General features: G+C 38.8%; 3 protein-coding genes, 3 long non-coding RNA genes and 1 pseudogene across 6 annotated transcripts; 2 read left to right on the forward strand and 5 right to left on the reverse strand.

Moving 5' to 3' along the window:
* The first annotated feature begins 6,954 nt into the window (after positions 1–6,954).
* Positions 6,955–7,374, forward strand: LOC139198168 (uncharacterized). The gene has a single exon (XM_070826437.1). The coding sequence runs from the start codon at positions 6,955–6,957 to the stop codon at positions 7,372–7,374; it is 420 nt and encodes a 139-aa protein (XP_070682538.1).
* A 4,272-nt stretch (positions 7,375–11,646) lies between these two features.
* Positions 11,647–12,786, reverse strand: LOC114826657 (uncharacterized). The gene is made up of 3 exons (XR_003775708.2): positions 12,417–12,786; positions 11,905–12,315; positions 11,647–11,794 (listed from the first exon to the last, which is right to left on the reverse strand). It is a non-coding gene; the product is annotated as an uncharacterized lncRNA (long non-coding RNA).
* A 507-nt stretch (positions 12,787–13,293) lies between these two features.
* On the forward strand, positions 13,294–17,012 carry LOC114826655 (probable 2-oxoglutarate-dependent dioxygenase AOP1). The gene is made up of 3 exons (XM_029107371.2): positions 13,294–13,761; positions 13,943–14,261; positions 16,582–17,012. The coding sequence occupies exons 1-3, from the start codon at positions 13,391–13,393 to the stop codon at positions 16,867–16,869; spliced, it is 978 nt and encodes a 325-aa protein (XP_028963204.2). The 5' UTR covers positions 13,294–13,390; the 3' UTR covers positions 16,870–17,012.
* Positions 17,013–17,907: 895 nt separating this feature from the next.
* LOC114826324 (uncharacterized) lies at positions 17,908–25,606 on the reverse strand (annotated as a pseudogene).
* A 1,519-nt stretch (positions 25,607–27,125) lies between these two features.
* LOC114826658 (uncharacterized) lies at positions 27,126–28,675 on the reverse strand. The gene is made up of 2 exons (XR_011583400.1): positions 28,511–28,675; positions 27,126–27,814 (listed from the first exon to the last, which is right to left on the reverse strand). It is a non-coding gene; the product is annotated as an uncharacterized lncRNA (long non-coding RNA).
* Positions 28,676–38,487: 9,812 nt separating this feature from the next.
* Positions 38,488–47,608, reverse strand: LOC103416439 (uncharacterized). Its single transcript, XM_070826154.1, has 21 exons — positions 47,033–47,608; positions 46,775–46,907; positions 45,505–45,641; positions 45,352–45,397; positions 44,184–44,396; positions 42,895–43,398; positions 42,677–42,811; positions 42,361–42,576; positions 42,198–42,287; positions 41,865–42,109; positions 41,670–41,758; positions 41,435–41,475; positions 41,170–41,200; positions 40,960–41,082; positions 40,659–40,876; positions 40,466–40,561; positions 40,248–40,360; positions 39,898–40,033; positions 39,690–39,794; positions 39,012–39,417; positions 38,488–38,901 (listed from the first exon to the last, which is right to left on the reverse strand). The coding sequence occupies exons 1-20, from the start codon at positions 47,305–47,307 to the stop codon at positions 39,217–39,219; spliced, it is 3,147 nt and encodes a 1,048-aa protein (XP_070682255.1). The 5' UTR covers positions 47,308–47,608; the 3' UTR covers positions 38,488–38,901; positions 39,012–39,216.
* Positions 47,609–58,173: 10,565 nt separating this feature from the next.
* On the reverse strand, positions 58,174–67,625 carry LOC114826659 (uncharacterized). Its single transcript, XR_011583401.1, has 2 exons — positions 67,423–67,625; positions 58,174–58,997 (listed from the first exon to the last, which is right to left on the reverse strand). It is a non-coding gene; the product is annotated as an uncharacterized lncRNA (long non-coding RNA).
* Between the last annotated feature and the right edge of the window lie 4,464 nt (positions 67,626–72,089).

Raw genomic sequence — 72,089 nt, forward strand, 5'->3', positions numbered from 1 at the left:
CGACATTCACATACTTATGAAAAATAAGGTCCTGGAGTGAAGCAGTGGAAAAATGTGTTAAGACAAACACATATCGTTGGAAAAGAACTACTAGAGTACGATATGATGTTTATGAATTGTAGCAAGATAATAAAAGGTGACAATTCATTTCTGCGTGAAGATAGTGATTGGTGATGCAATCCGCTGACCACCTGCACTACAACCTTCATCAAATTCTTACTAAAAGACGGATCAAACATCATACTCACATGGAACTCTTACTGATAAAACTAGTAAGCTTGTGAAAAGGTTATGCTTCTAACATTCCTGTTCGAATCGATATGAACTGGGTGCACACTTTAGCTAAGTTGATCCCTCGTGAAATCCTTACGGATTGAGTGAGAAACCATGTCGAGAAGGCCAAAAGAACACTCAAGAATTTGAGGGTTAAAAAAAGTCTAAGGATATTTCGTATTTCGCAACTCCTTGTGAGGATTTTCAATTTCCAACGATCTCAACCCCTTTTGGAAATTGATGAGAATAGCACCTGCTACCAAGGGGTCTCCTAAGAAAAGTATAAAAATCTAAACGAAGTCAATGCTCAAAGGATTTGGTGTGAAGCTGACAGTCAATGGTTAGGGAACTTGACTTCGTCGTTGGAGTAAGCAAGAAAGTTATCGTTAGAACAATCATCAAGAACTATTCTAAAGATCCACATGAATTTCCTCAGCAACAATCATCAAGAACAGTCAATGCTTTGCTATTTGTTTTTAATGTAGGATATGCGAACTTGTTTTGAGCATAAAGTAATCAAACGGTGGAATTTTTGAGTGATTCCAATTGGAGCGGGTTTGTGAGTCTGTCAAGAAGATTGTGTCAAAATTCATAATTTTATCTCAAAGCATCATATCGTGGCGAATTAATTTATGCCCAGCATGCAGTGCTGGCAGATTGGGCTGTAGAGCTTATTTGCTACTTTTGAGCTGGAAGATGATGGATTTTGGACTTAGGTTCTTCTTAGAACTTGAAGAGGAGGTTCTAATCTTTAGTTTGAGTCTTTTTGGAGCTCTGAAGGTCCAAAAACGTGGTTGTTTCTCTGCTGGGCAGATTTCTAGTCAGAATGGGAATGTAATTCCTAGTTATCTTTTGTTATTTTATTTCCTAGGTTTTAGAAAACCTTTTCTATGAGGGTTTTAATTTGGAGTAGTATAAATAAGGCTTTTAAGCCATTAGGGTTAGGGGGAGAAGACCCGCATTATATTGGAGAACTTCAAACTTTTTACCTACAAGGTGTTTTCAATCATTTTTTCTAGTTAATATATTTTCTTTAGTTTTTGTAGTTTTTCGTAACTAATTTCCATTTGCTAGGGCGAAGCCATGAGCCTTAGCATGAATATGTGATTTTATTAATTTGCTTATGAATGGATGCACGCTTGCTTTGAATTATTAATCACCGCGATTAAAACTATCTAATTGTCTTAGTGATTTGCAACCATTAGGATTTTTAGACAAGTAATTTGATGTAGTTTCTGTTGGAACATCACCCTGAAATTAAGGAAGGCTTCTTGGGGTTAGTAATTGTAAGTTCACTTAAGGCGAACATCACGCTCTTAAGGGTTGCATGGTTTTTCAAATGGTTTTCACAAAGCTTATTTAGTCTTGCATGTTTATATTTGATCTGAACATCACAGACGGGCTGCATGTTAGATATACGTTTTCGCTTGAACATCACGAGGAAGATATGCATTAGGAAAACCTAACCTTCAAAGCATGTGTGTGGAAATTCGTAAGTAATTCGTAAAATTGCATAGGATTGTTAAGGGGACGGCGGAACCCTAGGTTTTTACAAATTGATTTTCTTTAAATTGTTCTCTAGTTAATTTATTTAATTGTCTTTAATTAAAATTTGTTTTTATTATTTTAAATTCCAAAATCATCCTTTTCCCAACTTTGTTCTAAATAATAGCTAATGATTAGTATAAATACAAATTATTCATTCAATCCCTATGGAAACAACCTTGCTTGAGTTGCTATACTACAACAACCTTGTACTTTTGCAAGTATTTTTAAATGTTTTTATCCCTACTGTCACATCCCGACCCGGGTCCACCACATCCCGGGCCCGTTCCACCACCGTAACACGATATTGTCCGTTTTGGGCTTACCATTCCCTCACGGTTTTGTTTTTGAGAACTCACAAGCAACTTCCCAATGGGTCACCCATCCTGGGAGTGCTCTGGCCTCATTCTTGCTTGACTTTGGAGTTCCGACGGAACCCAAAGCCAGTGAGCTCCCAAAAAGCCTTTTGCTAGGTAGGGATGAGAATATACATTTAAGGATCACTCCCCTAGGCGATGTGGGATGTCACAATCCACCCCCTTAGGGGCCCGACGTCCTCGTCGGCACACTTCCGACCATGGATTGGCTTTGATACCATTTGTCACATCCCAGCTCGGCTCTACCACATCTCGGGCTCATTCTACCACCGTAGCACGATATTGTCTGCTTTGGGCTTACCATTCCCTCATGGTTTTGTTTTTGGGAACTCATAAGCAACTTCCCAGTGGGTCACCCATCCTGGGAGTGCTCTAGCCTCATTCTCGCTTAACTTCGGAGTTCCGACGGAACCCGAAGCCAGTGAGCTCCTAAAGGCCTCGTGCTAGGTAGGAATGGGAATATACATTTAAGGATCACTCCCCTGGGTGATGTGGGATGTCACACCTACTTTTGTAGGTGGTAAAAATCCCTATCAATTACAACTAAGACATGACTCTGCCCGCCATTCCTGGAACGCATGTCACATAATACAACACCGCTTCAGATCTTTAGTTGGTCTTAACCGACTCGTACCACTAAGATTTTTTTGTTTCTCCAACACTTTTATGTAGATCCGACCCCGCCCGTAATTCCTAGAGAATGCATGTCGCAGAGTGGCATTGCCATTTCAGATCTTCAATTGGTCTTAACCAAACTTTCTCACTGAGATTTCGAAATCATGTCACTTCATTGTAAAACTGACTCTACCTGCAATTCCTAGGGAACGCACGTTGCAAAGTATCAGTTTGATGTTGAAAGTTGTCAAACAATCTAATTTTTCATCGATGAGGCACAATCCCGACACGAGTTTCTTCTTCTTCAATAGGATGTGACTATTCAAAGTCTAATGAGGATTGCACAACGTGTAGAAAAACAACAAATTCGGAAGTCATGACTGACAAACCACTAGTGTACGATGTGATCCTATCTATGCTCTGGACAAACCTGGCTTTGATACCAATCTAACACGCCCCGATGACATCCAAATGATGTCCGAGGGACATCGGGATGGTCACGTGTTGGCTGACACCCGAGGGTGATGAAAGCCATTTAATGAATGCATATGCTGAGAACATGTAAAACATACATATAAATTTCACTCGAAATACTAATAGTAATAATCAAATACAACTTGCTAAAATAATATTCAACTGGCAACAATGAAAACATAGTGATAATGCATGACATGTTCAGAGCATACATCTAATTGAGAATACAATCGGAATGTGCTATTACAATGATGTCAAAGCGGAAAGGATGGCATGATATCATTGGTAGGGAAATGCCTCGTAGCTCGGATCGTAAGCCTCGTTCCTATGTCCTTAGGGGGCGCAAAACAAATATGAGTGGACCAAGTTAATATATAAATAGTACGAACATAATTATTCAACCACGTACTAACCCCCAAGGTTTTATGAAAACTCAATAACATAATATGTAATAGGTTTTCCGAAAACCCTAGCATGCCATAGAACTTCATAAAACATATATCATATATAGTGTGCTAAATAGTGGTATTAAGATCATCCAAAGCCATCTATAAATGCTCGGCCGAAGCCATCTACCAACGCCCGGCCGAAGCCATCTACAAACGCCCGACCGAAGCCAATATAAACATCATCGCCCGTAGGCAAAACAACGACCACTAGATAAGCACAAAAACATATATATAATTTTCAAACATAAGTATATATATCTTGACGGAGCTCAGTAGCTCAAACATCATAGTATATAGTCATCCATCACATATACTGCAAAGATTGTGAAAACGATATAGTATGATATTCTAAAATATCCTCAGTAAAGCATGATAATTATATAAAGGTAAATCCAATTTACTCATAACGTTCTATAAAACATATGTATTAAATCATGCTTTTCAAGTATGCAATTCTAACATTAAAATATGCATTTTAGAAGGGTCCACTCACATATACTCTATCATCGAAGAGCCACGCAAACCAGTGAAGACGAAAACGCCACAAATAATTGTCCCTAAGCACATAAAGGGTCCAATTAATAAAACTTTATTCAAACGATTGAATTTGGGAAAACAGACATAAAAAACGGATCCAGGACGTCAAAATTAGCCTAGGAGGGGTCCAAGGTAAAATTCAAAAAAGTCAACAAAAGTCACACAAGAATATTCCAGAGAATATTCGACTGGATTTGGGTCGGGTTAGCAGCCGAGTCAACTGGTCAGGTTGGCCCTGTTCGCCGGAAACTGGGTTTTTCAGCCAGATTTTTAGGTCATTTTCAAAGCTTCGTGACTTCTTCGTTTCTTAACCAAATTCAACCCATGATATACCAAAACAAGCTAGGAATGTGTATAACAAGATTATACCTTTTTGGAAGTCTAGTGGTGGTCAGAGATGGCCGGAAAATAGTCTGAAAGGTGACTGGTCAGCGAAAACTGGGTGACTAGTCCAAATTTCTAGGCAAACTTTAAACGTTCGTAACTTCTCTGATATTCAACCAAATGAAGTCATACAAAAACCAAAGTTATAGTACTCAACATGATGAAGAGATTGATACCTTGGACGCCAGCTAACTCACCGTGGTTTGACCGAAAATGGCCTAAAAAAGGGCGGTGCTCACCAGAAAACTGGGGAAGTTTTCCCCCGTGAGGTTCCTACGTCCAAACATCAATAAAACTTCTTAAAAATACTTCCAAACATACACTAAGACACGATCTATAACTTTTGGATGAGGTTCAAGGCTTACCTTTGCCAGAGGAGGGGGAAACTCGCCGAAGAAATTCAATGAATAGTGTAGGCCGAGAGAAAGGGAGGGGTTTAGGGTGTTCTCTTTCGGGTTAATGGAGATGTTGGTGTTGTTGTGGTGTTGTTTGTTGGTGAGAAAAGCCCTCATAAGGGGTTGAGATAGAGAGAGCTAAAAGAGAGCTTAGAGAGAAAGAGAGAAAGAGCTTTTTTCAGAAAACAAAAGAAAATGGGAGAGGGGGACTCACGGGTCCAAAAAGGAAAAGAGGAAAAAGGGGCCTGGGGGCTCAGAAAACAAAAGAAAAAGGAAAATGGAGACTCACGAGTCCAGAAAGGAAAATATGAAAGAGGGGTCCGGGTGGGGGGGGGGAACCAAAAAGGGAAAAGGGCCCCATGTGGCACACAAAATAAGACCCAAAAGCACAAATAAAAATATCTAGCCAATTTCCAGATAAAATTACCACAAAACCCTCCCGATTCAAAATCCATTTAAATAATCGGGATAGGTTGTTACAACACATCCCTTATTTGTTTCTAACCATTGGATTAGAAAAATAGAAGAATCAGGAGTTAAAATTTAGAAGGGCATGCAAAAATTACTCCCCTTTCGGATTCGGTCAACATGGTTAGTTGTTGCTCCTATTGACTTGTTTGACATTGAAATTAGTTACCAAACACGGAAAAACATAAATTAACCATACTCAAGTCCCAACTGAAAATTAGTATATATCAATACACATTTCTTAAATAACACAAATGTAACCTTGTTAGACCATCTCCAACTATTAGGTTAAAACCTAAAAAATTTAACCTAAAAATATGTTTTCTACTCCAACCCTTCTGGTTAAATTTTTGGTCTGAGATCATTAAAGAATGAATTTATGATTCTTAAAGTAACTTTAAAAAAAAATGTAGACTATCCAAATTAATTTTATGAACATTTTAACGTAAAAATATTTAGGTTCCGATAAATATTGAAAAATCATTAAACTGACTTCATGAAACTTGTAGAACACTATGAAAGAGTATGAAACACATGAAAGAATTTTATTTTTTAATTATTTTAACCGTTGGATTTAAATTTGGGCCATTAGATTTTTCTCTTTACCTTTAGATTTGATCATATTAGATCTTAACCGTTGAATTCAATAAATTTATAAATATAAAACTAAAAAAATATACACATATATGGTGGGCAAACCCACTAAATTTGCCCCCAAAAATAAGTTTGATAGGTTTAAAACCTAAAATTTGAGTTTTACTCCAATGATTAGAGTTGGTCTTAGTATGACTGCCGGAAACCGGAAGAGCCAATTTTACAGTTGGCAATTTGATTCTGCAAGCAATAACTTATAGACAATGGTACGTTATAGGAATACATCATCCTCACTAATTCTGTGAGGGGAAAGGCGAAATTTTCAATCCTATGGAAACCCGACGGCGGAGAACCGTAATACACAAACAAAATATATAAGTATCAAAGAATGCACACGCAGACCGAAGAATAGAAAGACGATTCGGGGAGAAATAGATTGTTGGAACCAGTCACACTAAACCCTAACAACAACAACCCTAGCATGTCATCTCATTTCAAGTCTACAAGTAATCATGGATACACAAGTCAACCGCCAGTTTTCCAGCTCCTTGATTTAAGGCACTTAACTTGTTGATTACTTCTTAGTCTTGGATTTGATGTAAATCACCTTAAATTAAGGAAAAGCTTGTATCCTAGGTTTAACCAGTTTATAGGGTTCCATGTAAAAATGGTTGCTTGTAACCATTTGTTTCTCTCGCCTATATATACTGCATTGTACATTCAGAATTACTTATGAAATAGAAAACACTTTGAAACCAAAAATCTACATGGTATCAGAGCAGTGTCATCCTTAACCTGTCTCTCCCCGTTTAATTTTCGCTACTATTCTTATGAGCTTCTGTAATGGCTGTAGAAAGCTTAGTTAATCTTGAGGGAGAAAGCTCGCAGGTAGCTCTTTTGAGTTTCTTAGACTCTGAAGTTAATACTAACCAGCTTCTATGCTCGGTGTTGCTAAATGAGCTCAATTACCTTCCTTGGTCTAGGGCAATTTCACTTGCTCTAGAAGGAAGGGGAAAATTAGGGTTCATCAATGGAAGTGTTGAAACTCCATACTCATCTTCTCAGGTCTATGAAGCGTGGCTATGCAAGGATCAGTTTGTTATATCTTTGCTGCTCAACACCATGGAGAAACATGTTGCTGAGATATTTAGTTATTCTGAATCTTCACAAGATTTGTGGAAATCTGTGAAGGATATGTATGGAAACCAGAACAACTATGCTTGGGTATTCCAGTTGAAAAGGGATATTGCTTGCCTCCAGTAAGAAAAGAAGTCTTTTGTCTAACACCTTGGCAGTTTGAAGACTATGTGGAATGAGCTTGATGTGTACCTCTCTCACACCACGGATCCTACTATTCTTCTTAAAAGAGCTGAGGAGGATAAGATCTACCAACTACTCGCAAGCCTCAGCTCAGAATATGAAGATCTCAGGAGTCACATATTAATGAGCATAAAGCTACCATCATTCAAGACTGTTTGTGCCATGGTGCAACGTGAAAAAGCAAGAAAGAGGGTGATGAATCTGGAGCCTAATCCCAAGCTATCTAAGGCTCGAGGGTATGTCACAAACCACATGAACCATGATGCCAAAATGTACAAAGGAAAGAATCCACATCTAAAGTGTAAGTATTGCAATGCTTTTGGTCACACAGAAAAGAGGTGTTGGAAGCTGCACCCCGAACTCAAGCCTAAATTCAAATACAACAGGATGATGGTCCCAAAATCCTTATCAGTGGCTCATCTCAAAGCTTAGCATGTTGCCAACCATGCTACCAGCTCACTCACTCATGGCTTGACGGATTTCACAACCAATTATATTACTCTTATCAACGAGTTTGCAGCTTACTTGCAAACCAAGAATCATGGAGAAACTGTACATACGTCAAAGGGTGAAGGGAACAAACAAACTGCACTTCTTGGACATTTTGTAGGATTTCTTGCTGATCATGATCATGTTCCACGAGATGCAGTCTTAGGTATTGACCATATTATGTTAACTGTTCGTATTTCGTTCATTTCATCGGTATGCTCCTGAAAAGAGAAGAGCAGGAAGTCATGATGCTGTTTCTTTCAATCTCTACAGAATTAACAAGGAAATAAGAAAGGAAATACCTGTCGGGACGCGACCCGGTCTTGCCTCTGAAAAAGTGAGCTACTCAACTGCACTGCAAATTAGTTTTAATTGTGATTGTTGGATAATTGACTCGGGTGTCTCTAATCACATGAAAAATAAAGCCTCAAACTTGCATGATTTTCAAGTCTTGTCAAAACCATCTCATGTGTCAGTTGCAAATGGAAAAAATGTCTTAATCATGGGAAGAGGAAAACTAGGTTTTAGTCTCAAACACCATATAGTCTACTACCTTATATGTACCCTCATTTCCATTTCAGTTGATGTCCGTAGGACAACTCACTAACACTCTAAATTGCCTAGCCATATTCTCACCCACAAATGTAATTTTTCAGGATGCTCTCACCAAGAGAATGATTGGTGAAGGATTCTATCAAAATGGTCTCTACTATTTTTACAAGAAGCCTTTTTTGTCAAAAGCCTTTCAAGTTCAACCAAGCTCTTCCGAGGATCAACAACTTTGGCACAAAAGGCTAGCCCATCCATCCGAAGTTGTTTTGTCAAAACTATTCCCCAAGTTTTGTCACCTATTGATTAAGTGCAATACTTGTCATTTCTCAAAGTTTGCTAGGTTACCTTTGGAACCTCAATGTCTAAGTCTAGCATACCTTTAAAAACTTGTTCACACCAATGTATGGTGTCCTACTATTGAATCAATGGAAGGTTACAAATATTTTGTCATATTTGTGGATGATTGTACTCATGTCACTTTTCTTTATCTCATGAAAGCTAAAAGTGAAGTTTCAACTATCTTTCAAGACTTTCATTCACTTGTGTCAAACCAATTCCACTCAATTATTAAAACACTAAGATCAGATAATGGCATTGAGTTTTTATCCAACACCATGATTAAATACTTGAGCTCAAAAGGAATTGTACATCAAACTAGTTGTGTGGGAACCCCACAACAAAATGGGATTGCTGAACGGAAAAACCGAGACCTACTTGAAAAAACTCGTGCATTGATGTTACATATGAATGTTCCAAAGAAGTTTTGGTCATATGTAGTCTTGACAACTACATACCTCATCAACCGACTCCCAAGTCGTATTCTAGGTTTTAAATCTCCTTGTGAAACTCTAGAAAAAAGGTCTATCAACATGTCTCACTTGAAAGTGTTTGGTTGTTCATGCTTTGTCCATGTGCAACCTCAACATCGTGACAAATTGGAGGCTAGGGCTCAAAATTTGTGTTTATAGGTACTCATCTACACAAAAGGGTAACAAATGCTTCAATCCCCTCACCAACAAGTGTATTGTCTCCATAGATGTCTTTTTTGATGAAGACATTTTTTTCTTCCAACCACAAAGGCATGTTCCTGGTGAAGGGGAGTATTTGCATGACTTGTTCTTGTTACCTATGTACACAAAACAAGATGATGATGTTCCAGCAAGACATGACACTTAACTCAATGAGGAATTGCACCAAGTCACAAACCCCTCAAATCCACATGTCATCTCATAAGAAAAAGTTGAGTATGGCTCTGAAGATCAAGTTGACAATGTACAATTATCATAGCCAACTCAAGGTGCACAAAGAAATCATGCTCGGACAAGAAAGCCTTCAACAAGGCTATTGGACTATGTCACTTATGCCTCAAGGTACCCTATCTCTGATGTATTACATTACTCAAAGTATTTGACTTCTCACCGTGCATTTCTAACTGAAGTTTCTAAGACTGATGAACCAAAAACATTCTAAGAAGCTACTTCCTTGCCACATTGGAAACTAGTTATGGTTGAAGAGCTAAATGCATTGGAAGAAAACAATATCTGGAGCATTGTCAAGTTGCCTCCAGGAAAGAAGGCTGTTAGAAGCAAGTGGGTTTACAAAACCAAGCTCAAGGCAGATGGTTCAATAGAAAGACATAAAGCCAGACTTATGGCTCGTAGCTTCACTCAGACATTTGAGGTTGGTTACAAGGAAACCTTTGCCACAGTGGCAAAAATGAATACTATTAGGGTATTACTCTCGATAGCAATTAACTGTGGGTGGTTTTTGTACCAAATGGATGTAAAAATGCCTTTCTCCATGGAGAACTTCAAGAAGAAGTCTACATGCAACCCCCACCAGGTTACACTCAAGTGGAAAAATGAATGGTTTGGAAGTTACATAAGGCAATCTATGGACTCAAGCAATCTCCGAGAGCATGGTATGCCAAGCTAAGTTCTGTCTTAGAAAATGCAGGGTTCATAAGAAGCAATGTTGATTCCTTGTTATTTATTTGAAGTGATTCAAGTGGCAAACTTGTGGTTCACATCTATGTTGACGATCTAATCATCACCGGTGACAGTGAGAGTGAAATCAAAACCTTGAAACACTCCTTACACCACACCTTTGCCATCAAAGATTTGGGAGATTAAAGTACTTTCTTGGCATTGAAATGGCCAAGTCTCACAAAGGGTTGTTTCTCAGTCAAAGAAAGTATGTTGTTGATTTACTCACTGAGGCTAAGCTCACATATTGCAAGCTTGCCACCACACCTGTTGATAGCAAAATGAAGATTGATTCTACTGGAGAACCTCTCCTTAACATAAGCTACTACCAAAGATTGGTAGGTAAGTTTATCTACCTCACTATCACACGTCCAGACATCACCTATGTTGTCAGCTTAGTTAGTCAGTTTATGCATGCTCCCACAATGCAACATATTCACCTTGTTAAACGTATTCTTCGTTATCTCAAAGGTTCATTGGACATGGGCATTCTTATGTCAAACAATCAGTCCACAGAAATTAATGCTTACATCGATGCAGACTGGGCAGGTAGTACAATTGACAGAAAATCTACCACTGGATATTGCACTTTCGTTAGGGGAAACCTTGTGACATGGAAGAGTAAAAAGCAAACTGTTATAGCACGATCTAGTGCTGAAGCGGAGTATCGAGCAATGGCAGCCACTGCATGCGAACTAATTTAGCTTAAAGGCTTGGTTTCAGATTTAGGGTTCCCACATCAAGCCCTCATGTCTCTCATGTGTGATAACCAAGCTGCCATGCACATTGTAGCTAATCCTGTTTTTCATGAAAGAACCAAGCACATTGAGGTGGACTACCATTTCATCTGAGCTCAAGTTCAAACACAAGTCATTCAGACTCAATTCACTTGAAGCCATGATCAATTGGTTGGCTTATTCACTAAGGCTTTACCCTCTTCTTAGTTACACAAGCTTTTGAGCAAGCTTGGCTCGACTACACTTCACGATCTAGCTTGAGGGGGAGTGTTGGAACCAGTCACACTAAACCCTAGCATCATGGATACACAAGTCAACCGCCAGTTTTCCACCTCCTCGATTTAAGGCACTTAACATGTTGATTACTTCTTAGTCTATCCTAGGTTTAACCGGTCTCTAGGGTTCCATGTAAAGATGGTTGCTTGTAACCATCTGTTTCTCTCGCCCATATATACTGCATTGTACATTCAGAATTACTTATGAAATAGAAAACACTTTGAAACCAAAAATCTACATAGATACTGCATGAAAATAAGGAAGAAGAAGAAAAAGCAGTATCTCTAGCCTTGAAAATGGAGGTGCTCCTAGGAGGAGGATCATCTGTAAGAATGAACAGAAAACACGTATACAAGGTTAATGCAATTTGCAAAATAAGCTTCGTAGCCTCTTGGGGCATTTGCTAATTTTCTCACCCTAGGTCGCAGGCATACCTTATAGAATAGAACGATGTCCTCCTCCAAGACTTCAGCCGACCCATCTATGAAACATGGGAACAACACACCGCGGTCTTTGAATTGGAAAAGAATCTCAGCAAAAAAGGCGGGTAGAAACTATTGGTGAAGAATCACAATCCACAGGCTCAATCGACCAGCTTTCTGGAGCAAAGGCAACGAGAAGGCAAGTCACAGGCTCATCCTGAATCAGCTTTTCGGGACAAATGCGGCTAGGGCATTTGCATAAGCAGGGGAGAGGTTACTCAAAAGGCGCTGCATCTGTTGGCCATAGAGTGAAATCAGGTGAGCAAAAGCTCTTCCGATTTGTGCTTTTACTTCAGGAGTTTCAACTGGTGATGGCACAACTTGAGCAAATACATTAACCAAATCTGGGACTAGAAAAAGGATCTGCTTGGAAAATAGAATGAATCGGTAAGAAAACTATGGTCACCTCCATAAAGAAAATGGATAAGAAAACAAGAAAAACAGAAAAGACCAAGTAAGTTCACCTTCTAGGATTACCCGATACACAGGGAGCTTCCATAGAGGGATCCCACATAGTTTGTATGATTCCGTACACATATATTATAAATGTGTGTGTGTGTGTGTAAAGCAGTGTGAGCTTTGAAGATGAAATCAAAGTTCATATCTATAAGCACAAGAATATTCAATCTTCCTAAATAATCTACATGGCACAGATTCAATATTTTGGTCCGGAAGTGGCAATAAGTTGTTGGGATCTAATCCATTGTCACACACATGCAGATGATGCCATGATGGTGAAAGATTTGAAGTTCACGCCCTTTGTTCAACACCAGTATCGTCATCTGATAACTGCATGTTTAAGGGTCAGTGAGGAGGGTTTCTGAAATGGAGAGGTGTTGTGTCGGGTGGGGGTGGGTGGGTGAGGCAGATGGGAAAAAATATTTGTAATCTTTAAATATCATTTGATCCTCGCCCGGTGTGCTGAACAAGATTCGTTCTTCTCCTGCCAAATAGAGTGGGTCTGAGAATATAGTGGTCTCCCTATTATAAAAACTACAGGGTTCATATAAAAATTCAAAGCCCCCCCAGATTCCCATATATTGGCTCCGCCACTCACGCCATTTTGGACTCTAAAAGTAGTGTACGTATAGTGCTGAAGAAAACAACACGCAGATGACGGTGATCGATGAACCAACACCCTAACCGTTATCTGATAATTAATTGCTTGTTTTCACAGTGGCTACTTTTCATCATTTTTTTATAGTAGGGTTGGTGGGGGTTTTTGAATTGGATGAATTATTGGAGAGAAATAGAAGGGTTATGTCAGTTGGCGTGCAACACAAGAGAAAAAAGATTTACATGTTTTACTCTACGTACAGATATAATTTGGATTGGTTGAGAGTAACATACAGCTTGCCGTTCAATATATATATATATATATATCATTAAGAGTAGAGCCTCAAAACCTATCAGTTAGCTAGCTGGTGAGAAGAAAAAGATGGCTTCCAGGACCCAAACAGCGACCAAAATTCCAGTAGTAGATTTCTCCCAAGAGGATTGCTGGAAGTCAGGGACAAGTTCTTGGCTCTCAGTACGCAGAGACGTTTGTAATGCTCTCGAAGAGTTTGCCTGTTTCCTGGCAGTCCTTCCCAACAAAGTTTCCCGGGAGCTTAATGACACCATGTTTGGGACATTCAACGAGTTGTTTGATTTCCCCGACGAAATTAAAGCACAATTTCCTCAGGATAAACCTCTAGTTGAGGGTTACGTAAGGCTGCCTACCCGTGAATCCATGTCATTTCGTTCAAGCACTGAAAAAATAAAGAACGTCACACGTCAACTTTGGCCGGAAGGAAATGACCAGTTTCGGTATAAATTACTGCACATTTCAATAGTTTTAGCAGTTTTTTCTACATCTTGATACTTACTGCTATATGTTTTGTTATCAACACTTTTGATTTCTTTATCAACAAGCTAATGCGAATCTGTCCTTAAACGGTTATACTTGTTCTTCCTAATAATAATAATTTGTTCTTTATATCTTGGGCAGTGAGAGTGCTGATCTGTATTCAAAAGTGATGACAGAATTAAATCAAGTTGTGACAAAAATGGTATTTGAAAACTACAAGGTAGAGAAATACCACGATGATCACATCCAATCGACCATGCCCATTACCCTACTTATAAAATATGATGAACCCAAGACAAATGAAACTGAAACTGTTCTACACAATCATACAGACAAGTGTTTTACTACCATACTCCATCAAGAATCGTATGGTGTTGAGATAAGCACAAAAGATAACGAGTGGATTGGTTATGATCCTCTGCCTTCATCATTATTATTCCTAGCAGGTGATGGACTTCAGGTGCGTCAACACCCTTTCATTAATCTTGCTTTAGTTTCATGGATTTTAGCTCTCTCTTCATGGATATGTCGTTCAGGCATCCTTTTTGTAGGGCTCAGTTCTCAATGTGTTTCAACAATTTAACCATCTATCATTAAGGTCTTCTCTCAAATATATTCTTCTCAAAAATTACCCAAATCCAAAATCATATGATTGTTGGATTAAATGATAGTCATTTTAGTTTTTCCTTTGAAGAACTATATTCGTCTTTTTCTTGACTACAATTGGATCTCTTAATTGTTTTAGATTTGCCTAGTTTTTTTTTACTTTTTTTGGAAAGGATAATCTATGAATAATGAATTAAAATATAAATGATTCAGATTGTTAAAAGAAAGTTATGAAATGGTCATCACAAGATGTCAATCAAATAAGCTTTATTTGAGGGATAACAGAAGTTTATATATAACCTAAGAACTATTACATGACGGAAGTTAGCAATGTATGTGCCAAATTAGCAAAACAATAAGCGGTTATGTGGCTTCTCTAAAAATGTGATTAATCATTGATGTATATTCAAACTAACCTAATAATAGATTAACTTAAACCAATATTAACTCGCAAGCACACGACTCAATAGTAGTATAGATATGCAAGTACGAGGTCAATTTTGCAGGAATTGCCTTAAAACCATTTAAACCAATAATTACGCCAAACTTAATTATACAAACGAATTGAATTTAAGGATTGATTAAAACTAAAATTAACAAGAGAAACTAAAAGATAAACTAAACCAAGACAATGATGAATTTTGAAAATTAAGATACGAAGGCACTAGGACATCAAATCCACCACTAGTAATCCAACCTAGCTTCTATATTACCTATCCGTTGATTAATTCAATTGATGTTGTTGAATAGTTTTCCTTACGCATAAACTACCAATATGGTATTTAGGCTCACCCGTATATCTCCACATGCAACTTGTCTATGGCATTTAGTACAATTATGAACGTACAAAAACTCATTACGTTTTGTGAAAATCTTGAAAACCATGCAAACACTAGGAATACGGTGTTTACCCTAAAAGAATTACAACCCTTAACCACAAGAAGCAAGCCTTAAATTAGCTATAGTATTTAGTCTAATTTACATCAAGTAACTCAATTAAGAATCTTGATGGTAGCTAAGAGTCAAGATAATAAGCACGGTGATTAAGAATCCCATATTAAAGGGCAATCGTAAGATAGGCAAAATAAGAAAACTAGATCATCTTATTAGGGTTTCATCATTGCCTAGCAAGGGTGTTTAGTTACACATGGTCAAAATAATAACAATAAGTCATGAAAAAGAACAAATAGTACACGAAATAACAACGGTGATGTGCTCCTAAGCACTCCTTTCTCTTTTTGACAAATTTGTGTGTATGGTGACATGTAGAGAGATCATAGGACATATATTTATACTAAAAAAACACTAAAAGGTCTGGTAAAAACTCTCCTAGAAAAACAAAATCCAAAACGATATTGGACACAAACTAAGAAACAATTCTTCTTGACTTGGAGAACATGTGATCCATCTTTCATGTTAAATTTCGGGTCATTCCACCTTCAGTTATGTAGAATTCTGAAAAATAGGAAACTTATAGCTCTATGTCTAGCATATAAGGCAAAACACTTGAAAAAATTGGAAAAGCCTTCAAATCTTCATTCTCCCATAGTTGCACAATTTTAACGAGAATGTAACTTTTACGGGATTGATTTGCAGAACTGGAATGTTTGACTTCATGAAAAAACGTGAAAGTTGAACACAACTATCTTAATCCTCTTAAGCTTCCTTCCAATTGACTATAAAAAAATCTCCGAAAAGTCTATTTATGAAAAAAAAAAATATCATAAGTTCACAAATTGACTAAATTAATAAAAAGAATTAAAAAGACTATAAAGGCAAATTCCTAACGAATCCTTAAAAAATATGAAGGCATTATCGGGAGGACATACTTCTCATAAAAAAATAGTTAACCAAATTCCGACAGCATGAATATACATACCCTCGAAAATAACCATTCTATTTCCAACGACAATATCGTTTATTGTTAAGACGATCAGGGCCAAGCCTTCCTACCAAATAAAGTACAATTCAAGCGGCCATTGGGACTATTTTTGAATGCATTATGTGTGTCGAAAAAACAATTCATTTCATTTGACATGTTTTTTTCTTGTAGTGTAAGGCAATGTAAGTTTCAAGAACAAAGGGACAGATGAAATGTGTTTAACAACCTAACTTAAACTTTTGATAACTATATTTTATTGATGTTGTTTGCATGCGTCGTTTATTTGGCCTAGGTTTGGAGTAACGACAGAATAAAATCTTGTATGCACAGAGTCGTTTTGAAGGAAAATAAGGTAAGATACTCGTTTGGACAATTCTTTTGGAACAAAGGAGTGATGTATGTACCAAATGAGCTTACGGACGAGGACCACCCCATGCAGTATAAGCCAATAGACCTAGTGGAATATCTTCAATATTATTATGAAAATATGTCCACCGTGGGATTTGATTTTTCGGTCAAGGACTATTGTGGGAAGCATGACGCCACAAACATGAGTTTGAAAGGTGGTGTTGGAAAATAATAACGGAAAATTTCACGTACTTGGTTTCACCTGTTCTTGTGAGTTTAGCCTTTGCTTATTCAATAAGATGTGTATCTTGTTCTCCATAAATACATCCATACAAAGTTTATCGGAGTTGAACCGAGGTTGTATTCGTATCAAATAATTATACTTTGTATGCATGATTCTTGTTATGCTGTGCTGTGTTGTTTCCAAATGGAATCAATCCAAAAGCCTGTTGTTTCAAAGGAGATGGTGCTCACATTCCCTCTATCTCAAACTGTCTACACAACATAACAACGATTTAGTATGGAAAGTGATTTTTGCACGCCGTTTTCAATTCTCGCACATCCTTTATTTGTTTCTAACCATTGGGTTGAACAAATAGGAGAGCCGGGAGCTAAAATTTAGAGGGGCGTGCAAAAATTACTCCCCTTTCGGATTCCGTCAACATGGCTTAGTTGTCGCTCCTATCGACTCTAGTTACTAACCATGGAAAAACATAAATTAACCATACTCAAGTCCCAACTGAAAATTAGTACATAGCAAAACACATTTCTTAAATAACACAAAAGTAACCTTGTTACTATGACTGCCGAAAATCGAAAGCGCCAATTTTACCGTTGGCAATTTGATTCTGCAAGCAATAACTTATAGACAACGCTGCGTTAATATACTATGGGTATGCATCATCTTCACTAATTCTGTGAGGGGAAAGGCGAAATTTTCAAACCAATGGAAACCTGACAGCGGACAACCATGATACTCAAACAAATAATAAAATCACGCACATAAAAGTATCAAAGAATGCACACGAACGCTCAACGCCGACCGGAGAATGGAAAGAAGATTCGGGGGGAAAAAGATACCACAGGAAAATAAGGAAGAAGAAGAAAAAGCAGTATCACCAGCCTTGAAAAATGGAGGTGGTAATAGGAGGAGGATCACCTGTAAGAATGAACAAAAACACGTATAGAAGGTTAATGCAATTTGCAAATTAGGCTTCAAAGCCTCTTAGGGCATTTGCTACTTTTCTCACCCTAGGTCGCAGGCATTAGCTTATAGAACGATGTCCTCCTCCAAGATTTCAGCCAACCCATCTATAAAACATGGGAACAACACACCACGGTCTTTGAATTGGAAAAGAATCTCAGCAAGAAAGGCGGGTAGAAACTATTGGTGAGGAATCACAATCCACAGGCTCAATCGAACAGCTTCCTGGAGCAAATGCATCGAGAAGGCAAGTCACTGGCTCACCCCGAATCAGCTTTTCGGGACAAATGCGGCTAGGGCATTTGCATAAGCAGGGGAGAGGTTACTCAAAAGGGGCTGCATTTGTTGGCCATAGAGTGAAATCAGGTGAGCAAAAGCTCTTCCGATTTGTGCTTTTACTTCAGGAGTTTCAACTGGTGATGCCACAACTTGAGCAAATACATTAACCAAATCTGGGACTAGAAAAAGGATCTGCTTGGAAAATAGAATGAGTGGGTATGGTCAACTCCGTAAAGAAAAAGGATAAGAAAACAAGAAAAACAGAAAAGACCAAGTAAGTTCACCTTCTAGGATTACCCGAAACACAGGGAGCTTCCAAATAGGGATCCCACATAGTTTGTATGATATATGTACACATATATTATAAATGTGTGTGTGTGTGTGTATAAATGATACATATCTTATCATTTTAATCTACACAAGTTTCAGACTGAAATCATGGAGCTGTGAACTAACCTGGGCATTAGATGATAAAACAAGAGTAGAGACGCAACTATACACCGTCATGGACTCTTCACGATCTTCTTTTAGCGGAAGAACCTTCAAGAAAACAGGAAGTACCTGCAAATTTAACAAGGAGATATATACTTAAGCTCACCAAAACAAAACCAAAATGATGGAAAAATGATAATACTAAGCCAGAAAATGTCATCAGGACACTTACCTGATTCAATGGGATAGATTCAGGGTGCAGCATTATCATTCTTGCCACTGCACCAGCTGCGTTATCCCTGACAGCATCATCTGGCTCAGATTCCCCAAATAGTGGGTAAAGTCCACGCAATATGTCACCATAGTATCTGGGAATTGATTAAAGAACACGCTAGTGGAAGGCACATTCTAGATTTCAATGCCAAACTAACTTCTACAAACAACATAATTATAAAGATGATTCATCACAAATCTTGTAATACCTGAACTCAGCACACGAATCAGAGGATCATGAAAATTCCGAAGAAAAAAAAATCAGGAACAAGGAAAAGACACTAAAAATCATAACATAAAAAAAGGATATTCAAAGATTGTTATTGTTTTTCAGTATGCAGTGTCACTACAGATGGAACTATTGACCGGGAATGCCCTTTTGGTTTCATTAGAACATGTCTCGACTTTTTCAACATGTTGGAGGCTCATGAGAAGAAATTATTTTTTATCTATCACCAAAGACTCAAGGGATCAAATTTTGGCAGATTTGTAGTTGAAAACATTCCGTAAGTTCATATGTCTTTATTTAATTTATACATAGAAAAGGCGGTTTATTTATTTATGTATTTATCTCGTTGAACTTTTATGTGGTTTTAGGATTGGGTATGAAAAGGTGGAGCAAAACGGACATCGTGTGGCAAGGCTTTGCTGCAAGGAAACTTTTGTCTGCATCACTTGACCTTGAAGGAAGCAGAAGATGTTGATACACTTTTTGACTCTGCTAATTTAGTTACTGAACGTCCAGACTTTAGTACTGACGCGTTTCTTTTGAAAAGTTTTACACTTAATATGACAAAGTTGAAGAGTAACAAGAGAAAGAGAGAGGGGAATTTTGTGGGATTTGAGTCAGCCAAGTTCTCATACTACGAAGTCGCAATGTTCGAAGACTACGAAGTGATTTATATAGGAAGGCCCACGGAAGACTTTTTGAAATCTTTGAAAGAAACTATCATAGAAAACATCCACCAGTACAAGCAAAGCAAATTATTTTACCGTTAAACATGATTATCATGAGGATTCTCCCCTTTAAAAAGTGTGATCGTTTCTTTCAAAGATTTCAAAAAGTCTTCCGTGGGCCTTCCTATATAAATCAATTTGTAGTCTTCGAACGTTGCGAGTTCGTAGTATGAGAACTTGGCTGACTCAAATCCCACAAAATTTCCCTTTCTCTTTCTCTTGTTTCTCTTCAACTTTGTCATATTAAGTGTAAAACTTTTCAAATGAAACTCGTCAGTACTAAAGTCTGGACGTTCAGTAACTAAATTAGCAGAGTCAAAAAGTGTATCAACATCTTCTGCTTCCTGATGCAGACAAAAGTTTCCTTGCAACAAAGCCACACGATACCCATTTTGCTCCACCTTTTCATACCCAATCCTAAAACCACATAAAAGTTCAACGAGATAAATACATAAATAAATAAACCGCCTTTTCTATGTATAAATTAAATAAAGCCATATATGAACTTACGGAATGTTTTCAACTACAAATCTGCCAAAATTTGATCCCTCGAGTCTTTGGTGATAGATAAAAAATAATGTCTTCTCACAAGCCTCCAACATGTTGAAAAAGCCGAGACATGTTCTAATGAAACCAAAAGGGCCTTCCCACTCAATAGTTCCATCTGTAGTGACACTGCATAATGAAACCAAAAGGGCCTCCCCACATACATTGCAACAATTCCAACTAATTCAGTAGCTCTTGCTCGTGAACGAAGATCCTCATCATTACTAAGCACCAAGAAACTTTTCATCAACTCTAAAACCCTTTCAGCATACGGAACGAATGCCTGTTCTGCCGCAGATGCCACCGAACCAATCGCAGACTGCAAAATGATGCAAATCAATAAATTTAAAACCAAACCATTCACTGAATATATATATATACACACACATTTATATAATTAATTTACTTTAAATCTTTAGGTCAAAGAAGACCACCATATCATGCATGTCTCCTGTAAATTACGAGGGCTATTATGGAGGGCCCCCAGTAGTTTTCCCATCAACGGATCAAGGAATGGAAGAATTTCCTCACCCATGTTGTCACAAAATGCTGCCAAAGCATAATATGACTTCTCCTGCACATAAAGATTGTTTTAGTCATTATCAAATACATATGAATAAACTATACCAATCTTCTAATTTCCTTCTACCAAACATACCTTCACTTCGTCAGATGCATCCTCAAGGGCATTCAAAATGCAAGGAAGTACACTTTGATAGTGGGAAACAATTTCCGGCTGCAAATGCTCTGCAAACTGACCCAATGTAAATGATGCAGCCCCCCTAACCATTTCCTCAGGATCTCTCAGAGCGCCTAAGACAATATGAAGAACTGGATCCAACTTATCTTTTATCATCTCCAAACAACCCTCTGAAATTACACCTAAAGCGGTAACAGATGCTTCCCGATATTTTGGATTTGCATTTTTACTGCTTAAAGAAGAAAATTCAAAGACAGGGTGGAAAACATGCTTTGGTATGTTCAAAGCCATAGTATCAATAACTTCTGCAGCAGCTCGATCTGGAGCAAGATCATCATCCTTATCTTCATCATTTGATTCTGCAAGCAATGGGCACATAACTTGCAGAATAGGGATGACCAGCTTATGCTTTTTGAGGGAATTGGATTTATACTTTGCTAGCCATGAAACTATCTGAATTGCCTGAGAAGCAACAAGAAGAACAAATATGAGGAGTATTCACAGACAGAGAGCCTTTGTTTATTACAAAGCAGATAAGTTAACTTACAGGCAAGCTTATTGGGACCCAACAGTTTACCGATGGACCCAAGTTTGTTTTTCATTTTTTTCTTTTTTGCCACTTCACCTTTCCATTTTTCACTCGTTTAAAATTTAAAAATGAAAAACTGAGAAGCACAAAAGCCACAGCAGCTCCACCTTCCGTCAGTGTCTGTAACAGCTGTGCTGCCGGAAAATTGCCCCCTCCTCTCTCTCTCTTTCTCTCTTCATTTCCCTCTTCTCTCCTACCCTCTCTGTATGCAACTATCAAATCCGACCAGCCCGGCCCCCAGATCGCGGGTCAAAACCCTAGGCTGCAACAACCCAAAATCACAATACAATGCTACAGATCCCCACATACAACTGATAGAGCTGACAGGAATAAGCACCCCAAGCAACAGAGAGAGCACAAAATCCAGTAAACTGGATCTGCAAGAGCTGGTTAGCATCATATGTGAGGGGCAGAGTTGCGCGGTTTGCAGAGAGAGGGGAAAGAGAGAGAAAGAGAAATAGTAAGCGGGTGGGAGCTACTATGGTTTTTAGTTGTCTCCGTATTTCTTTTTTGTATCTTGAAGGCCAAAATATAAAGTGGCAAAAAAATTGAGTCTCAAACAAGAACTGTTAGGTCCAGTCCCAAACTTATCAGCCCAACCAAAGACTAGGAGCTCATAGAGAAAAGGCGAGGAAACTTTTGACCGTATATACTAACCTGATGATGTGTATTAGATTCTAAACTTTGAGTTGAAAAAACTTCAAAGAGAGAATTGCACAATGGATTTAACAGATTCACCAAGAAGAGGTGCTAGAGATTCAATCAACTCATCAAAAATTTCAAAAGCAATAATAGCAACATCCTCCTCGCCAGCTGCAAGGCATTGTCTTGATACATTTAAGATGCTAGGTATGAATTCCCGAAATTTCACCTAGATTGGTATGAATAAGATAAATGCCAACAAAAATAAACTAATTAGTTACAACGTAAGAAATTTGGGAGAAATGTAAAATAACACTAAAAACGAAATGCCTGTTTGGCATGCTTGACATCAGATTACTTGGAATACAATGCCAAAGTAATAAGATTGTCATATTTGGTCAATTAGACTTGGGCTCTTATGTTGGTATATTTCAGAACTTTGATTAGCGTGGTCACTGCTTGGTGTTCAAATTAATCCAATTTACAATTGACTATCACCTGTGGTTTTGATGAGAGAGTAATTTTCTCTTGTGAAAATTTTATTCTGAAATGCTATTTTTCATCAACCATAGAGCACATAGCAAGCCATGATCAGATCCCATGAAATTGAAGCATTAGGTATGTTTAAAGATGTAACAGCCAATGAATATATATGATCATATGCACTAGAAAAAAAAATACATAAAAGGAAAAATAACCATAGGTCTGATGTGTCTGTCAAATACATAACAGTTGAGTGTAATGTAAGAGAAATGAATATATGCGCTAAACCAAAATTTTTCTCACCACAACCAATCAAGAGCATGTTCCATCATACCAAGAGAAGACTGAATTTATTTGTTCATTTTTCTCAACCAAGAAATAGAAACTCTTGTTGTTACGGTGATGGAACCTTATAAATAATACAATAGTTGCTTTACTTTATATTTCAAAAGGCTCATCTGTTGAGTGGTCTTTGTGCTTGAATTTCCTTTTCTTTCATTCTTTAAATAGAATGCATTGTGCTATCATTCTGAATAGTAAACACATAGTAATTTATGGGAAATTTACATCTTCAACATCATTTTAGGTTATCCAACTTACCCAAGTATTAAGGATAAAACAGAATACTGAAGAACATATTGCTAATAAAAGAATTTATTAATGATACTTTAGTTTCATTTTTTATATCATTTTTTATATAAATACAAACTCACCACTTCAACCCCATCATGAGTGAATTCCAGAAAAGACCCTACGGCCCTGGCACAATAATTAAAAGATTCAATTAAGAAAATACAAGCTAATCACTTGTTAGCAAAAGAAGCATAAAATATCAAAACTATGAATGGATAAATACTAAGCATTACTTGAGCGCAGCAACTCTGACACAGTTGCTTGTCTCATCCTGCAGGCATTGAGCTTGCAAATCTGCGAAATGTGGCCGAAACGTATTCCCTATTGTTTCAGTCAAAGAGCTGAACAGGATCAATGCCACCTTATTCCAACAAAGCAAAACCAACCATATAAATCAGTATATTGAATATGAACTACATAACAGCATGAACAAGAGTGTGCATTAACTATTGAATGATGTGGAATGCCCAATTCCAAAAACAAATTTTGTCTCCGGTAAACAATATTTTGTAGAATACAGTCTCGCCAACAAAAGAGTTTGGTTGAACATGCTTCAAGAATTTTCCTAGAAAATCCTTTTGCCACTTTTTATTTTTTTTACTTTTGAGAAAGAAATGAAATTTCATTGCAAATGATGATGAAATTACAAAAGTGAACAAGATGTTCACAAAGTAAAAACAAAGCCAAAAAAAGAACAATCAGTGTAACAACAGAAGAAATCCCCCTAAAAAGCAGCTACGAAAACTCCATAAAGCCTTATCCCACTAAGTGGGGTCAGTTGTATAAATCCTAGAACACCACTGCGGTCGATTTTGCGCCAAGTCTTCCGTTAGCTCCAAGTACTCCATATCTTTTTTAGAGTCTCTTTCTAAGTCTTCCTAGGTCTTCCTCTACCCCTTTTGCCCTCAGCAGCTAAACCTCTGTCTCATAATCACAACTTCTAACCGGAGCATTTATAGGTCTTCGATTCACATGTCCAAATCACCTTAACCGATTTTCTCTCATCTCATCTTCTATTATATCAAGTCCTACTTTACCTTGGATATCCTCGTTCTTAATCTTGTCCTTTACCGTGTGTCCACACATCCACCGAAGCATTCTCATCTTTGTTACACTCATTTTTTGCCCGTGTTGATGCTTGACCACCCAATATTCCGTGCGATAAATTGGAAAGAAAAAAAAAACAGCTTTAAAATCCCGAAGACAATAAACAAATTTTCTCCCATAACTCCTCTCTGCTACTTCTTTCCGTCCATATTACCCATAAAACAGCCAAAAAAACCCAACCCCGTAAAGTCACAAGTATTCAATTTTGCAAATAATGCACCAAAGGTTTTGGCTTAACAAACATTACAACTCCTCTTGTGAGTAATGTCATAAGTATTCACGAACTTTCAGGATTAAATATAGAGGGCAATGCAGCTAACATGGGGAACGATATAGCGAGCGCAACAAGGAAAAATAAACGGGCTTCCTTCAGAACACAACGGAAATTACCTCTCTATGTTCTTCCTGTGCACTCTGACTACATTGAAATAGAAAGGGCAACAAATCCGGCCATTCTCCAGCTGGGACTGCATATTTTGCGACGACACTAACCACATTGGCACTGGCTCGCCTCACCGGCGGACTGCATAAACACCACGAAATCAATAAGCAAACCAATTCAAATACAAAGCAAATAAATCACACAGGAGCTCAAGCAATTAAGCATCACCCCAAATAAAAAACAATCCAATCGAGATAAATTCAGACCTGTGCTCCATTGTGATGCTCTCAATGAGGGACTGCTTAACGAGGTGTTTAATCTGGGGTGAGAGCTTGGCCCAGTGTCCAGTGATCTTCTTCCTCGGAAGCACTGCTGCTAATTGCCTCACGTTCGGCGTCTTGGCGGTGCGGAGGTGCTATACGAGCGCGGGAACCACCTGAGGGTCCTTGGCCAACCGCTTTATCTGGTCCTCCGCCTGCCGCCGGGCGTCGTTGTCCGGCATCAGGAATTGTATCAGCAAGAGCTCTAGTGACTGCGACATGTCGTCTGCTCTAGTCTCTCTCTCGCTCTGTCTGTATATCTAGGGTTTCTGGTATCGTTCGTGCGACGCCGTTTCGGGTGGGGCAAGTTTCCAGCGAAAGGGAAATGGAGGCGTTGCCTTTTGTTGTAGTGCGAGGGTTTTTTATTAAGGTTTTGTGGGGAGGGACTCTCTGCTGCTGCCGCCGCCGCTTTGCTTTGGAGTGAAGGCTTTTTATACGCTGTGGGGACACGCTGGACAGACAAGTAGGTTGTCCCAGGACACTTCAAATTAAGAGCGGCCTTCTACTGTTGGTTTGGTATGCCTTCTTTTTCAATCACTAACTATTTGATGTAATGTCTGTTAGCAAGTTATATTGAGAACATTCGACAGACTCTTAATAATACTTATTAGATTATTTCGGCATATGTTGATATATGTTGACATATATTGACATATGTGTAACATGGTTTGGTTGACGACAACAAACACATCAAGTGTTCAATGAAATGCCTCAAGAAAGAAATTGAAATTGTTTTGCACACTTCATGCTCTATTTCTTTGAAAAAATTAGACAATTAACATTGAGACCCGTTAAATTCAAAACCTGAATTCGTCACTACTGAAATCTATTGTTGCTTAGATGTGTGCCTAATAAGTACAATTTGACTCAAAAATTAATAATAGTCAGTGTTTCGAATTCAAAATATTCTCAAAATAAGAAAATTAAGAATTTTTCTTTGGACATGTGGCACAAAAACAACAGTAAAATGAGATTGCAAAATATAAAGTATGACTTGTTACCCCAGGTACTTCACAAAAACAAAGTTATATTTATGCTACGTAATCAGTTTTAATAGATTTTTAAACCAACTTGATGGTAATTTTGCCTCAAAATTTTTGATCGATTCACAAAATTTTGTAATTACGACCAGAAGCATGGATTATGTAAATCAATATGTAGCTCTGCTGGATCGTTTGAAATTGATTTTTTCATTTGTGGGCTCTCCTGGAGGACCTTGTGCATTTGCACCAGTCCCTTATAGTGGTCTTGTGCGAGATATGCCGTCCCTTAATACGTAATTACTTGGGAAACAAGATTCCCGAGTGCTTGAGCCTTCACAGATACCATTGATGTCCGATTAATTCATTGGCTGAGTTATGCAGCAGCGATATAAAGGTCGTACCCAATGCACAAGCTCCCGCTTTACGCAGGGTCTAGGAGAGGTGAATGTCGGCTAGCCTTACCCCCATTTTATGGAGAGGCTGCTCCCAAGTCTCGAACCTGAGACCTACCGCTCATGGGCGAAGGCACTTGTCATCGCACCAAGTGCGACCTCTCAGCAGCGATATACTGTGTATAAATATATCTGTTGTAGGAAAAACCTAACGCAAACACTTCTGGAGTCGAGCGGAAAACCCCATCGACAGTGGGTGCTGGTGAGCTGCCTACATTTGGGTTGAAAACGAACCCAGAGAGGAATGTAGCACCCTGCGCCAGCTTAGTGAAACAACTGAGAAAAGCTTAGGTCAGCACATAAACAGTGAGAAGCGCATGGCCAAGGAAGCAAGACTAAGAGCTCAGCAACTCGACAAGATCCCTCCGGCAATGTACTATCGTCACAATTTTCTAAGCATAAAGAGACTGACGGTATCACAAACACCGTTTTTTGTTGATGATTAGTTTTATTCAGAATCACTTATAACAATTATCAATTAATAACACCACCAACACATATGCAAATCAAAGCAAAATGGTCGACCCAAATTAATAGGCACTGCATAAAATGATATCCCAAAAGCAGAAGTACAAGTAAAGCAAATCCATATTAAACACAGAAAACTCTACCATGTATATCTGCCAGCCACGAATGTCGACGATTGAGCTATCTAGCTTAAGTATTCCAAGTCAGACATAAATCCATAAGAACATGTAATATAGCGCGCTGAAACGAATGATAAATCAGAAGGATGATATATCATTGCTCAAAAGGGTAGGACTGGGAGGACCCTAACTGTCGAAGAACTCTTCCCATGAATCAGTTTCCTCCTTCTTTTTGTTCCACTCCGGGCATTCTGAGATCCTGTGATGACCAATCTCATTACAAAAGGAACACCAAAGGATATTAACACGCCGCCCGTATATTTCATAGCCCTTGCCAACTTGAGTTACGCCGAAGGGGAGACGTCTCCTCCATGGACAGTGTTCAGGAGCATGGCCCAACTTAGTGCAAATTGGACAACTAGACGGCAATTCGGAAACTATGCGTGGCTCGACTATGCATTTGGGAATTTTGTCCTCCTTGAACAAAGCTGGGCTAGTACTCTTCTCCTCTAGTTGGATTTGAGCCAGTGAGTCTGCAGCAGCCTTTACATTCTTGAGGTGAATCATCGGAGAGTCTTTAACAGCCGCCTTTTTTTCTTTCTTCTTCTCTGCGTGTTTGGGAAAATGTACCGATATTACTAGCATTGATAAGCTAAGTAGGCCATCCGGATCCAGGTTCTTAATTCCTTTATATTCTCGATCTCATTCAATCATTATAAATACTTACTACTACGGCTTCACTCTCAATTACGTGCTATTACTCTGGGTTAATTTGTTAGGACAACAAAGTTAAATATGTATAAAATAAATAGCTACTGGAAATTAACACTCCCCTACGACTACGAAGTTTTGTTGAAAATTCTTTCGACATAAGTAACCGGCATGGCCAAATCAAACTGAATTGCGATAATTGATTGATTGTGAATAGAATATCATCTAGCTAGCTACGAAATTCGGTTGAAAATTATCCTCAGTAACCGGGCAGATCAATCAAGTATCTTAATTGACTGTGGAAAGAATATCTAGCTATTAATAATTAAACGAATTAATTTATAAAATATATAAAATAAAATAAAAACACATATTTTCAACATAACGGATTTTGAATTTTTATGAACAAGGCATCAAGAACCCTAATTAAGTTCAAGCTCTGTAACCCTTAAAATAATAAAATATATGCAGATTGCAACGAGCATACGTAGGCCAGTTATGCTTTTGTAAATTGGAAATTATAGATAATCTTCCTCCTCACAAACCCTAAAAACGAAAATTGAAAAGCAAACCAAAAGGACTCCGAATCTCACCTCGGAGCTTCGTCGATTGGGCTGGAATTGGGTTCTTCCCCTTCCCGGATCCTTGTCTGGCGAGGGACTTGGACTTAGCCTTCGCCTTCAATGTGGCTTTGGTTTGGCGGTACATGGTTTTTGTCAGAGAGAGATTGCGGTTGCACGAGTTCTTTTTTATTTTGTTTTGTTTTAGTTGGATTATATGGTATGCTAAACCTTACTTAAATACTAAACCTTCAAACTGGATTTTGACTATAATACCCTTCATATTTAATTTGATTATCTCCGTTTTTTTTTTTGTTTCCTTTTTAGTCTAATGCGGCCCTAACTCTCCATTAATTGTGTGGGCTGGGCTAATAACAAAGATAAATTAACATTTAACGAACGAGTGAAGCTTGAATCAACTTGGAATTGTTACGAGATTTACTAACAAATTTCAAACGTGTCTTGCGAAGATGACCATGAATGTAGCATCTACATAATTGAAATTTGAACTCTGAAAGGTAATTGAGTGCTGGAAAGTAGTTGAAGTTTCATAGACATTATCCCCCACCAGAGTTAACTTGTGCCCCAAGCAACCATTACACACGGACTCAAAACTAACAATCGACACAAAAGAAAGAGAACGTCCAAATTAACACCTACAACCAATGCCGACTCTGAGGGGCTGCAATAGGTGCCACCGCACAGGGCCCCTAAATCAGAAGGCCCCTGATTTTTCAAATTTGCAAACACACACACACATATATATAGTAGCATGTGTAGAATATTACAAACTTGAGTCTTAGCGCAAGTGGTATTACTGCTTCTTTACAGCCCCCTAGGATATGGGTTCAAAACTCGTCTCCATCATCTTTTTAGTTTATTTTTATTAAATACATAAGCTTCCACAAAATAATATAAAAATTCCACACAATAACATGAGAATTTGAACCATGACCCTCTAAAAAGTTAAGGAAAAACAATGTGTCACCTTTCCACTTGTTGATTTGTTAAATTTGTTTGTGCTATTAGAATTTATAGAAACTCAATTAAAAACCAAAATTATTTTTTTGAACAAAAAAATAAAAAAAATAAAATTCTTGGTGTCTTTTAGGGCCTCCAATTCACTTTCGCATAAGGCCCTAAAATCTCAAGGCCAGCCCTGCCTACAACCATCACTTAACCGAAAATCCACAAAACTTGAAAGATCAACGAGGACTCGAAAATGAAGAAGCTTGCCTTCTTGAGGGCAAGGTGTATGTACAATTGTTGATTAAAATTACACGCACACCCCCAAAGAAAACACCACCAGTGCACGCAAATCAAACCAAAGCAAAGCGTCGATCCAAATTAATAGGCAATGCACAGACATGATAGTCCAATACATGTGCGAGCAAAGGAAGCCAAATTAAATACAGAAAACACCAAACAACAAAGGGTGTATACAGTGAGTGAAGAGACTAGAAGAACTCTAAGTTCATTGCAGAAACGACGTCCTCATATTAGTGGTTAATTTGGTATTGTGAATTACATGTTTACGCATTCAATTACGTGCTACTACTCTGGGTTAATTTGTTAGGACAACAAAGTTAAATATGTATAAAATAAATAGCTACTGGAAATTAACACTCCCCTACGACTACGAAGTTTTGTTGAAAATTCTTTCGACACAAGTAACAGCCCTGGCCAAATCAAACTGAATTGCGATAATTGATTGATTGTGAATAGAATATCATCTAGCTAGCTACAAAATTCGGTTGAAAATTATCCTCAGTAACCGGGTAGATCAATCAAGTATCTTAATTGACTGTGGAAAGAATATCTAGCTATTAATAATTAAACGAATTAATTTATAAAATATATAAAATAAAATAAAACACATATTTTCAACATAAGAAGGGATTTTGAATTTTTATGAACAAGGCATCAAGAACCCTAATTAAGTTCAAGCTCTGTAACCCTTAAAATAATAAAATATATGCAGATTGCAACGAGCATACGTAGGCCAGTTATGCTTTTGTAAATTGGAAATTACAGATAATATTCCTCCTCACAAACCCTAAAAACGAAAATTGAAAAGCAAACCAAAAGGACTCCGAATCTCACCTCGGAGCTTCGTCGATTGGGCAGGAATTGGGTTCTTCCCCTTCCCGGATCATTGTCCGGCGAGGGACTTGGACTTAGCATGCGCCTTCGATGTGGCTTTGGTTCGGCGGTACATGGTTTTTGTTAGAGAGAGATTGCGGTTGCACGAGTTCTTTTTTATTTTGTTTTGTTTTAGTTGGATTATGTGGTATGCTAAACCTTACTTAAATACTAAACCTTCAAACTGGAATTTGACTATAATACCCTTCATATTTAATTTGATTATCTCCGTTTTTTTTTGTTTCCTTTTTAGTCTAATGCGGCCCTAACTCTCCATTAATTGTGTGGTTTGGGCTAATAACAAAGATAAATTAACATTTAACGAACGAGTGAAGCTTGAATCAACTTGGAATTGTTACGAGATTTACTAACAAATTTCGAACGTGTCTTGCGAAGATGACCATGAATGTAGCATCTGCATAATTGAAATTTGAACTCTGAAAGGTAATTGAGTGTTGGAAAGTAGTTGAAGTTTCATAGACATTATCCCCCACCAGAGTTAACTTGTGCCCCAAGCAACCATTACACACGGACTCAAAACTAACAATCGACACAAAAGAAAGAGAACGTCCAAATTAACACCTACAACCAGTGCCGACCATGAGGGGGTGCAATAGGTGCCACCGCACAGGGCCCCTAAATCAGAAGGCCCCTGATTTTTCAAATTTGCACACACACATACACATATATATAGTAGCATGTGTAGAATATTACAAACTTGAGTCTTAGCGCAAGTGGTATTACTGCTTCTTTACAGCCCCCTAGGATATGGGTTCAAAACTCGTCTCCATCATCTTTTTAGTTTATTTTTATTAAATACATAAGCTTCCACAAAATAATATAAAAATTCCACACAATAACATGAGAATTTGAACCATGACCCTCTAAAAAGTTAAGGAAAAACAATGTGTCACCTTTCCACTTGTTGATTTGTTAAATTTGTTTGTGCTATTAGAATTTATAGAAACTCAATTAAAAACCAAAATTATTTTTTTGAACAAAAAAATAAAAAAAATTAAATTCTTGGTGTCTTTTAGGGCCTCCAATTCACTTTCGCATAGGGCCCTAAAATCTCAAGGCCGGCCCTGCCTACAACCATCACTTAACCGAAAATCCACAAAACTTGAAAGATCAACGAGGACTCGAAAATGAAGAAGCTTGCCTTCTTGAGGGCAAGGTGTATGTACAATTGTTGATTAAAAATACACGCACACCCCCAAAGAAAACACCACCAGTGCACGCAAATCAAACCAAAGCAAAGCGTCGATCCAAATTAATAGGCAATGCACAGACATGATAGTCCAATACATGTGCGAGCAAAGGAAGCCAAATTAAATACAGAAAACACCAAACAACAAAGGGTGTATACAGTGAGTGAAGAGACTAGAAGAACTCTAAGTTCATTGCAGCAACGACGTCCTCATATTAGTGGTTAATTTGGTATTGTGAATTACATGTTTATGCATTCAATTACGTGCTACTACTCTGGGTTAATTTGTTAGGACAACAAAGTTAAATATGTATAAAATAAATAGCTACTGGAAATTAACACTCCCCTACGACTACGAAGTTTTGTTGAAAATTCTTTCGACACAAGTAACCGCCCTGGCCAAATCAAACTAAATTGCGATAATTGATTGATTGTGAATAGAATATCATCTAGCTAGCTACGAAATTCAGTTGAAAATTATCCTCAGTAACCGGGCAAATCAATCAAGTATCTTAATTGAATGTGGAAAGAATATCTAGCTATTAATAATTAAACGAATTAATTTATAAAATATATAAAATAAAATAAAACACATATTTTCAACATAAGAAGGGATTTTGAATTTTTATGAACAAGGCATCAAGAACCCTAATTAAGTTCAAGCTCTGTAACCCTTAAAATAATAAAATATATGCAGATTGCAACGAGCATACGTAGGCCAGTTATGCTTTTGTAAATTGGAAATTACAGATAATATTCCTCCTCACAAACCCTAAAAACGAAAATTGAAAAGCAAACCAAAAGGACTCCGAATCTCACCTCGGAGCTTCGTCGATTGGGCTGGAATTGGGTTCTTCCCCTTCTCGGATCCTTGTCCGGTGAGTGACTTGGACTTATCCTTCGCCTTCGATGTGCCTTTGGTTCGGCGGTACATGGTTTTTGTCATAGAGAGATTGCGGTTGCACAAGTTCTTTTTTATTTTGTTTTGTTTTAGTTGGATTATACGGTATGCTAAACCTTACTTAAATACTAAACCTTCAAACTGAAATTTGACTATAATACCCTTCATATTTAATTTGATTATCTCCGGTTTTTTGTTTATTTTTTAGTCTAATGTGGGCCTATCTGTCACGCCCCGGTTCCAACATATGTCGAGAATCAACACGTGACAAGGAAAATAACGTCCGTTGAATACGATATAAGTTACGGAATAAAAATATTTTAACTGATACACCAAAATAATATGAAGGTGGCTAAGTTCTCCACAAAATATTTACAAATATGAACAACCCAAAAAGAAGCATAATCTTTACTTTACTAAGAACAAGATTGAGGTGCTAAAAAAAAAGTCCCAAAAAATATAGTACAAGATAGGATATAGGGGTAACCTAGCACTCCAAATCTCTGATAACTGTACCGCTACCCCACCTACGAACCTCTCGAAGCTACTCATACTTGTTACCTGTAAGATCAATGCCTACACCATCGAAATAGTACACCGGGCAAACAACAACCCGGATAAGTTACGAAGCTTGTGTGAGCGATAAATAATACAAGTATATGATACTAATAATAAAACTAACCACCATTCACAATTATAAACCTTGAATATAAATCATTTATAAGAAATCGCTACCAAACCTTGCAACCTCCGAAGGGGTCACACATACATCCAACGAGTTTTCTAAATCAAAACTCAGAGTTCTCAAAGCCACATTCACATATATATTCAAAACTAGATTTAGAGAGACGTCGTTTGGCCGAAGCCTATGCAAATAACCAATTAGGAAGTGGCCCCCCAAAACGGATCAACCAAGCAAAGCCACCCCTAAGAAAGTAACCAAGAAGGTAGTGACCCCCCATTGCGGATTACCAAGCAGAGTCACCCCTAAGAAAATAACCAAATAGGTAGTGGCCCCCCAATGCGGATTAACCAAGCAGAGTCACTCCTATAACTATTGGAAGGTGATCACCCGATGCGGATTAACCAAGCATGATCACCTTTAAATGTGTATGGCCATACCTAGGCTATAAGGATCGCCCAACGCGGATTAACCTATCGCGATCCACAAATAGTATGGTCCCCTAACGAGGATAAACCAAGTAGGACCATCCAGGACCATTGCTATATGGTGCAGACTTAGTGTCACCTAACCCCATGACACTAGGGTAATGGTCCTTCACAATCCATCATTTTTATCATCCATCACATATATATCCCAAAACACAATCCATCATTTTTATCAACCATCACATATATATCCCAAAACACAATCCATCATAATTCAAATATCCAAGTCACTTACTGTTTCATAAGTATATCGACGTTACTAGCAACAATTATTTAGCATCAGAACTATTTTAAGAATCCATAGTATAACCACAAAGTTTATTAGCACAGAGGATTTCAAAGCAATAACCATAATACATAGATTAGAACCACTCACCTGAGATCCACACTAACGCACTCAAACACGAGAGTCAAGGCATCACGTTCTATCACCGCCTAACAAGGTACAGACCACATTTAGATTTCCTTCGATAATTCACATACTTAAAACTCTTATATATTTCCCACAACAACATTTAATAAGGAATCGAACTGTCATTTTAAGGTAGGGTCCTTGATCTTACTGTCACTTATTCCATAATATCCAATCACTAGATTTTCACTTGTAAGTCCCTAAGGTCCATAAACATTATCTACCATAGCATACTAAAAGTGGTGTCAATTCAATGATAAGATCATCAATCGCTAGAATAATCAAGTGGCGGAGCTTATCGATAAAATACCCAACCAACAACATTTTTATAAATCGAATGTCACACATCAGAAAATTTGACTTTCTCCAAAAATTCTCAAATTTTACAGGAATAAAGATTTCAACAAGTAGAGTAAATTTTATACCTGTGGCCGAGTCCAATTTGGCCAGGAAGACCCTCAAATTGGCTCGCACCCAATGAAACCCTAAGGTGGGTGTCCTTAAATTCGGCTTCCTTGGTGTTCCAACGCTCCAACCACTAGTTGGGTCTTGTTCTTGGGTCCAAGGGAAGTTGATTAAGGGTGATGGTGAATGGTGATACTCTCTGGAATGACAATTTATCATCGAGAACCTCCGGGTTCTCCTATGGAGTTCTACATGAAATAAACCTTAAAAACCCCTGATTTTTGGTAGAAAGGGAAGGAGGAAGGTAGTTGAGCAAGTTGCAAGTGAAGGAGGTAGGAAAATCAACTGGGAAATGGAAGAAATAGCCTGAAATTGGCTGGTTTGAAATTTGGCCGTGGACCTCACGTTTTCACGAATTAGAGGGAAAGAAAGTGCTGTGCCTTTCTTTCCAAATGGGTCTTTAATACCCTTTTTTAAAAAAGGAAAACTAATGAAAAGGGCTTGAAAACTTTGAGTTTTAATGATAAGGACAAAATAAAGGGTAAAGTGAATAGTATCAGGATTGACTTTTTAGTGTAAAAATGTGGTTTTTCGTTAAAGTGAACAGTACCAGGTGTTTTTCGTTAAAGTTCCCTTTTTAAAAATCTAACAGGTTCCTCATTTTTTTTTCTCTACTAACTTAACTTAACCTTTAATCCATGCTTCTCACAATCTATAGTTCACAACTTCAAACATCCGTAACTATATCGTTATAATTCGGACTCGCAAACAGCTTTCACCTATGCGTTCGTGGGTTCGAGACTACTTAAAAATAGTAGTTGTAACCTCGAAATATCGACAAAAGATAAAGATTGATTATGAACTTTCCAACTCGATAACTAATCAATTACTAAACTTAAAATTAATGGAATTAAAATTAACTAATAAAGTTAACATAAGCGTGATATATGAGTTTTAAAATACGAGATATGTAATAATTAGTGAAATTCCGGGGATGGAATTTCACACTATCTCTCCATTATTTGTGTGGGCTGGGCTAATAACAAAGATAAATTAACATTTAATGAACGAATGAAGCTTGAATCAAACTTGGAATTGTTAAGAGATTTACTAACAAATTTCAAACATGTCTTGCGAAGATAACCATGAATGCAGCATCTGCATAATTGAAATTTGAACTCTGAAAGGTAATTGAGTGCTGGAAAGTAGTTGAAGTTTCATAGACATTATCCCCCACCAGAGTTAACGTGTGCCCCAAGCAACCATTACACACGGACTCAAAACTAACAATCGACACAAAAGAAAGAGAATGTCCAGATTAACACCTACAACCAGTGCCGGCCCTGAAGGGGTGCAATAGGTGCCACCGCACAGGGCCCCTAAATCAGAAGGGCCCCTGATTTTTCAAATTTGCATGCATTTACATATATATATATATATAGTAGCATGTGTAGAATATTACAAACTTGAGTCTTAGCGCAAGTGGTATTACTGCTTCTTTACAGCGGCCTAGGATTTGGGTTCAAAACTCGTCTCCATCATCTTTTTAGTTTATTTTTATTAAATACATAAGCTTCCACAAAATAACATAAAAATTCCACACAATAACATGAAAATTCGAACCATGACCCTCTAAAAAGTTAAGGAAAAACTTGTCTATGGCATTTAGTACAATTATGAACGTTCAAAAACTCATTATGTTTTGTGAAAACCTTGAAAACCATGCAAAACCTTGAAATTCATGCAAACCCTAGGAATATGGTGTTTACCCTAAAAGAATTACAACCCTTAACCACAAGAAGCAAGCCTCAAATTAGCTATAATATTTAGTCTAATTTACATCAAGTAACTCAATTGATAATTTTGATGGTAGCTAAGCGTCAAGATAATAAGCACGGTGATTAAGAATCCCATATTAAAAGGCAATCGTAAGACAGGCAAAATGAGAAAACTAGATTATCATATTAGGGTTTCATCATTGCCTAGCAAGAGGGTTTAGTTACACATAGTCAAATTAATAACAATAAGTCATGAAAAAGAACAAATAGTACTCGAAATAACAACGGTGATGTGCTCCTAAGCACCCCTTTCTCTTTTGGACAAATTTGTGTGTATGGTGACATGTAGAGAGATCATAGGACATATATTTATACTAAAAAAACACTAAAAGGTCTGGTAAAAGCTCTCCTAGAAAAACAAAATCCAAAACGATATTGGACACAAACTAAGAAAGAATTCTTCTTGACTTGGGAGAACATGTGATCCATCTTTCATGCTAGATTTGGGGTCATTCCAGCTTCATTTATGTGGAATTCTGAAAAATAGGAAACTTATAGCTCTATGTCTAGGCATATAAGGCACGACACTTGAAAAATTAGAAAAGCCTTCAAATCTTCATTCTCTCATAGTTGCACAATTTTACCGAGAATGTAACTTTTACGGGATTGATTTGCAGAACTGGAATATTTGACTTCATGAAAAAACATGAAAGTTGAACACAACTATCTTAATCCTCTTAGCTTCCTTCCAATTGACTATAAAAAATTCTCCGATAAGTCTATTTAGAGGGGCGTGCAAAAATTACTCCCCTTTCGGATTCGGTCAACATGGGTTAGTTGTCGCTCCTATCGACTCTAGTTACCAACCATGGATTAATTAGAATTAGATGCCTCATTTTAGATTGTTCTAAATTAAACATCTGTTACTTTTCAACTTTTGATTAAAGTGCTTTTACTTTTAATTAAACTTTATATTCCAGGTATATTCTTAATTTAAGTATTTTATAAATTCTTTTAAATCCATTTCTATGTAAAAACAATGCACTCAATAATATTCATTAATTTATTACTATTTTTATGGAATCTCATCCCTTCCTCAATTTAAGGATTCAATTATATCTACTGGGGTTCAAGATTAATTGGATGAAATATAGTTTTTCCAATTTCCAACTCAACATTTTATATAGATTATAAAAAAACAAGAGTTCGTTTATAATTAAAATTGAGATGTAGACTAGACTGCCTAATTTCATGCAACTGAAAATAAATTTGAATTTTTTAACAACTACTTATAGTAGAAACGTGAACTAAGAGTTTTCACATTTTTATTTTTATTTAAAATGAGTCCTTATTCCAATAATTAATTATTAAGAGTTGACGCAATGTTTTAATGTGAAAAGTTATTTTTTTTTTGGGTTACACAACTTACACATAACGTACCATAAGTTTTGTACGTACCAAAATATGGATAATACAACGTACTAATAACTTGGTACATACTAAATAAAGAATTGCATAACGTACCAAAAGCAAGATTTTATAACATACCAAAATACTAATACATACCCAGATTAAATTTATATAACGTACCAAAAACGTGGTACGTTATATTTAATATATCTGTTTGGTACGTTATATTTCATATATGTGCATGTTATATTTCATAATTGTATGTTAATAGGATGTTTATGTGTTTTTAGAATTTAAAACAAATTATTTGAATAAGAAAAATTAATTTGAACGAAGTATGATAAGATAAGATAGGAAGTTTGTGATGATTTTAGAACATTTGTGATATTATTTTCTGAACTAGTTAGTTAATTAAATACAATAAAAATCATAATTTTTAATTAAAAATTAGTAGAAGAATGTTTGATCAAAAGTTTAAAAGTTATAGTGTTTGATTAAAAAAATTCAAATTTGAGGCATCTATATCAAAATGCCCCAAAACATAAATTAACCATACTCAAGTCCCAACTGAAAATTAGTACGTATCAAAACACATTTCTTAAATAACACAAAAGTAACCTTGTTACTATAACTGCTGAAAATCGAAAGCGCCAATTTTACCGTTGGCAATTTGATTCTGCAAGCAATAACGTATAGACAACGCTGCGTTACACATGACGATATACTATGGGTATGCATCATCTTCACTAATTCTGTGAGGGGAAAGGCGAAATTTTCAAACCTATGGAAACCCGACAGCGGACAACCATGATACTCAAACAAATAATAAAATCACGCACATAAAAGTATCAAAGAATGCACACGAACGCTCCAAGCAGGCCGGAGAATGGAAAGAAGATTCGGGGGGAAAAAGATACCACAGGAAAATAAGGAAGAAGAAGAAAAAGCAGTATCACCAGCCTTGAAAAATGGAGGTGGTAATAGGAGGAGGATCACCTGTAAGAATGAACAAAAACACGTACAGAAGGTTAATGCAATTTGCAAATTAGGCTTCAAAGCCTCATAGGGCATTTGCTACTTTTCTCACCCTAGGTCGCAGGCATTACCTTATAGAACGATGTCCTCCTCCAAGACTTCAGCCAACCCATCTATAAAACCTGGGAACAACACACCACCGTCTTTGAATTGGAAAAGAATCTCAGCAAAAAAGGCGGGTAGAAACTATTGGTGAGGAATCACAATCCACAGGCCCAATCGAACAGCTTCCTGGAGCAAATGCAACGAGAAGGCAAGTCACTGGCTCACCCCGAATCAGCTTTTCGGGACAAATGCAGCTAGGGCATTTGCATAAGCAGGGGAGAGGTTACTCAAAAGGGGCTGCATTTGTTGGCCATAGAGTGAAATCAGGTGAGCAAAAGCTCTTCCGATTTGTGCTTTTACTTCAGGAGTTTCAACTGGTGATGCCACAACTTGAGCAAATACATTAACCAGATCTGGGACTAGAGAAAGGATCTGCTTGGAAAATAGAATGAGTGGGTAAGAAAACTTATGGTCAACTCCATAAAGAAAAAGGATAAGAAAACAAGAAAAACAGAAAAGACCAAGTAAGTTCACCTTCTAGGATTACCCGATACACAGGGAGCTTCCATAGAGGGATCCCACATAGTTTGTATGATATACGTACACACATATTATAAATGTGTGTGTGTGTGTATAAATGATATGTATCTTATCATTTTAATCTACACAAGTTTCAGACTGAAATCATGGAGCTGTGAACTAACCTGGGCATTAGATGATAAAACAAGAGTAGAGACGCAACTATACACCGTCATGGACTCTTCACGATCTTCTTTTAGTGGAAGAACCTTCAAGAAAACAGGAAGTACCTGCAAATTTAACAAGGAGATATATACTTAAGCTCACCAAAACGAAACCAAAATGATGGAAAACTGATAATACTAAAGCAGAAAATGTCAGCAGGACACTTACCTGATTCAATGGGATAGATTCAGGATGCACCATTATCATTCTTGCCACTGCACCAGCTGCGTTATCCCTGACAGCATCATCTGGCTCAGATTCCCCAAATAGTGGGTAAAGTCCACGCAATATATCACCATAGTATCTGGGAATTGATTAAAGAACAAGCTAGTGGAAGGCACATTCTAGGTTTCAATGCCAAACTAACTTCTACAAACAACATAATTTTAAAGATGATTCATCACAAATCCTGTAATACCTGAACTCAGAACACGAATCAGAGGATCACAAAAATTCCAAAGAAAAAATCAGGAACAGGGAAAAGACATTAAAAAGTCTTAACATAAAAAAAAGGATACTTCAACGTCCCCTCACCCCCATTTTTGCACAGCTCTCCAACACAAAATGCAGCATTCCTTCTATTGGTTGCGTCTGAGGATGCTAGTTCTTTGATTACCAAGGGCATCACCCTCTGAAATCAGACACAAATTTCAGAAACTAGCTAAATGTATTCTCGAACTTAATGTACATCCTTAATTTATAAAAGAATAATGTATAAAAATTTTGATAAAATTACATCGACATATCCAGCAATTGGAGCACCCATGTCTTGAGCAACTTCAGCAAGGCAGGCAACAACCATTGTCCGATCTTGCAGTGGCCGCGATGCTCTCTGAATACAACAATAGTTAAATTAGCAAAATACCTACCGTAGGAAATCGCTAGCAAGGTATTGCAACTAAATTTGATATAATGTTTATGCAACCCACCGCAAATTTCATTAAAGGTTCAAATAGCGTAGCAAAAATAGGTGCAAAATGAGGACCCATTGACTTTGCAAAAGCAGGAAGAAGGTCAGAAACTGCATCCATAAGTTCTTCATCATGTACAACATCATCATCATCAATTTCATCATCAGATTCTGTCTGCTGACAAGCTGATTCCTCCCGAAGCAGTACCAAAGTAGCATCAACAACCCGTGGTACATCTGATATCGGATGACAGCATTTTATCAGCCTTTAGAAATTGCTTCAACAAAGAGGACAACACCCAACTATAAATTATACTTACAAGGCTCAACAGCCATATATCCATAATCTTTGATGATATCAGCAAGGCTCATACAAGCTTGAGCAACAACTTCCTTGTCATCATCTTCAGTCATAGTCTTGATATAAGTGTTCATCACAGTATCTGCAGTGAAAAGTTTGATTTTAATGTTAACAGAAAACCAGGATGCGAACAGGTACATATATCTTCCGTTTTTCAGGTAAATCTTACCCAGAATTTCCTTAGCCCTTGCTTGTCCTTCCTGCAAAACAAGAACACAAGTAAACTTAGTACCATATTTTGATACCAACTAACTCCAAATATAATCTCAACTATAAACAAAGTGGCACCAAAGAGGAGGCTCCAAGAAGCACATTAGAGTACACAGATGAATAGGCGACAAACAAGTTTGCAAAACCAAATAACAGGGATCATGACATGCACTGCACACTTGCATGTGGAGAGAGAGAGAGAGAGAGAGATGACGGCCACTAACATTATGATTCTGGTAAACTGCCTGTGCTGCTGTTAAAATATCTGTATTTGAAATCAACCAAACATAGTTGTTAATGGACAAGTGATATTAAATATCATAAAATCTACAGAAAAGCAAGACTATACTCAATAAAAATTATCCCTGTAGCACCAACTCATCCAAATTTCCAATATAATTCAAAATAAGTATACTTTGACAGACAGCATGCAGATACAGACAATAAGTTTGAACTCACGTTTCAGAGAAATGATTGCCTGAAGCCGAACATCTTCATGAAAATACCCTGAGTGTCGTACTAGGATCTTAAATGATTCCTCCAAATAGCTTAAAAGAAGTCAAAGATCCCAAAATAATATCTTATTGATTAACATTGCATATCCATAAACTTAGAATATAACCTAAAAATCAAATAAAATTAGATGTTGGATACGGTGCATATGAGGCCTTCGTATGTAGTGCAAATAAGCCAAGAGCTTGAGTTGCAGCTGCCTTTTCATCTAAAACTCCTGTTCTTACGCTGATATTTCGTACTCTTGGCTCATCATGAGCTTCATCATCAGATGAAACTCCACCAAATCCATTAATATTTTCATCATCAGACTCATCGATGTCCACTGCAGCTCCATCATCAAGATTGCAGGAAGAAAACGCCAGGGGTACAACATGAGGAAGATACTGTTTTCAAAAGAGGGGAAAAACTCATGAAAAACGGGCAACAAGTGAACAATTACATTAAGCGTAACCCAACTAAAGCCTTCCATACCTGTATAAAGCTGTCATCCAAAATTTCTGCCACATTGCTAAAGAATCCATGAATATACTCCCGAAGTTCACTGAAATCCAATCCAAAACCCTGTGATAACACTAGACATGTTAATTAACATCATTGAGACAAAATGATCAAAGGAAAGAGGAAATGTAATTACAGAAATTGCAGCTTCTATATAAGGGGGTAAAATTGGTTCCATCCTAGTTCTCCCCACACACATTGCAACAATTCCAACTAATTCAGTAGCTCTTGCTCGTGAACGAAGATCCTCATCATTACTAAGCACCAAGAAACTTTTCATCAACTCCAAAACCCTTTCAGCATACGGAATGAATGCCTGTTCTGCCGCAGATGCAACCGAACCAATCGCAGACTGCAATATGATGCAAATCATTAAATTTAAAACCGAACCATTCACTGAATATATATATATAATTTACTTTAAATCTTTAGGTCAAAGAAGACCACCATACCATGCATGTCTCCTGCAAATTACGAGGGCTATTATGGAGGGCCCCCAGTAGTTTTCCCATCAACGGATCAAGGAATGGAAGAATTTCCTCACCCATGTTGTCACAAAATGCTGCCAAAGCATAATATGACTTCTCCTGCACATAAAGATTGTTTTAGTCATATCAAATACATATGAATAAACTATACCAATCTTCTAATTTCCTTCTACCAAACATACCTTCACTTCGTCAGATGCATCCTCAAGGGCAATCAAAATGCAGGGAAGTACACTTTGATAGTGGGAAACAATTTCCGGCTGCAAATGCTCTGCAAACTGACCCAATGCAAATGATGCAGCCCCCCTAACCATTTCCTCAGGATCTCTCAGAGCGCCTAAGACAATATGAAGAACTGGATCCAACTTATCTTTTATCATCTCCAAACAACCCTCTGAAATGACACCTAAAGCGGTAACAGACGCTTCCCGATATTTTGGATTTGCATTTTTACTGCTTAAAGAAGAAAATTCAAAGACAGGGTGGAAAACATGCTTTGGTATGTTCAAAGCCATAGTATCAATAACTTCTGCAGCAGCTCGATCTGGAGCAAGATCATCATCCTTATCTTCATCATTTGATTCTGCAAGCAATGGGCACATAACTTGCAGAATAGGGATGACCAGCTTATGCTTTTTGAGGGAATTGGATTTATACTTTGCTAGCCATGAAACTATCTGAATTGCCTGAGAAGCAACAACAAAAACAAAGATGAGGAGTATTCACAGACAGAGAGCCCTTGTTTATTACAAAGCAGACAAGTTAAAATTACAGGCAAGTTTATTGGGACCCAACAGTTTACCGATGGACCCAACTATGTTTTTTTTTTTTTTTTTGCCACTTCACCTTTCCATTTTTCACTCGTTTAAAATTTAAAAAAGAAAAACTGAGAAGCACAAAAGCTACAGCAGCTCCACCTTCCGTCGGTGTCTGTAACAGCTGTGCTGCCAGAAAATTGCCTCCCTCTCTCTCTCTCTCTCTTCATTTCCCTCTTCTCTCCTACCCTCTCTGTATGTAACTATCAAATCCGATCAGTCCGGCCCCCAGATCGTGGGTCAAAACCCTTGGCTGCAAGAACCCAAATTCACAATACAACACTACAGATCCCCACATACAACTGATAGAGCTGACGGGACTATGCACCCCAAGCAACAGAGAGAGCACAAAATCCAGTAAACCGGATCTGCAAGAGCTAGTTAGCATCATATGTGAGGGGCAGAGTTGCGCGGTTTGCAGAGAGAGGGGAAAGAGAGGAGAGAAAGAGAAATAGCAAGCGGGTGGGAGCTACTATGGTTTTCAGTTGTCTCAGTATTTCTTTTTCATATCTTGAAGGTCAAAATATAAAGGAAAGTGGCAAAAAAATTGGGTCTCAAATAAGAACTGTTAGGTCCAGTCCCAAACTTATCAGCCCAACCAAAGACTGGGAGCTCATAGAGAAAAGGTGAGGAAACTTTTGACCCCTTATACTAACCTGATGACGTGTATTAGATTCTAAACTTTGAGTTGAACAAACTTCAAGAGAGAATTGCACAATGGATTTAACAGATTCACCAAGAAGAGGTGCGGGAGATTCAATCAACTCATCAAAAATTTCAAAAGCAATAATAGCAACATCCTCCTCGCCAGCTGCAAGGCATTGTCTTGATACATTTAAGATGCTAGGTATAAATTCCCGAAACTTCACCTGGATTGGTATGAATAAGATAAATGCCAACAAAAATAAACTAATTAGTTACAATGTAAGAAATTTGGGAGAAATGCAAAATAACACTAAAAACGAAATGCCTGTTTGGCATGCTTGACATAAGATTACTTGGAATAAAATTGTCATGTTCGGTCAATTAGACTTGGGATATTATGTTGGTATATTTCAGAACTTTGATTAGCATGGTCACTGCTTGGTGTTCAAATTAATCCAATTTACAATTGAATATCACCTGTGGTTTTGATGAGAGAGTAATTTTCTCTTGTGAAAATTTTATTCTGAAATGCTATTTTTCATCGACCATAGAGCGCATAGCAAGCCATGATCAGATCCCATGAAATTGAAGCATTACGTATGCTTAAAGATGTAACAGCCAATGAATATATATGAACATATCCACTAGAAGAAAAAAAAAATACATCAAAGGAAAAATAACCATAGGTCTGATGTGTCTGTCAAATACATAACAGTAGAGTGTAATGTAAGAGAAATTAATACATGCGCTAAACCAAAATTTTTCTCACCAAAACCAATCAAGAGCATGTTCCATCATACCAAGAGAAGACTGAATTTATTTGTTTATTTTTCTCAACCAAGAAATAGAAACTCTTGTTGTTACAGTGATGGAACCTTATAAATAATGCAATAGTTGCTTTACTTTATATTTCAAAAGCCTTATCTGTTGAGTGGTCTTTGTGCTTGAATTTCTTTTTCTTTCATTCTTTAAATAGAATGCATTGTGCTATCATTCTGAATAGTAAACACATAGTAATTTACGGGAAATTTACATCTTCAACATCATTTTAGGTTATCCAACTTACCCAAGTATTAAGGATAAAACAGAAACAGATAATCAATACTGAAGAACATATTGCTAATAAAAGAATTTATTCATGATACTTTACTTTTATTTATGATATTAATACAAACTCACCACTTCAACCCCATCATGAGTGAATTCCAGAAAAGACCCTACGGCCCTGGCATAATAATTAAAAGATTCAATTAAGAATATACAAGCTAATCACTTGTTAGCAAAAGAAGCATAAAATATCAAAACTATGAATAGATAAATACTAAGCATTACTTGAGCGCAGCAACTCTGACGCGGTTGCTTGTTTCATCCTGCAGGCATTTCAGAAGAAGAGCTTGCAAATCTGCGAAATGTGGCCGAAACGTATTCCCTATTGTTTCAGTCAAAGAGCTGAACAATATCAACGCCACCTTATTCCAACAAAGCAAAACCAACCGTATAAATCAGTATATTGAATATGAACTACATAACAGCATGAACAAGAGTGTGCATTAACTATTGAATGATGTGGAATGCCCAATTCCAAAATTTTTTTGTCTCCAGTAAACAATATTTTGTAGAATACAGTCTCCCCCACAAAAGAGTTTGGTTGAACATGCTTCAAGAATTTTTCCTAGAAAATCCTTTTGCCACTTTTAATTTTTTTACTTTTGAGAAAGAAATGAAATTTCAATGCAAATGACGATGAAATTACAAAAGTGGACAAGATGTCCACAAAGTAAAAACAAAGTCCAAAAAAAAAAAAAAAAAAATCAGTGAAACAACAAAAGAAATCCGCCTAAAAACCAGCTACGAAAACTCCATAAGCCTTATCCCACTAAGTGGGGTTGGCTGTATGAATCCTAGAACACCATTGCGCTCGGTTTTGCGCCAAGTCTTCTGTTAGCTCCAAGAAGACCATGTCTTTTCTTAGAGTCTCTTTCTAAGTCTTCCTAGGTCTTCCTTTACCCCTTTTGCCCTCAGCAGCTGAGCCTCTGTCTCATAATCACATCTTCTAACTGGAGCATGTCTTCGGTTCACATGTCCAAATCACCTTAACCGATTTTCTCTCATCTCATCTTCAATTATATCTAGTCCTACTTTACCTCAGATATCCTCGTTCTTAATCTTGTCCTTTCCTGCGTGTCCACACATCTACCGAAATATTCTCATCTCCGTTACACTCATTTTTTGCCCGTGTTGATGCTTGACCACCCAAAATTCCGTGCCATAAATTAGAAAAAAAAAGATCTTTAAAATCCCCAAGACAATAAACAAATTTTCTCCCATAACTCCTCTCTGCTACTTCTTTCCGCCCATATTACCCATAACACAGCCAAAAAACCCAACCATGTAAAGTCACAAGTATTCAATTTTGCAAATAATGCACCAAAGGTTTTGGCTTAACAAACATTACACCTCCTCTTGTGCGTAATGTCACAAGTATTCACGAACTTTCAGGATTAAAATTATATAGAGGGCAAAGCAGTTAACATGGGGAACGATATAGCAAGCGCAACAAGGAAAAATAAAAGAGCTTCTTTCAGAACACAACGGAAATTACCTCTCTATGTTCCTCCTGTGCACTCTGACTACATTGAAACAGAAAGGGCAACAAATCCGGCCATTCTCCAGCCGGGACTGCATATTTTGCGACAACACTAACCACATTGGCACTGGCTCGCCTCACCGGCGGACTGCATAAACACCACGAAATCAATAAGCAAACCAATTCAAATACAAAGCAAATAAATCACACAGGAGCTCAAGCAATTAAGCATCACCCAAAATAAAAAACAATCCAATCGAGATAAATTCAGACCTGTGCTCCATTGTGATGCTCTCAATGAGGGACTGCTTAACGAGGTGTTTAATTTGAGGTGAGAGCTTGGCCCAGTGTCCGGTGATCTTCTTCCTCAGAAGCACTGCCGCTAATTGCCTCACGTTCGGCGTCTTGGCGGTGCGGAGGTGCTGTACGAGCGCGGGAACGACCTGAGGGTCCTTGGCCAAGCGCTTTATCTGGTCCTCCGCCTGCCGCCGGGCGTCGTTGTCCGGCATCAGGAATTGTATCAGCAAGAGCTCCAGTGACTGCGACATGTCGTTTGCTCTAGTCTCTCTCTCGCTCTGTCTGTATATCTAGGGTTTCTGGTATCGTTCGTGCTTTCGGTTGGGGCAAGTTTCCAGAGAGGGGGAAATGGAGGCGTTGCTTTTTGTTGTAGTGCGAGGGTTTTTTTTCTTAAGGTTTTGTGGGGAGGGACTCTCTGCTGCCGCCGCCGCCGCCGCTTTGCTTTGGAGTGAAGGCATTTTATACGCTGTGGGGACACGCTGGACAGACAAGTAGCGTTTCCCAGGTCACTTAAAATTAAGAGCGGCCTTCTAATGTTGGTATTTTTGATGTAATGTCTGTTTTTCCTCGCTCATCAAGTTATGTTGAGAATACTTGACAGATTCTCAATAACACTTATTAAATTGTTTCGGCATATGTTGATATATATTGATATATGCGTAACATGATTCGGTTGACGACAACAAACGCATCAAATGTTCAACGAAATGCCTCAAGAAAGAAATTGAAATTGTTTTGGCACACTTCATGCTCTATTTCTTTGAAAAATTTAGACATTTAACATTGAGACCCTTTAAATTCAAAACCTAAATTTGCCACTACTAAGATCCATTGTTCCTCAAATGTGTGCCTAATAAGTACAATTGATTGAAAAATTAATAATAGTCAGTGTCTGAATTCAAAATATTCTCAAAATAAGAAAATTAAGAATCTGAGAATTTTTCTTTGGGACATGTGGCACAAAAACAACAGTAAAAAAGACGAGATTGCAAAATATAAAGTATGACTTGTTGCCCCAGGTACATAAAAAACAAAGTTATATTTATGCTACATGAACCGTTTTAATAGATTTTTAAACCAACTTGATGGTAAGAGGCAAAATGATTTTTGCCTCAAAATAATTTTTGGTCGATTCACAAATTTTTTTAATTACGATCAGAAGCATGGATTATATAAATCAATATGTAGCTCTGGTGGATCATTTGAAATTGATTTTTCATTTGTGCGCTCTCCTGAAGGGCCCTATGCATTTGCACTAGTCCCTTAGAGCAGTTCCACCGCTGCTCTTTGGCTGGCACCTAGGCCAAAAAATGGACCGGCTTCCTTTCAATTTGCTCCACCCCAGCCCTTTAGGCTAGTACCTAGCCCAAGCCAGGCCATAGGCCGGCCCAGAATCGATAGAGGAAGGAGACGGCCCATCTGATGCCAGCGTGGCATGGAGGGCGTTTGACCATTCGTGTCTTCCTCCTTGCATCCTCGTCTAGTCATCATCCTCGCGGCCTCGTCCTCATGTTGCTTGATCGACTTCGCCAGACCACCCACCTACGACGATGGTGATGATCGTCAACGAGTATACGAGTTCTTGGCTCCGTGCTTCCTCCTTGCGTCTTCGTCGAGTTCTTGGCTCCATGCTTCCTCCTTGCTTCTTCATCCGGTCATCCTCCTCACCTTCAAAGCTCTCTGATTTCCTTCCACCACCACCCCAACTCGAGCTTCCTTATCCAAAACCCTCCCTCTCTATCTTTATCTCTTTCCGCCTTTAGAAAGCTTCAATCTTTCCCGTCTTTGAATTCGGGTCGGGCCGAACTTGGCTGATCTCACATGGGTTTTGGCGATTTGAAGAGAATCTTACAAAATCCGTGGAATTGGTGAAACTGTGCTTGACTGCACAGTTGGAAAATCAAGGAAAAAAGTGGGAAAGGTGGGAAGAAGAAGAAGAAGAAGAAGGGAGTCCAGAGAGAAGAATAAGAAGGGAAGAATAAGTCACAAATTAAAAATCAAATTATTATTTTATAATAAAAATTAATAATATTTTAATAAAATTGACTAGGCTATTTAGTTTTAGGGGTGGAGATGCATTTGGCCTATTACTATTCATTGGGGTCTATCAGTGGATTAAATGGGTTGGGTGCTGGCATATTTTTTTAGGGGTGGAATTGCTCTTATAGTGGTCTTATGTGAGATATGTCATCCCTTAATACATAATTACTTGGGAAACAAGATTCCTTCTCAATGCAATTAGGGTCAAGCGAGTGATTGAGCCTGCACAGATACCATTGATGTCCGATTAATTTGTTGGTTGAGTTATGCAGCAGCAATATACTGTGTATAAATATGTCTGTTGCAGGAAAAACCTAACGCAAACACTTCTGGAGTCAAGTGGAAAACCCCATCGACAGTGGGTGCTGGTGAGCTGCCTATATTTGGGATGAAAACGAACCCAGAGGGGAATGTAGTTGCACCCTGCGCTAGGTTAGAGAAACAACTGAGAAAAGCTTAGGTCAGCACATAAACATGAGAAGCACAAGGCCAAGGAACCAAGACTAAGAGTTCAGCAACTTGACAAGATCCTTCCGGCAATGTACTATCGTCATAATTTTCTTAACATAAAAAGACCGATGGTATCACAAACACCATTTTTGTTGATGATTAGTTTTATTCAGAATCACTTGTAACAACTATCAATTAAAAACACCACCAACACATGCAAATCAAAGCAAAAGCGTCGACCCAAACTAATAGGCACTGCATAAAAAGATATCCCAAAAGCAGGAGTACAAGTAAAGCAAAATCCATATTAAACACAGAAAACTCTATCGCTATGTATATCTGCCAGCCATGAATGGGGACAATTAAGCTATCTAGTTTAAGTATTCCAAGTCAGACATAAGTCCATAAGAACATGTAATATAGCACGCTGAAACAAATGATAATTTAACAGCTGTTGCATGTATGTCTGCACCCAAGATGATATATCATTGCTCAGAAATCAGAAGGATGATATATCATTGCTCAAAAGGGTGGGACTGGGAGGACCCTAAGGGTGCGTTTGTTGCATCGGAATATCTCGAACTGGACTAGCTTAAAGGACTAAACTGGACTGTTTTGGCATGGACTAAGTAGGACAAGAATAGTGAAGTGTTTGGTGCAGTATCGGACTAAGTCATGGACTAAATTATTTTTAGAATCTAAATAATTTTTTTACTACTTTTTAATTATTTTATTACTTTTTGATTTAGATATTTTCATTGACTCACCCTAACTCACCTCCATTTTCTCTCTTTCGGTCCCTCACCCCGTGACCCCTTTTTCCTTCTCTCTTTCTTTCTCTGCACTTCTATCTCTCTCTCTCTCCTCAACAATAATCTGCAACCTTTCTCTCTCTAAGCTCCAAGAAGGAACCCCCACCATTTCTCTTGATGCTGACCAAATCAACCCTAAAAAATCTGAACCTCGAACCCTTGGGACATGGGGAATCCACCTACGACATTGTACGTATCATCGATGCACCATCGGGTGCTCTACCATTAACGCAGAAAGCTTGAGTTCTTTCAAACTCTATCTCAGGTATGAATTATTTCCCTTCTTAGTTGTGTGAGTTTTAATCTATCTAGAGAGTTTCATAAGCTGCATGATCTCCAGATTTCTCCAAAAAAAATCCCTAATCACCGATTTCCCAAAAAAAAAAAAATCTTGTCCATCAATGGCCTACAACAAATTCAAGCATTTTCATTTCGTTTCTTCTTCCCCTGCAATTCTACCAAAAATTACCAAATGATGCTTGCTCTCCTTTGATCTCGAGAGAATGGTGTTGGGCAAGTAATGTATCTCGCTGAAGTTAGGAGTGGTGGTGTGATGGTGGCTGTCGTTGCTCAAGAAAACAGAGAGCAGAGAGTGGATGAAAGGAGACGAGGGCAGACTAGACGAAGGGCTTAGCAGTCCCATGGTCACGGGGCGCTCTCGCTAAGACCTCCTATCGAGGGAGATAATCGGAACGAATCCCCTTTAGTCTCATTAAAGTTAGTCCCAGCGGGTACCAAACACGGGACTGGACTAACCCTTAGTTCAGTCCAGTCCAATGAGAGTTAAAGAGGGCAAACAAACGCCCCTTAACTGTCCTTATCTTTAGGGAAGAAGAACTCTTCCCATGAATCAGTTTCCTTATCTTTTTTTTTTGTCCCACTCTGAGCATTTTGAGATCCTGTGGTGACCAATCTCATTACAAAAAGAACACCAAAGGATATGAACACGCCGCCCGTTTATTTCATAGCCCTTGCTAACTTGAGTTACGCTTAAGGGGAGAAGTCTCCTCCAGGGACATTGTTCAGGTGCGTGGCCAAACTTATTGCAAATTGGACAGCTAGATGACAATTCAGAAACTATGCATGGCTCGACTATGCATTTGGGAATTTTGTCCTCCTTGAAAAAAGCCAGGCAAGTGCTTTTCTCCTAAAGTTGGATTTGAGCCAAAGAGACTGCAACGACCTTTACATTCTTGAAGTCAGTCGTTGGAGAGTCTTTAACTACGAAATTTTGTTAAGAATTCTTTCTAACCGGCCTGGCCAACTCAAACCGACTTGCGATATGAACAGAATATCATCTACTTAGCTACAAAATTCGGTTGAAAATTATACTCATTAACCGGGCAAATCAATCAAGATTGTGATACTTAATTGACTGTGAACAAATATCTAGCTATTAATAATTAAATGAATCAATTTGTAACAAAAAGAAAAAAAAGACACACACACATATTAGGAATTTGAATTTTATGAGTAGAAAAAATAAGGCATCAAGAACCCTAATTAAATTCAAGTGCCGTAACTAATAAAGTTGATTTGTCTTTGGTGTTTTTGGTTGGTTTATTTTGATCGGTTTCTTAGGGATAGAATGGCAGAGAATTGAAAGGCTATTGGAGTGTGATTTTCAACTTCAAGGCTGTGCATTACAAAATACATCAACCATACTTCATTAAGCAGTGAAAATGTGTAAGGGTATGGTACATTTCCATCACCCATACTTGTGTAAAAGAGTTGGTGATAAGACAATATTTAAACACTAAATTACCTTACTACTCCATATTAAATCCTAGCCCTTCATTGGGATTTAAGTGGTCTAATCTGGAGTGTACATTTGTCACTCACACATCTAAATAAAAAACTAGCCGTTGGAGGCCAACCCTTCATTTATTCTTCTTTCTTCTTCGATACAGATAACACATTTTGCTAAGGAGCTCATTGCTGCCTTCGACCCCTCGTCTCCAGGAGTTGGTTAGCTTCCAACACTCCCTTTTAAACTGCTTCTGGGAGTCATTTCGAGCAAACCCCTCAGGTAATTGAATCTCTCATTCAGTAGTGCTTTTGTGAATATGTTTGCGATCTGATCTTCTGTGCTGCAATAGATTAGCTTGTTTGTGTTGTCCTGCAACGCTTCTCTGATGAAATGATATCTTCTCTTAATGTGCTTTGTTTTCTGATGAAATACTGGGTTTTTTGTCATGGCAATCGCAGAAGTGTTGTCACACAAAAGTGGTGTGGCTTCAACCTGTAATTCGTCAAAGTCTTTGAGTATGAATATTAGCCAAATAGCTTGAGCTATAGCCTCTGATGCACTCATATACTCTGCCTTAGCTGTGGAAAGTGCAACACTTTGTTGCTTCACAGAGGCCCATGAGAAAACCCCTGAACCAAAAGTGAAAGCATACCCCGATGTGCTTTTGCTATCATCCTCACTGCCACCCCAGTCATTGTCACAAAATCCAATTAGGATAGTTGACTTCCCCATTTCATACTTGATGCCATAATCTAGTGTTCCTTGCACTTATCTTAGGACTCTCTTTGCTGTCCCCATATGTATCTTGCTAGGATTCTGCATAAACCTAGAAAGTAGGCTTGCTGAGAACATTAGATTTGATCTTGTTGCAGTTAGGTATAATAGACTGCCAACAATACTTTTGTAGAGACTAACATCTGCAGGTTCACTTCCATCATTTTTCTTAAGCTTTTCATTTGCAATTAAAGGTGTAGAGACAGGTTTGCAATCATTCAAACCAAACTTTTCAAGCAAGATTTCAGCATACTTCTTTTGATGAATGAAGATGCTATTTGCCTCTTGAATTACCCCAATGCCAAGAAAATGATGTAAGAGGCCAAGATCAGTCATTTCATACATCTTCATCATCTCTTCTTTAAATTCTTCAATCATTGCAGCATTATTTCCAGTGTAGACAACATCATCCACATAGATTGAGACAATGAGATTCTTGTCGTTGTTTGTCTTGGTGTAGAATGTAGCTTCACTAAGACTCTTCTGAAATCATTTCTCAGTGAAATAGGAATCGATCTCGCTGTACCAAGCTCTCGGAGCTTGCTTTAGACCATGAAGCGCCTTTCTTAGTTTGTACATCTTTTCTGGAAACTCTTGACATGTGAACCTTGAGGTTGTTCCACAAACACCTCTTCCTCTAACACTCCATTTAGAAATGCAGATTTGACATCCAATTGATGCAACTTCCAACCTTTTTTGGCTGCTAGGGCTATCAAGGTCCTTATGGTGTCTAACCTTGCTATTGGAGCAAAGGTTTCATTGAAGTATACACCAGGCTTCTGAGAGTAGCCTTTAGCTACCAATCTGGCCTTGTTCTTCTGCACAGAACCATCTAGGTTAAGCTTCACTTTGTATACCCATTTTACACCAATTATAGGCTTGTCACTTGGTCGATTTACAAGTTCCCAAGTGTCATTCTTCTCAATCATTTCAAGCTCTTCCTTCATTGCTTTCTTCCAAGCTTTGTCTTTCTCAGCTTCTTCATATGTTTCTGGTTCCACTACACAGTAATTACACGTAGCATAAATCTCATCCAAGTTTCTCAATCTCACCGGAGTTGAACTTAGAGTTGTTATCTATGATTGACTTGATTGTGTACTCATACTAGCTTGCTGTGAAGTCCCTGTATGTCACCATTATATATGACTTATTTTTTAACTGAGATCTTCATAGGCTCCCTTGTTTGCCTTTTGTTTAGATCAAGTTGTACAGAGATATTATCCTTCTCTTCCACTCTTGTTTCCCAGTTCCATGTTAAGTCTTCATCAAAGATAATATCCCTTGACAAGATTATCTTCTGAGTTAACAAATTATAAACTTTGTACCCTTTCTCACTAGTACCATAGCCCATAAAAACACCATTGTTACTTGATTTCTCCAACTTATGCCTTAGTTGGTGAGGGATGAGAGTGTAACACACTGAGCCAAACACTTTCAGGTGCTTCACAGAGGGCTTCCTTCCACTGAACACTTTGAATGGTGTCTTCTTATCCAGTGTTTTAGTAGGGCACCTATTCAATAGGTACACTGAGGTGTTCACAGCTTCACCCCAGAATGTATAAGGCATGTTCTTCTCATGCATCATAGACTTAGCCATTTCGACTATAGTCCCATTTTTTCTTTTTGCAATGCCATTTTGCTATGGTGAATATGCCACAGTGAGTTGCTTTTTCAACCCCACATCTTCACAGAATTCATTGAACTCTTGTGAGGTGTACTCACCACCTCTATCACTTCTTAGTCTTTTGATTTGGTATCCACTTTGCAATTCCACCATTGCCTTAAATTTTTTTAATATTGTGAATACTTCTGACTTAAACCTCATGAAATACACCCACACATCCGTGAGTAATCATCAATGAAGGTTAGGAAATACCTGTTTCCACTGATTGTTGTTGTTTTCATTGGTCCACACACATCTGTGTGACTCAATTCGAGTGGCTTTGTTGCCCTCCAAGCCTTGCCTGCTTCAAATGGATCCCTGTGATGCTTCCCAAATACACATCCTTCACAGGTTTCTTTGTAGTGATCCATCTTTGGTATCCCTTGTACCATTTCATACTTTTGTAGATTTTCTAGGCTTGTCATGTTTAAGTGACCAAACCTCTTGTGCCATAGTTTCATAGAACATGTCACACTTGCTTTCCTTGCCACTTGTTCTAAGTACTTCAACACAAGTGGAAAGCTTCTGTTTTTCACTTCCACTTTGGTCACCAAATTTGATAGAGATCTGTCATCATAGATCTCAACCACAGTTCCCCCAAAGAGTAGGAAATAGCCATGCTCCATCATTTGACCCACACTAAGTAGGTTTTCATTAATCCTGGCACTAGCATCACATCCCTTATGCATCTTCTTCATTTCTTGGTGTTGATAACCAGAGTTCCTCTTCTAGTGGCCTTGACAATGTTCCCATCACCCATTTTCACATTTCCAGTGAAGTTTGTATCAATATCAATGAGTAAAGACTTATGTGCAGTCATGTGGTTTCTACAGCCACTGTCAACGTACCATACTTCATTGTTTTTCTCCACTTTTGCACTAAAAGCACATAACACATTTGCTTCTTCCTCCACTTGATTTGCACAGTTCACTTGCTGTACATTCTTTGATCTGCAGTCTTTCATAATGTGGCCAAACCTGTTGCATTTGTGGCACCTAGGCTTGTCTTTGAACCAACATTCTCCAAGATGAAATTTGTCACAATGTTTGCATTGTTGTTTGGTTCTTGGACCTGTATTTGTGTTGCTGCCTTGGTTAGGTATAGAGTTGTGATACCCCTTTCCTTCCAATTTCTTGTTCTTGCCCTTCCACTGTGGTTTCTGATTGCTTGCACTGGCTTGACTACCAAATCCAACATTGAGTGATTGAAAGGCTTTCTCAGGTGCAAAATTAGCATGCCTCTCAAGCCTTTGGTCAAAAGCTCTTAAAGATGCCATCACATCTTGCACACTGAGAGTTTTAGTATCTTTGGTTTCTTCAATAACACTCACTATTGAATCATATGGTTTAGTCAAACTGATTAACAGTTTCTGGACAATTCTTTCATTAGGCAGTTCCTCAGCATATGTTTTCATTTTGTTTACCATATCAAACAGCCTAGTAAAGTAGTCTTTTAACAGCTTATTCTCCCTCATTCTTGTATACTCAAAATCTCTTATAAGGGACTGAAATTTTACCTTTTTGACTTTAGTGTCTCTTCTATACTCTTGTTGTAAAACTTCCTAAGCTCCATTTGCAGTCTTTTCATTTGCTATCCTCGGGAAAATGATGTCTGAAACAGTACCTTGGATGATTCCAAGTGCTCTAGCATCCTCCATTTGGTTCTGCTTCAGTGTCTTGAGTTGTGCTTCCGTGAGGTCCTCCTCTAGAGCATTGACCTCCATCTCAGGTAGTTCATACCCATGTTGAACCATATCCCATAGATCATAGGATTTGAAAATGGTTGTCATTCTTATTCCCCAAAAATCATAATTCTCCCTATCAAAGACTGGAGCTTTTAGCTCACTGCTACTGCTGGATCCCTTCATTTTTAGAATTGTTTGTTGGTTCTCCCTATCAAAGACTGGAGCTTTTAGCTCACTGCTACTGCTGGATCCCTTCATTTTTAGAATTGTTTGTTGGTTGTTGTTGTTGAGGACACTTCGTTGGTGCTCCCAAAAATCTTAACTTGCACAGATTACGCCCAAAAAGTTTTTCAGATCAAAAACTGAGCTCTGAGGCTATGATAAAGTTGATTTGTCTTTGGTGTTTTTGGTTGGTTTATTTTGATCAGTTTCTTAAGGATAGAATGGCAGAGAATTGAGAGGATATTGGAGTGTGATTTTCAACTTCAAGGCTGTGCATTACAAAATGCATTAGCCATAAGTAGTGAAAATGTGTAAGGGTATGGTACATTTCTATCACCCATACTTGTGTAAAAGAGTTGGTGATAAGACAATATTTAAACACTAAATTACCTTACTACTCCAGATTAAATCCTAGCCCTTCATTGGGATTTAAGTGATCTAATTTGGAGTGTACATTTGTCACTCACACATCTAAATAAAAAACTAGTCGTTGGAGGCCAACCCTCCCTTTCTTCTTCTTCCTTCTTCTTCCTTCTTCGATGCAGATAGCACCCTTTACTAAGGAGCTCCTTGCTGCCTTTGACCCCTCGTCTCCAAGAGCTGGTTAGCTTCTAACAGTACCCGTAACCCTAACACACATATACAGAATGCAACAAACATACGCATACCTATTATGCTGCTGTAAATTTGAAATTACAGATAATATTCCTCCTCACAAACCCTAAAACGAAAATTGAAAAGCATACCAAAAGGATTCCGAATCATCTCACCTCGAAGCTTCGTCAGTTGGGCTGGAATTGGATTCTTCCCGTGCCCGGAACCTTGTTCGGCCAGGGACTTGGACTTAGCCTTCGCCTTTGATATGGCTTTGGGTCGGCGATACATGATTTTTGTCACAGAGAAGAGGTTGCACGAGTCATTTTTCTTTGTTTTGGTTGCATTGTCGAGTGTGTTTGCGACTAGTTAGACAGAGTTCTATACTAAACGGTACCAATAGGGAGGTGAGTTCAGCCTACTATAGGGGTGGGGGCGAGCAAATTTGCACTCTTATATTTTGTTGATTTGTCATTCTAGAAACTAATGATAAAAAATAATCTCAAAATCTGATGAACAAAATGTGAGCGAATTGTAATTTAATTTATTATTAAGTTATTTATATTGTATATAAAAAAGTATTTAACCATGGTTAATTAAAGTACTTAACCATGGTTAATTAAAGTACTTAACCATGGTTAATTAAAGTACTTAACCATAGTTAAGCCACCACCACGCTATAAGATGGTCGGTAACACTCACCACGTAGTAAGGGTAGTGAACAAATTCGAACTCAAATATGATAAAAACGAAAACGTACGTTCATTCATTTGCTTTCTTACTCTTTTCTACTAAAAAATTACTGATCACCAATTCTTTCCTTATTTGATCAATTTTAACGGTCTCGTAATAGTCTTTCCTTGTAGACAAAATTTGTATAACAAACATTATATTTAAATTTTCACCTTCGATATTTTTACTTAATTATCGAGGCTTTTGCCAGATGGGGAAGCTTTGCAACTTATTGTTGCCCAGAAAATAAGACGAAAGGTTCGTTGCATGGAAATTACATACCCCCACCAGATGTAACGTGCACCCCAAGCAACCATTGCCAGGGCCTCGTCAGTCCATTCAAAATTCAAAGCAAGATATCTGGGCATCAAAGATCCAGTCCAATTTGCAACAGAATTCGAAAAATAACCACCACCATCTTTGGTTGATGATTAGTTAGTTTCATTCAAAATCACTCGCAACAATTATCAATTAAAAACACCACCAATACATGCAAATCAAAGCAAACTCTAAATTAAACACAGAAAACACTATGTTTATCCGTCAGCCATGAATGGCAACGATTGAATTATCTAACTCAAGTATTCCAGGTCAGACATGAGTCCATGTTAAGAACATGTAATATAGAGTGCTGAAATGAAACGATAATTCAACAACTGCTGCATGTATGCACCCAGGAACCTCCTCAGATTCAACAATCAGAAATCAGCAGGATGATATATCATTGATAAAAAATCAGAAGGATGATATATCACTGGTCAAAAGGGTGGGACTGGGAGAACCCTAAGAGTCCTTATCTTCAGGGAAGAAGAACTCTTTCCATAATCTAGTTTTTTCGATCTTTTTGTTCGGCTTCGGGCATTCTGAGGTCCTGTGGTGACCAATCTCATCACAGAAAGAACACCAAAGGATATGAACACGCCTCCCGTATATTTCATAGCCTTTGCCAACTTGAGTTACACCGAAGGGGAGACGTCTCCTCCATGGACATTGTTCAGGAGCGTGGCCAAACTTAGTGCAAATTGGACAACTAGATGGCAATTCGGAAACTATGCGTGGCTCGACTATGCATTTGGGTATTTTGTCCTCCTTGGAAAAAGCTGGGCAATTACTCTTCTCCTCTAGTTGGATTTGAGCCAGAGAGTCTGCAACAGCCTTTACATTCTTGAGGTGAGTCGTCGGAGAGTCTTTAACAGCCGCCTTTCTTTCTTTCTTCTTCTCTGTGTGTTTGGGAAAATGTACAGGTATTAATAACATAGATAAGCTAAGTAGGCCCTCTGGACTCGGCCTTAATTCCTTTGTATTCTCAATCTCATTCATCATTGGAAATACTTACTACTAATGCTTCATGCTCAATTACGTGCTACTACACAGGGTTAATTTGTTAGGATAACAAAGCTAAATATGTATAAAATAAGTAACTACTGGAAATTAACACTCCCCTACGACTACGAAATTTTGTTAAGAATTCTTTCGGCACGAGTAACCGGCCTGGCCAAATCAAACTGGATTGCAATAATTGATTGATTGTGAATAGAATATCATCTGGCTAGCTATATACGAAATTCAGTTGAAAATTATACTCAGTAACTAGGCAAATCAATCAAGATTGCGATATATACTTAATTGACTGTAAAAAGAATTTTTAGCTATTATTACTTATCAATGTGATTAGTGCGTACGCACCTCAAGTAGGGTTGGATACGAGTTCGAAGGAGAAATTTTGGGAAGATCTTGGAGACTTGGTGCAAGGAATTGCTCAGACGGAGAAGTTATTTATAGGAGGAGATTTAAATGGACACGTGGGCAGGGAGACAGGCAACTATGGAGGTTTTCATGGTGGCCATGGTTTTGGGGAGAGAAACGAGGATGGGGAAGCTATCTTGGATTTTGCAATGGCATATGATCTCTTCTTAGCCAACACCTTCTTTAAGAAGAGAGAAGAACATGTGATCACCTACAAGAGTGGGTCGTCAAAAACACAAATAGATTTTCTTCTAATGAGGAAAGGGGATCGTATAACTTGTAAGGATTGCAAAGTTATACCAGGAGAGAGCGTGGCTAATCAACATCGCTTGTTGGTGATGGATGTACATATCAAAAGAGTAAGACAAAAGAACAAGACTTGGAAGTGCCCAAGGACTAGATGGTGGAATCTAAAAGAAGAAAAACAAGTCATTTTCAAAGAGAAGGTAATCACCCAATGTGTGTGGGATAGAGAGGGGGAAGCTAGCCAAATGTGGGATTCCATGGCTAGTTGTATCCGAAAAGTAGCAAAAGAGGTATTAGGAGAGTCCAAGGGCTTTGCCCCACACCAAAAGGAATCTTGGTGGTGGAATGAGGAGGTACAAACAAAGGTGAAGGCTAAGAAGGAATGTTGTAAAGCCTTATACAAGGAGAGGACCGATGAAAATGGTGAAAAGTATAGAAAAGCGAAGCAAGAGGCGAAAAAAGCTGTCAGAGAAGCTAAGTTAGCGGCTTACGACGATATGTATAAACGACTAGATACCAAAGAAGGAGAGTTGGATATCTATAAACTATCTAGAGCAAGGGAAAAGAAGACAAGGGACCTAAACCAAGTGAGGTGCATCAAGGATGAGGATGGAAAGGTTCTTGCTACAGAGAACGCGGTTAAAGACAGATGGAGAGGTTATTTTCATAATCTTTTCAATGAAGGACATGAAATGAGTGATTCTTTAGGGGAGTTGAGTAACTCAGAAGAGTGTAGAAACTACTCTTTTTATCGTCGAATCCGGAAGGAAGAAGTGGTTGTAGCTTTGAAGAAGATGAAGCATAAAAAAGCAATAGGCCCAGACAATATACCAATCGAAGTGTGGAAACTTTTGGGAGAGACAGGTATAACATGGCTCACTGACCTTTTCAATAGGATTTTGAAAACGAAGAAGATGCCAAATGAGTGGCGAACGAGCACTTTGGTGCCTATCTACAAGAACAAGGGCGACGTACAAAATTGCATGAACTATAGGGGTATTAAGCTAATGAGTCATACAATGAAGCTCTGGGAGAGAGTCATTGAGCATAGATTGAGGCAAGAGACACGGGTTTCGGACAACCAATTCGGGTTCATGCCAGGGCGCTCAACCATGGAGGCAATCTATCTCTTACGAAGATTGATGGAAAGATATAGAGATGGGAAAAAGGATTTACACATGGTCTTTATAGATTTGGAAAAAGCGTATGATAGGGTCCCAAGAGACATTCTTTGGAGGATTTTAGAGAAGAAAGGAGTACGAGTAGCATATATCCAAGCTATAAAGGATATGTATGAAGGAGCAAAGACTGCCGTAAGAACTCATGAAGGACAAACCGAAAGCTTCCCCATAACTGTAGGATTACATCAAGGCTCATCCTTAAGTCCTTACCTTTTTGCGTTGGTAATGGATGAGTTAACAGGACATATTCAAGATGATATTCCTTGGTGTATGCTTTTCGCAGACGATATAGTGTTGATAGATGAAACTCAGGAAGGGGTAAATGCAAAGCTTAACCTTTGGAGAGAAGTGTTGGAATCTAAAGGTCTTCGCCTAAGCCGATCAAAGACAGAATATATGGAGTGCAAGTTCAGTGCAAATGGAGGCCAAAACGAGTTAGGGGTGAGGATCGGAGATCAAGAAATACCAAAAAGCGACCGTTTTCGTTACCTAGGATCTATCTTGCAAAAGAACGGAGAATTAGATGGAGATCTCAACCATAGAATACAAGCTGGATGGATGAAGTGGAAGAGTGCATCCGGTGTGTTGTGTGACCGCCGTATGCCATTGAAGCTCAAGGGAAAATTTTATAGGACGGCAATAAGGCCGGCGATGCTGTATGGCACAGAATGTTGGGCGGTGAAACATCAACACGTACACAAAATGGGTGTAGCGGAGATGAGGATGCTTCGTTGGATGTGTGGGCACACGAGAAAGGATAAGATTAGGAATGAGGATATCCGGGGTAAAGTAGGAGTAGCCGAAATTGAAGGAAAGATGAGAGAAAATCGGTTACGGTGGTTTGGACATGTGCAAAGAAGGCCTACTGACGCTCCGATTAGAAGATGCGACTATGGGACAGAGGTTCAGGGCCGAAGGGGTAGAGGAAGACCTAGGAAAACTTTGGAACAGACTCTAAGAAAAGACTTAGAGTACTTGGATCTAACGGAGGACATGACACAGGATCGAGCACAATGGCGTTCTAAGATTCATATAGCCGATCCCACTCAGTGACTTGGATTTTCCAAGTCTTCAATCGAGAAGTTTTCCTCACTCGGGAAATTAAGGGAACACTACCCCAACCTACATGCTCCACTCAGAAAGCTTCAACATACAAGCTTCAACAAAAGAAAATTCAAAGAACTTAGCGAAGAAGACTTTGGTGTATTTAACACAATACGTTGAAATGAAGGAAAGCTTATTTATTGATATCCCCGATCAGCTACAAATATGTACATATACATGAGTCAAAATAAACACACAAGAGGGAGCCTTCACAAAGGTTGCTTAGGAGAAGTCTCAGCAGTCGGTAGAGCCCCAGAAAGAGAAGGCACCGGAGGGGGATCATTTGGAGCCTCAGTACTGGACAGAACCCTAGAAGGAGGAGGCATCAGAGGTTGATCATTCGGAGCTTCATTACGCGGTACAGCCCCAGAAGACGAAGGCAATAAATGCCTTTGGAACAAACCCACAAATCTCTGATGATCAAGTAAAACCTGACCATCAGTTTCCTTCATCTGGTCAAGCTTCCTCTTCATGTTTGTAGCATAGTCATGTGCGAGCCGGTGCAACTGTTTATTCTCATGCTTGAGCCCTCTAATCTCCTGTTTGAGACTCATCACTTCAGCCGCCAAGGATTCAACTTGGCGGGTTCGAGCAAATAGGCGTTGGGCCATATTAGACACAGAACCTGCACACTGAACACTGAGAGCCAGCGAATCCTTAACAGCTAACTCATCAGACCGTTTGGAAAGTAGTCTGTTATCTTTGGGAGTGAGAAGGTTCCTGGCCACCACCGCAACGGTCATATCATTCTTCATCACGGAATCCCCAACGGTAAGAGGACCAGTAGGGGAGACGAAGGATGGGCGCCATATGTTGTCTGGAGAAGGCGGGGCTGCCTCTTCAACAAGGTTCAAGTCAAAACGACGGTCGGAGGGGCCAGACATTTTCAAAGGTGTTGAAGAGAGAAGAGGTCGGACAAATCAAGATCTTAGAAGTGCAAGAATGAAGCTTCTACTGGTGGAGATTCAAGTGTGCTTTGGAACTTAATGTCAGCCTCTATAAAAATCTGCACTCGACGGAGCTTCAGAAATCGAAGAGGCGCCTGCTCAGAAATCGAAGAGGCGTTTGCTTTCTCAAAAGCTGGGCTGCTTAGAGATCACGAGGGTTGATCTCAGAAATCGAAGAGGCGTTTGCTTTCTCAAAAGTTGGGCTGCTCAAAGACCACGAAGGTCGATCTCAGAAATCGAAGAGGCGCTCGTTTTCTCAAAAGCTGGGCTCCCCAGAGACCACGAGGGCCGATCTCAGAAATCGAAGAGGCACCTACTTTTCCAGCCTTGTCAGCACCCGTCACACGCACACTCAGCTTTGCAGAAATTATGGGCATTCTGTCGAAGACTTCTAGGGAAGTAGAAAACACATGAATCTTACTGTTCAATCACCCACTTCTCACACGCAACAATAGCTCATGGGTACCACAGATAACTTTGCCAAAGTTCTCTGCCAAAGTTGAGCACGTGAAGCTTGCAGCTCCCACTACATCGCTCTGACCAAGAAGGGTAAAAGAATAGCAAAGAAACAGCACTAACAAAGTTTAGACCCATAAATTTTGAAGGTCTAGCTACCATATTATTACCCACAAGGGTAAAGGAACAGTACCACTGCTGGATAATTGGAAAGTCCCTGTGTGTCAACCTCTGTGCTTCGTGGCAAGGTAGACTAGCAAACATGCCCAACCTTTACTCACATTCGAGAAAACACTCCCAATAAGATTGCTTGCTCCAAAATCGAAGAGGCACCGTCCTCCGAATCTCGAGAGCCAGACTCCCAACATGACTACTTTCTTAAAAATCGAAGAGAGGGTAAAGGAACAGTACCATTGCTGGATAATTGGAAAGTCCCTGTGTGTCAACCTCTGTGCTTCGTGGCAAGGTAGACTAGCAAACATGCCCAACCTTTACTCACATTCGAGAAAACACTCCCAACAAGATTGCTTGCTCCAAAATCGAAGAGGCACCGCCCTCCGAATCTCGAGAGCCAGACTCCCAACGTGATTACTTTCTCAAAAATCGAAGAGACACTGCTCCCCGAATCTTCGAGAGCCAGACCCCCAGCATGATTGCTTTCTCAAAAATCGATGAGGCATCGTTCTCCGAATCAATCGAAGAGGCGCTTGCTTTCTCAAAAGCTGGGCTGCTCAGAGACCACGAGGGCCGATCTCAGAAATCGAAGAGGCACCTACTTTTCTAGCCTTGTCAGCACCTGTCACACGCACACTCAGGTTTGCAGAAATTATGGGCATTCTGTCGAAGACTTCTGGTGAAGTAGAAAGCACATGAATCTTACTGTTCAATCACCCACTTCCCACACGCAACAATAGCTCATGGGTACCACAGATAACTTTGCCAAAGTTCTCTGCCAAAGTTAAGCACGTGAAGCTTGCAGCTCCCACTACATCGCTCTGACCAAGAAAGGTAAAAGAATAGCAAAGAAACATCACTAACAAAGTTTAGACACATAAATTTTGAAGGTCTAGCTACCATATTATTACCCACAAGGGTAAAGGAACAGTACCACTGCTGGATAATTGGAAAGTCCCTGTGTGTCAACCTCTGTGCTTCGTGGCAAGGTAGACTAGCAAACATGCCCAACCTTTACTCACTTTCGAGAAAACACTCCCAACAAGATTGCTTGCTCCAAAATCGAAGAGGCACCGTCCTCCGAATCTCGAGAGCCAGACTCCCAACATGACTACTTTCTCAAAAGCGAAGAGAGGGTAAAGGAACAGTACCATTGCTGGATAATTGGAAAGTCTCTGTGTGTCAACCTTTGTGCTTCGTGGCAAGGTAGACTAGCAAACATGCCCAACCTTTACTCACATTCGAGACAACACTCCCAACAGGATTGCTTGCTCCAAAATCGAAGAGGCACCGCCCTCCGAATCTCGAGAGCCAGACTCCCAACATGATTACTTCCTCAAAAATCGAAGAGACACTGCTCTACGAATCTCGAGAGCTAGACCCCCAGCATGATTGCTTTCTCAAAAATCGAAGAGGCATCGTTCTCCGAATCTCGAGAGCCAGATACCACAGACCACTTTTTCAAAGTGCTCTGACAGAGTTAAAACATGTGAAACTGGCAGCTCCCACTACCGTGCTATGACCAAGCAGGGTAAATGAATAGCATTACTACCTGTTGTTAGGGAGACTCCTATATATGTCGACCTCCATCCCCAACGGACAGGCAGACCTGCAAAAATGCTCAACCCTTCATCATATCTGAGAGGGCACTCCCAACGAAGCCTTTCGAAATATTCAGCTTTCTTTCCCCCCGATAATACCTCTGCAAACAAGCTATACTAGAGCAAGAATATCTCATATCATCAGGGTTAAAAGCAAGAGTATCCCATATCATGCTTTTTCCCTGTCTTTTCCTTTGGCCTTGTTTTTACCTGCAAGACAAGGAGAAAGAGAGCAATTAGTCAGCACTTGGATCAAGCTTCCAGCCAGGAACTGACTGCCTGGAACCCCTTACCTGATTACTTACCTGGCATTGCTCTCGAGTACTCATCTTCAACATCTTATGTTTCCAGGGAAGATTCCGCATCTGCTTGAGGAACAGATAGGGCAAGTGCGAAGGATACAAGGAAGCATGTGGAGACAAGCGTAACAGCACACGTGCCGATACACCCATTACTCTGTCAAAAGCAAAAGTATCCCATATCAGCAGGGTGGAACGTACTCTAGATTTGATGGACTTGTTTTGACCCTCAAATTCTTCAGTCGGCCTTATACTCTGGAGGAAACCAGAAAACCCTCCAGCTCAGTTCAAGAATAAGCCTGTGGAAAGTTACTTCTTCAAAAGCAAAAGTATCTCATATCATCTCTTCTCATTTTTCTTCTCTTTATCCTTCATGCTGCTGCAAGATGGGGAGAAGGTGAACAATCAGTCGGAGCTCTGATTGCTTACCTTGTCTGTCACCTCTTTCAGCAGACCCCCTAGCTCGGCGACTTGGGGGACTCCTACTACATGGTTTGTATCGCGCTTGACCAAGCCTGAGACTACAAGTAAGCTTCAAGTGAAATTGATACATTACCTTGTGCATCTCCACCAGTTAAAGATACCACCCCTGGATGGAGGAAGAGTACTTCCAGAGAAGATGCCACATCTACCTATGAGACAGATAAGGCAAGTCAAGACGACACCACACTCCGATACTTAGAAGTTTCGTGATTACGAGATCATTCTCCCACAATATTTCCTAATGTCATTTGTACTAAATCATTCACTTGTACTCACTAAAGGAGAGCTTGAACCTATGTACTTGTGTAAACCCTTCACAATTAATGAGAACTCTTCTATTCCGTGGACGTAGCCAATCTGGGTGAACCACGTACATCTTGTGTTTGCTTTCCTATCTCTATCCATTTATATACTTATCCACACTAATGACCGGAGCAATCTAGCGAAGATCACAAAAAGCGACCGTTTTCGCTACCTAGGATCTATCTTGCAAGAGAACGGAGAATTAGATGGAGATCTCAACCATAGAATACGAGCTGGATGGATGAAGTGTAAGAGTGCATCCGGCGTGTTGTGTGACCGTCGTAGGCCACTGAAGCTCAAGGGAAAATTTTATAGGACGGCAATAAGGCCAGCGATGTTGTATGGCACAGAATGTTGGGCGGTGAAGCATCAACACGTACACAAAATGGGTGTAGCGGAGATGAGGATGCTTCGTGGGATGTGTGGGCACACGAGAAAGGATAAGATTGGGAATGAGGATATCCGAGGTAAAGTAGGAGTAGCCGAAATTGTAGGAAAGATGAGAGAAAATCGGCTCCGATGATTTGGACATGTGCAAAGAAGGCCGACTGACGCTCCGGTTCGAAGATGTGACTACGGGACAGAGGTTCAGGGCCAAAGGGGTAGAGGAAGACCTAGAAAAACTTTGGAAGAGACTCTAAGAAAAGACTTAGAGTACTTGGATCTAACGGAGGACATGACACAAAACCGAGCGCAATGGCGTTCTAGGATTCATATAGCCGACCCCACTTAGTGGGAAAAGGCTTTGTTGTTGTTGTTGTTGTTGTATTACTTAATGAATCAGTTTATAAAAATAAAACAAACATCAACATAACAAGGGAATCTGAATTTTACGAACATAAAAAATAAGACATCAAGAACCCAAATTAATTAATGAATCAATTTATAAAAATAAAACAAACACATATTTTCAACATAAAAAGGGAATTTGAATTTTATGAATACAAAAAATAAGCCGTAACCCTAATTAAAAATATATGCAGACTCCAACAAACATATGCGGCCCAATTATGCTGCTGTAAATTCAAAATTACAGATAATATTCCTCCTCAGAAACCCTAAAAACGAAAATTGAAAAGCATACCAAAAGGACTCCGAATCTCACCTCGGAGCTTCGTCGGTTGGGCTGGAATTGGATTCTTCGCATGCCCGGATCCTTGTCCGGCGAGCGACTTGGACTTAGCCTTCGCCCTTGATGTGGCTTTGGGTCGGCGATGCATGGATTTTGTCAGAGAGAGGGAGAGAGACCGCACTCTGCCCGCGTCCTCCTATTTTTATTTTTTTTGGTTGGATTGTCGAGTCGACTGTGTTTGGAGCTGGTTAGACAGACTTATATACCAAACCTTCAAAGTGGAATTGACTATAATACCCTTCACATTTATTTGATTGTCTTTTGTTTCCTTTTTAATCTAATACAACCCAACATGAATCTCCATGATTTATGGACTGGGGCTAACAACACAGATAAATTAACATTTTTTTTAACAAGCAATATTATATACACTAAGAGAACGGGGAAGTGGGCTAAGTATCACAATGAGAAATCATAATAATGTAGTTTAAATTCGCTTTTGGCGAGAATCGAACATAAGATCTCTCACTTACAAGTGAAGAGAAATATCACTAGACCGTAGTACTAAGTGGCCAGATAAATTAACACTTAAGATCTGAGGTTTAAAGTGAAGGTTGAATCAACTTCGGATTGTTACAAATTGTTACGAGATTTACGAACAAATTTCAAGAGTCTCATTTTGAAAACCAAATCTCTATTCAACCTTCTAACTACTAACTTCATTTATTTGTCTTTAAACTGTCACTACTTATGTAGTTATGCTACTATTTGTGAAAATCGTACATTCTTATGTTTCAAATTATTTCACCCAAATTATAATTGTATCCAATTTCATACGGGAGATTTTTATGCACACTGTTTGTACCATACTTGACAAATCCCGAAACTACCGTGTACCGGTCAACGTTATACCGTCAAGGACCCAGAAGAGTTTTCCTCTAACCAGGAGGCTAATCAAAGCGCAACACGTGTCGACATCATAAGACAGTCATATCGCGACATGTGTGAACATCAGAAGTCAGTCACAACATGACACGTGTCAATGTCAGAATAAAGCTAGAAACTCTCTTCTATAAAAGGAGATCATTCTCCCACAATATTTCCTAATATCATTTGTACTAAATCATTCACTAATACTCACTAAAGGAGAGCTTGAACCTATGTACTTGTGTAAACCCTTCACAATTAATGAAAACTCATCTACTCCGTGGACGTAGCCAATCTGGGTGAACCACGTACATCTTGTGTTTGTTTCCCTGTCTCTATCCATTTACATACTTATCCACACTAGTGACTGGAGCAATCTAGCGAAGGTCACAAACTTGACACTTTTTGTTGTACCAAAGTCCTTACCGATTTTGTGCATCAACATTTGGCGCCGTCTGTGGGAACGACACTTATTCCCACTCTTTTCAGCTTTGTCAAGCTGGTTTCCACCATTCGTACACTCTCTTTTGACCAGGCATCCCTCTCCAACATAGGGAGCGGAGGAAGCCACGGCACACAGAATGACATCCCTCTTACACCAAGTGCGAAGCAACGAAAGAAGAAAGGAAAGAAGCTCGCTCTTCAAGCTAAAGTCGATGAGCTAGAGGCTCAGAACAACAAGATAGCAATAAAGAATGAGATCCTTCAAGAACAATATGAGAAGCTTTTCGAGACATTCCACGAAACTAGGCGTACTCAAACACGCGAGCTTGTTGCCTTTATGGACATCAACCATCATTTGGCTGCCCCCCAACACGGAGGGTCACCTTCCTTCGACATGGGTATCATTGATGAAGAGCGAGCTAATCATCAAAAAATTGATCAACATTAGACTTCTCTCAACCCAGCTGCTTTGACTCGAAGCAGGAGAAGTGGAGGAAGACACCTCCTTGCAGAAGGGTTGGAAGGATCGAAAGCCGTTTATCGTGACCTAAAGGTTTTTGAAAGACTCAAGGGTATCTTAAAGCAACGTCGAGAGAATCCCTTCCACATAAGCTCGAAGATCAATGACCCAAGGGTTTATGAAAGACTCGGTCCCCTCCCACAATCCAGGCCAGTTGCCCATCTAAGGAAGGAACGACATATCCCAGATGAATATGAAGGTATAAGAGACTCGAAGGTATTCCGACATACTCACCCTAGAAGTCAGTACGGCGAGTCCAAGGAAAAATTACAAGCTCTTGCTCAAATTTTCCTACTTCCGAGAGACGATGGAGACTTACAGAAGAAAATTCCAGTGGTACATGACTCCACTCATGACCCCCTTGTCCTATAGCTCCTTGAGGAAGTAAACAAGTTGAAGGTCGAACATTAGGCCGAGATACTTGACTGGAACCAACCCAGGCCTGGCCCTCTCATAAGGAGGATCCTCGACACACCCTTCAAGCGAAGACAAAACAAAAGCTTGGTTTACAACTCTATACTGGAAGGGATGACTCGATTGAACACCTTAACCTCTTTGAGTCCACCATGGCATATCAGATGCACACCGACGAAGAACGATGTCTTCTCTTCCCTTCCACCCTCTTTGACGGAGCTCTAAACTAGTATTGTCATCTTCCACCCGAGACAGTAGACTCATTTGAGGAACTAAGGAAACTGTTTGTCTCTCAACACATCTTCCAGACCGATTGCTTACATTCTGCAGAAGACCGCCCTCAAAGCCTTTACGGCAGGCCTACATGATCATTTATTCAAGCACATGATCAATGCCAACACTTGGAAGACTTACTCTGAGGTGATGGCACATGCTTACAACCACGCTTCCGCCGAAGCAAGGATATACCAAAGGAACCCCCATATGGTTAACCCTTATCAACAAATGGGAAGTGGAAGTCAAGTTCTACCAAGTGAGAAGATCTTGGCCATTCAGACACCCATTGCATCATTTCCTGCATCATTTAGCTACTCGCTAAGTCACCAAACGTATTTGTCTGTTGGTAAGAGGAATGATTTTTACTCTCAGCAAGCCCATTACAATAAGAGGGATAAAAGTTCGTATCAAGACAACCAGAGGAACGTACCGTCAACTATTATGACTATGGGGCCAAGCCTCACTCTTTCAAAGTGGAGGACTAGGTACTGAAGGAAATGCTATTATAAGAATGCATACACATTACAAATGTTTTGACTCTCAACCGCTTAAGATCTTTTGTCACACAAGCCATTCGACAAATATTTAAAGAATAGGGAATTCAGACAACTTCTTCTGAGTCTTTTGCATTCCTAGTACTAGAACATTTGGTCTACACTGACCTACCCCTATACTCCAACTCAGAGCTTCAACATGCGTACTTTGACACAAAGTATGTGATCATACTAAGTGTTACAACCAACATGGTTCACATATCGAAAGCATGGATCTTTTCATGCATAGCAAAACATTCATAAGCATCACTCATGTCAATCAACATAAACATCATACATTCCAACACATTCATACATAAACATCATACATTCCAACACATCCATACAAAAGCCAATTGTGCTTCGAAATGGTTCAACATACTTTGTGTCATTCAACACTTGCTACAATGTGCCTTGGCACCTTGCCCTTATTCTCACCAACTAGGTGATGAAGGAACTTACCTTCGTGCCACCAACCAGGTGATGAAATGTACAACTCGTACTCTAATATTATTTGGCAACTTGTCACTCTTATCACCAACTAGGTGAATAATGAACTGATCTTCGTACCACCAACCAAGTGATAAAATGTGATGAAAGAACTCATCTTCGTACCACCAACCAGGTAATGAAAACAACTCACCATTCATTCCACCAACTAGAAGACGAGTGGTACAACTTGTACATGTGAACTCCTAGCATTCACAATCAATCAAAAACCCTCAAGCTTTACAACTTAACTAAGGGAGCACTTATGCCCAACAAGAGTTATAGTTACCAACAAAGTCTTATTGCAAGCCAACAACAACTTCAGTGCATGGTAAACGAAGATCAAACTATTCAGCCCTCTTGCATCTGCTTGAGACATTTCTCCGCTGTAACAATGCAAACACTACAACTTGTAGAAAGCTTCACACACTCTTCATCAAGACTGTTCGAAGAAAATTCAATTTATATGGTTCATCCAAACCTTCAACTACTACAAGGTGTGGCTTGTATATGTTGTCTCTTTTACATTTTCAAATTTCCAGTTCTCAAAAAAAAAAAAAATCGAAAAAGGGAAATTGGGAAATTCAACAAAGCTTCATCAATGGAGGACAACTACAAACTCTCAAAAGCTTCACACACTCTTGATCAAGATAGTGTGAAGCAAAACCAATTTATGGTGGAAATCAAAAGCTTCATCAATGGAGGACAACCACAAATCTCAAAAGTTTCACACACTCTTGATTAAGACATTGTGAAGCAAAACCAATTTATGGTGTCAATAAGAGCTTCATCAATGGAGGGCAACCACAATTCTCAAAAGCTTCACACACTCTTGATCAAGACACTTTGAAGCAAAACCAATTTATGGTGCCAACAAGAGCTTCATCAAAGGAGTTCAACCACAATTCTCAAAAGCTTCACACACTCTTGATCAAGACAGTGTGAAGCAAAACCAATTTATGGTGCCAACACAAGCTTCATCAATGGAAGGCAACTACAATTCTTAAAAGCTTCACACACTCTTGATCAAGATAGTGTGAAGCAAAACCAATTTATGGTGCCAACAAAAGCTTCATCAAAGGAGTTCCACCACAATT

Source organism: Malus domestica, chromosome 08 (genome assembly GCF_042453785.1).
Source record: "Malus domestica chromosome 08, GDT2T_hap1".
NCBI classification, from domain to species: domain Eukaryota; kingdom Viridiplantae; phylum Streptophyta; class Magnoliopsida; order Rosales; family Rosaceae; genus Malus; species Malus domestica.

Excerpts from the sequence above, each read along its gene's own strand:
- LOC139198168 (XM_070826437.1), top strand. The coding sequence starts at position 6,955 with ATGGCTGTAGAAAGCTTAGTTAATCTTGAGGGAGAAAGCTCGCAGGTA.
- LOC103416439 (XM_070826154.1), bottom strand. The coding sequence starts at position 47,307 with ATGTCGCAGTCACTGGAGCTCTTGCTGATACAATTCCTGATGCCGGAC. Across the intron at positions 45,398-45,504 it reads GTCAGAGTTGCTGCGCTCAA|GGCCGTAGGGTCTTTTCTGG; the intron begins GTAATGCTTAGT and ends TTATTATGCCAG. Across the intron at positions 39,795-39,897 it reads AATCTATCCCATTGAATCAG|GTACTTCCTGTTTTCTTGAA; the intron begins GTAAGTGTCCTG and ends TTAAATTTGCAG.
- LOC114826655 (XM_029107371.2), top strand. The coding sequence starts at position 13,391 with ATGGCTTCCAGGACCCAAACAGCGACCAAAATTCCAGTAGTAGATTTC. Across the intron at positions 13,762-13,942 it reads GAAGGAAATGACCAGTTTCG|TGAGAGTGCTGATCTGTATT; the intron begins GTATAAATTACT and ends TATCTTGGGCAG. Across the intron at positions 14,262-16,581 it reads TAGCAGGTGATGGACTTCAG|GTTTGGAGTAACGACAGAAT; the intron begins GTGCGTCAACAC and ends TATTTGGCCTAG.